Here is a 72,089-nt window from a genome sequence, read left to right on the forward strand (position 1 = left end):
CCCCGAAGAAGCCCATGCCATCCCAGGTGAGAAAAATGCATCCTGAATCAAGTCTGAGGGCTAAAACCTCTGTAACGGGTTTTACCACATTGAGCTCAGAACGTAAGGTCGGGACCTGAAATTTGGAGCCAAAACTCAAATTTTCAGTTTGGCTGAAATTACATGAAATATGTGTCCCCCGAAGATGCCCATGCCATCCCAGGTGAGAAAAATGCATCCTGAATCAAGTCTGAGGGCTAAAACCTCTGTTTTCGGGTTTTACCACATTGAGCTCAGAACGTAAGGTCCGGACCTGAAATTTGGAGCCAAAAATCAAATTTTCAGTTTGGCTGAAATTACATGAAATGTGTGTCCCCCGAAGAAGCCCATGCCATCCCAGGTGAGAAAAATGCATCCTGAATCAAGTCTGAGGGCTAAAACCTCTGTTTTCGGGTTTTATCACATTCAGCTCAGAACATAAGGTCCGGACCTGAAATTTGGAGCCAAAAATCAAATTTTCAGTTTGGCTGAAATTACATGAAATATGTGTCCCCCGAAGAAGCCCATGCCATCCCAGGTGAGAAAAATGCATCCTGAATCAAGTCTGAGTGCTAAACCCTCTGTAACGGGTTTTACCACATTGAGCTCAGAACGTAAGGTCCGGACCTGAAATTTGGAGCAAAAAATCAAATTTTCAGTTTGGCTGAAATTACATGAAATATGTGTCCCCCGAAGAAGCCCATGCCATCCCAGGTGAGAAAAATGCATCCTGAATCAAGTCTGAGGGCTAAAACCTCTGTAACGGGTTTTACCACATTGAGCTCAGAACGTAAGGTCGGGACCTGAAATTTGGAGCCAAAAATCAAATTTTCAGTTTGGCTGAAATTACATGAAATGTGTGTCCCCCGAAGAAGCCCATGCCATCCCAGGTGAGAAAAATGCATCCTGAATCAAGTCTGAGGGCTAAAACCTCTGTAACGGGTTTTATCACATTCAGCTCAGAACGTAAGGTCGGGACCTGAAATTTGGAGCCAAAACTCAAATTTTCAGTTTGGCTGAAATTACATGAAATATGTGTCCCCCGAAGAAGCCCATGCCATCCCAGGTGAGAAAAATGCATCCTGAATCAAGTCTGAGGGGGGATAAAACCTCTATAACGGGTTTTACCACATTGAGCTCAGAACGTAAGGTCGGGACCTGAAATTTGGAGCCAAAAATCAAATTTTCAGTTTGGCTGAAATTACATGAAATATGTGTCCCCCTAAGAAGCCCATGCCATCCCAGGTGAGAAAAATGCATCCTGAATCAAGTCTGAGTGCTAAACCATCTGTAACGGGTTTTACCACATTGAGCTCAGAACGTAAGGTCCGGACCTGAAATTTGGAGCAAAAAATCAAATTTTCACTTTGGCTGAAATTACATGAAATATGTGTCCCCCGAAGAAGCCCATGCCATCCCAGGTGAGAAAAATGCATCCTGAATCAAGTCTGAGGGCTAAAACCTCTGTTTTTGGGTTTTACCACATTGAGCTCAGAACGTGAGGTCGGGACCTGAAATTTGGAGCCAAAAATCAAATTTTCAGTTTGGCTGAAATTACATGAAATGTGTGTCCCCCGAAGATGCCCATGCCATCCCAGGTGAGAAAAATGCATCCTGAATCAAGTCTGAGGGCTAAAACCTCTGTAACGGGTTTTACCACATTGAGCTCAGAATGTAAGGTCGGGACCTGAAATTTGGAGCCAAAAATCAAATTTTCAGTTTGGCTGATATTACATGAAATGTGTGTCCCCCGAAGAAGCCCATGCCATCCCAGGTGAGAAAAATGCATCCTGAATCAAGTCTGAGGGCTAAAACCTCTGTAACGGGTTTTATCACATTGAGCTCAGAACGTAAGGTCGGGACCTGAAATTTTGACCCAAAAATCAAATTTTCAGTTTGGCTGAAATTACATGAAATACGTGTCCCCTGAAGAAGCCCATGCCATCCCAGGTGAGAAAAATGCATCCTGAATCAAGTCTGAGGGGGATAAAACCTCTATAACAGGTTTTAAAACATTCAGCTCAGAACGTAAGGTCCGGACCTGAAATTTGGAGCAAAAAATCAAATTTTCAGTTTGGCTGAAATTACATGAAATGTGTGTCCCCCGAAGAAGCCCATGCCATCCCAGGTGAGAAAAATGCATCCTGAATCAAGTCTGAGGGCTAAAACCTCTGTTTTCGGGTTTTATCACATTGAGCTCAGAACGTAAGGTCGGGACCTGAAATTTTGAGCCAAAAATCAAATTTTCAGTTTGGCTGAAATTACATGAAATACGTGTCCCCTGAAGAAGCCCATGCCATCCCAGGTGAGAAAAATGCATCCTGAATCAAGTCTGAGGGCTAAAACCTCTATAACTGGTTTTAAAACATTCAGCTCAGAACGTAAGGTCGGGACCTGAAATTTGGAGCCAAAAATCAAATTTTCAGTTTGGCTGAAATTACATGAAAAATGTGTCCCCTGTGGAAGCCCATGCCATCCCAGGTGAGAAAAATGCATCCTGAATCAAGTCTGAGGGCTAAAACCTCTGTAACGGGTTTTATCACATTGAGCTCAGAACGTAAGGTCGGGACCTGAAATTTGGAGCCAAAAAACAAATTTTCAGTTTGGCTGAAATTACATGAAATGTGTGTCCCCCGAAGAAGCCCATGCCATCCCAGGTGAGAAAAATGCATCCTGAATCAAGTCTAAGGGCTAAAACCTCTGTTTTCGGGTTTTACCACATTGAGCTCAGAACGTAAGGTCCGGACCTGAAATTTGGAGCCAAAAATCAAATTTTCAGTTTGGCTGAAATTACATGAAAAATGTGTCCCCCGAAGAAGCCCATGCCATCCCAGGTGAGAAAAATGCATCCTGAATCAAGTCTGAGGGCTAAAACCTCTGTTTTCGGGTTTTATCACATTCAGCTCAGAACGTAAGGTCGGGACCTGAAATTTGGAGCCAAAAATCAAATTTTCAGTTTGGCTGAAATTACATGAAATGTGTGTCCCCCGAAGATGCCCATGCCATCCCAGGTGAGAAAAATGCATCCTGAATCAAGTCTGAGGGCTAAAACCTCTGTTTTCGGGTTTTACCACATTGAGCTCAGAACGTAAGGTCGGGACCTGAAATTTGGAGCCAAAAATCAAATTTTCAGTTTGGCTGAAATTACATGAAATATGTGTCCTCCGAAGAAGCCCATGCCATCCCAGGTGAGAAAATGCATCCTGAATCAAGTCTGAGGGCTAAAACCTCTGTTTTTGGGTTTTACCACATTGAGCTCAGAATTTAAGGTCCGGACCTGAAATTTGGAGCCAAAAATCAAATTTTCAGTTTGGCTGAAATTACATGAAAAATGTGTCCCCCGAAGAAGCCCATGCCATCCCAGGTGAGAAAAATGCATCCTGAATCAAGTCTGAGGGCTAAAACCTCTGTTTTCGGGTTTTATCACATTCAGCTCAGAACGTAAGGTCGGGACCTGAAATTTGGAGCCAAAAATCAAATTTTCAGTTTGGCTGAAATTACATGAAAAATGTGTCCCCTGTGGAAGCCCATGCCATCCCAGGTGAGAAAAATGCATCCTGAATCAAGTCTGAGGGCTAAAACCTCTGTAACGGGTTTTATCACATTGAGCTCAGAACGTAAGGTCGGGACCTGAAATTTGGAGCCAAAAAACAAATTTTCAGTTTGGCTGAAATTACATGAAATGTGTGTCCCCCGAAGAAGCCCATGCCATCCCAGGTGAGAAAAATGCATCCTGAATCAAGTCTAAGGGCTAAAACCTCTGTTTTCGGGTTTTACCACATTGAGCTCAGAACGTAAGGTCCGGACCTGAAATTTGGAGCCAAAAATCAAATTTTCAGTTTGGCTGAAATTACATGAAAAATGTGTCCCCCGAAGAAGCCCATGCCATCCCAGGTGAGAAAAATGCATCCTGAATCAAGTCTGAGGGCTAAAACCTCTGTTTTCGGGTTTTATCACATTCAGCTCAGAACGTAAGGTCGGGACCTGAAATTTGGAGCCAAAAATCAAATTTTCAGTTTGGCTGAAATTACATGAAATGTGTGTCCCCCGAAGATGCCCATGCCATCCCAGGTGAGAAAAATGCATCCTGAATCAAGTCTGAGGGCTAAAACCTCTGTTTTCGGGTTTTACCACATTGAGCTCAGAACGTAAGGTCGGGACCTGAAATTTGGAGCCAAAAATCAAATTTTCAGTTTGGCTGAAATTACATGAAATATGTGTCCTCCGAAGAAGCCCATGCCATCCCAGGTGAGAAAATGCATCCTGAATCAAGTCTGAGGGCTAAAACCTCTGTTTTTGGGTTTTACCACATTGAGCTCAGAATTTAAGGTCGGGACCTGAAATTTGGAGCAAAAAAATCAAATTTCAGTCTGGCTGAAATTACATGAAATGTGTGTCCCCTGTGGAAGCCCATGCCATCCCAGGTGAGAAAAATGCATCCTGAATCAAGTCTGAGGGCTAAAACCTCTGTAACGGGTTTTACCACATTGAGCTCAGAACGTAAGGTCGGGACCTGAAATTTGGAGCCAAAAATCAAATTTTCAGTTTGGCTGAAATTACATGAAATGTGTGTCCCCCGAAGAAGCCCATGCCATCCCAGGTGAGAAAAATGCATCCTGAATCAAGTCTGAGGGCTAAAACCTCTGTTTTCGGGTTTTATCACATTCAGCTCAGAACGTAAGGTCGGGACCTGAAATTTGGAGCCAAAAATCAAATTTTCAGCTTGGCTGAAATTACATGAAATGTGTGTCCCCCGAAGATGCCCATGCCATCCCAGGTGAGAAAAATGCATCCTGAATCAAGTCTGAGGGCTAAAACCTCTGTTTTCGGGTTTTACCACATTGAGCTCAGAACGTAAGGTCGGGACCTGAAATTTGGAGCCAAAAATCAAATTTTCAGTTTGGCTGAAATTACATGAAATATGTGTCCCCCGAAGATGCCCATGCCATCCCAGGTGAGAAAAATGCATCCTGAATCAAGTCTGAGGGCTAAAACCTCTGTTTTCGGGTTTTACCACATTGAGCTCAGAACGTAAGGTCCGGACCTGAAATTTGGAGCCAAAAATCAAATTTTCAGTTTGGCTGAAATTACATGAAAAATGTGTCCCCCGAAGAAGCCCATGCCATCCCAGGTGAGAAAAATGCATCCTGAATCAAGTCTGAGGGCTAAAACCTCTGTTTTCGGGTTTTATCACATTCAGCTCAGAACGTAAGGTCGGGACCTGAAATTTGGAGCCAAAAATCAAATTTTCAGTTTGGCTGAAATTAAATGAAATATGTGTCCTCCGAAGAAGCCCATGCCATCCCAGGTGAGAAAATGCATCCTGAATCAAGTCTGAGGGCTAAAACCTCTGTTTTTGGGTTTTACCACATTGAGCTCAGAATTTAAGGTCGGGACCTGAAATTTGGAGCAAAAAAATCAAATTTTCAGTCTGGCTGAAATTACATGAAATGTGTGTCCCCTGTGGAAGCCCATGCCATCCCAGGTGAGAAAAATGCATCCTGAATCAAGTCTGAGGGCTAAAACCTCTGTAACGGGTTTTACCACATTGAGCTCAGAACGTAAGGTCGGGACCTGAAATTTGGAGCCAAAAATCAAATTTTCAGTTTGGCTGATATTACACGAAATGTGTGTTCCCCGAAGAAGCCCATGCCATCCCAGGTGAGAAAAATGCATCCTGAATCAAGTCTGAGGGCTAAAACCTCTGTTTTCGGGTTTTATCACATTGAGCTCAGAACGTAAGGTCGGGACCTGAAATTTTGAGCCAAAAATCAAATTTTCAGTTTGGCTGAAATTACATGAAATACGTGTCCCCTGAAGAAGCCCATGCCATCCCAAGTGAGAAAAATGCATCCTGAATCAAGTCTGAGGGCTAAAACCTCTATAACTGGTTTTAAAACATTCAGCTCAGAACGTAAGGTCGGGACCTGAAATTTGGAGCCAAAAATCAAATTTTCAGTTTGGCTGAAATTACATGAAATATGTGTCCCCTGTGGAAGCCCATGCCATCCCAGGTGAGAAAAATGCATCCTGAATCAAGTCTGAGGGCTAAAACCTCTGTAACGGGTTTTATCACATTGAGCTCAGAATTTAAGGTCGGGACCTGAAATTTGGAGCCAAAAATCAAATTTTCAGTTTGGCTGAAATTACATGAAATATGTGTCCTCCGAAGAAGCCCATGCCATCCCAGGTGAGAAAATGCATCCTGAATCAAGTCTGAGGGCTAAAACCTCTGTTTTTGGGTTTTACCACATTGAGCTCAGAATTTAAGGTCGGGACCTGAAATTTGGAGCAAAAAAATCAAATTTTCAGTCTGGCTGAAATTACATGAAATGTGTGTCCCCTGTGGAAGCCCATGCCATCCCAGGTGAGAAAAATGCATCCTGAATCAAGTCTGAGGGCTAAAACCTCTGTAACGGGTTTTACCACATTGAGCTCAGAACGTAAGGTCGGGACCTGAAATTTGGAGCCAAAAATCAAATTTTCAGTTTGGCTGATATTACACGAAATGTGTGTTCCCCGAAGAAGCCCATGCCATCCCAGGTGAGAAAAATGCATCCTGAATCAAGTCTGAGGGCTAAAACCTCTGTTTTCGGGTTTTATCACATTGAGCTCAGAACGTAAGGTCGGGACCTGAAATTTTGAGCCAAAAATCAAATTTTCAGTTTGGCTGAAATTACATGAAATACGTGTCCCCTGAAGAAGCCCATGCCATCCCAGGTGAGAAAAATGCATCCTGAATCAAGTCTGAGGGCTAAAACCTCTATAACTGGTTTTAAAACATTCAGCTCAGAACGTAAGGTCGGGACCTGAAATTTGGAGCCAAAAATCAAATTTTCAGTTTGGCTGAAATTACATGAAATATGTGTCCCCTGTGGAAGCCCATGCCATCCCAGGTGAGAAAAATGCATCCTGAATCAAGTCTGAGGGCTAAAACCTCTGTAACGGGTTTTATCACATTGAGCTCAGAATTTAAGGTCGGGACCTGAAATTTGGAGCCAAAAATCAAATTTTCAGTTTGGCTGAAATTACATGAAATATGAGTCCCCTAAAGAAGCCCATGCCATCCCAGGTGAGAAAATGCATCCTGAATCAAGTCTGAGGGCTAAAACCTCTGTTTTCGGGTTTTATCACATTGATCTCAGAACGTAAGGTCGGGACCTGAAATTTAGAGCCAAAAATCAAATTTTCAGTTTGGCTGAAATTACATGAAATGTGTGTCCCCCAAAGAAGCCCATGCCATCCCAGGTGAGAAAAATGCATCCTGAATCAAGTCTGAGGGCTAAAACCTCTGTTTTCTGGTTTTACCACATTGAGCTCAGAACGTAAGGTCGGGACCTGAAATTTTGAGCCAAAAATCAAATTTTCAGTTTGGCTGAAATTACATGAAATATGTGTCCCCTGTGGAAGCCCATGCCATCCCAGGTGAGAAAAATGCATCCTGAATCAAGTCTGAGGGCTAAAACCTCTGTTTTCGGGTTTTATCACATTCAGCTCAGAACGTAAGGTCGGGACCTGAAATTTGGAGCCAAAAATCAAATTTTCAGTTTGGCTGAAATTACATGAAATATGTGTCCCCCGAAGAAGCCCATGCCATCCCAGGTGAGAAAAATGCATCCTGAATCAAGTCTGAGGGCTAAAACCTCTGTAACGGGTTTTACCACATTGAGCTCAGAACGTAAGGTCGGGACCTGAAATTTGGAGCCAAAAATCAAATTTTCAGTTTGGCTGAAATTACATGAAATATGTGTCCCCCGAAGAAGCCCATGCCATCCCAGGTGAGAAAATGCATCCTGAATCAAGTCTGAGGGCTAAAACCTCTGTTTTCGGGTTTTATCACATTGAGCTCAGAATGTAAGGTCGGGACCTGAAATTTGGAGCCAAAAATCAAATTTTCAGTTTGGCTGAAATTACATGAAATGTGTGTCCCCCGAAGAAGCCCATGCCATCCCAGGTGAGAAAAATGCATCCTGAATCAAGTCTGAGGGCTAAAACCTCTGTTTTTGGGTTTTTATCACATTCAGCTCAGAATTTAAGGTCGGGACCTGAAATTTGGAGCCAAAAATCAAATTTTCAGTTTGGCTGAAATTACATGAAAAATGTGTGTCCCCCGAAGAAGCCCATGCCATCCCAGGTGAGAAAAATGCATCCTGAATCAAGTCTGAGGGCTAAAACCTCTATAACGGGTTTTACCACATTGAGCTCAGAACGTAAGGTCGGGACCTGAAATTTGGAGCCAAAAATCAAATTTTCAGTCTGGCTGAAATTACATGAAATGTGTGTCCCCTGTGGAAGCCCATGCCATCCCAGGTGAGAAAAATGCATCCTGAATCAAGTCTGAGGGCTAAAACCTCTGTTTTCGGGTTTTACCACATTGAGCTCAGAACGTAAGGTCGGGACCTGAAATTTGGAGCCAAAAATCAAATTTTCAGTTTGGCTGAAATTACATGAAAAATGTGTCCCCCGAAGAAGCCCATGCCATCCCAGGTGAGAAAAATGCATCCTGAATCAAGTCTGAGGGCTAAAACCTCTGTTTTCGGGTTTTATCACATTCAGCTCAGAACGTAAGGTCGGGACCTGAAATTTGGAGCCAAAAATCAAATTTTCAGTTTGGCTGAAATTACATGAAATGTGTGTCCCCCGAAGATGCCCATGCCATCCCAGGTGAGAAAAATGCATCCTGAATCAAGTCTGAGGGCTAAAACCTCTGTTTTCGGGTTTTACCACATTGAGCTCAGAACGTAAGGTCGGGACCTGAAATTTGGAGCCAAAAATCAAATTTTCAGTTTGGCTGAAATTACATGAAATATGTGTCCTCCGAAGAAGCCCATGCCATCCCAGGTGAGAAAATGCATCCTGAATCAAGTCTGAGGGCTAAAACCTCTGTTTTTGGGTTTTACCACATTGAGCTCAGAATTTAAGGTCGGGACCTGAAATTTGGAGCAAAAAAATCAAATTTTCAGTCTGGCTGAAATTACATGAAATGTGTGTCCCCTGTGGAAGCCCATGCCATCCCAGGTGAGAAAAATGCATCCTGAATCAAGTCTGAGGGCTAAAACCTCTGTAACGGGTTTTACCACATTGAGCTCAGAACGTAAGGTCGGGACCTGAAATTTGGAGCCAAAAATCAAATTTTCAGTTTGGCTGATATTACACGAAATGTGTGTTCCCCGAAGAAGCCCATGCCATCCCAGGTGAGAAAAATGCATCCTGAATCAAGTCTGAGGGCTAAAACCTCTGTTTTCGGGTTTTATCACATTGAGCTCAGAACGTAAGGTCGGGACCTGAAATTTTGAGCCAAAAATCAAATTTTCAGTTTGGCTGAAATTACATGAAATATGTGTCCCCTGAAGAAGCCCATGCCATCCCAGGTGAGAAAATGCATCCTGAATCAAGTCTGAGGGCTAAAACCTCTGTTTTCGGGTTTTATCACATTCAGCTCAGAACGTAAGGTCGGGACCTGAAATTTGGAGCCAAAAATCAAATTTTCAGTTTGGCTGAAATTACATGAAATATGTGTCCCCTGTGGAAGCCCATGCCATCCCAGGTGAGAAAAATGCATCCTGAATCAAGTCTGAGGGCTAAAACCTCTGTAACGGGTTTTATCACATTGAGCTCAGAATTTAAGGTCGGGACCTGAAATTTGGAGCCAAAAATCAAATTTTCAGTTTGGCTGAAATTACATGAAATATGAGTCCCCTAAAGAAGCCCATTCCATCCCAGGTGAGAAAAATGCATCCTGAATCAAGTCTGAGGGCTAAAACCTCTATAACAGGTCTTAAAACATTCAGCTCAGAACGTAAGGTCGGGACCTGAAATTTGGAGCCAAAAATCAAATTTTCAGTTTGGCTGAAATTACATGAAATATGTGATCCCCGAAGAAGCCCATGCCATCCCAGGTGAGAAAATGCATCCTGAATCAAGTCTGAGGGCTAAAACCTCTGTTTTCGGGTTTTATCACATTGATCTCAGAACGTAAGGTCGGGACCTGAAATTTAGAGCCAAAAATCAAATTTTCAGTTTGGCTGAAATTACATGAAATGTGTGTCCCCCAAAGAAGCCCATGCCATCCCAGGTGAGAAAAATGCATCCTGAATCAAGTCTGAGGGCTAAAACCTCTGTTTTCTGGTTTTACCACATTGAGCTCAGAACGTAAGGTCGGGACCTGAAATTTGGAGCAAAAAATCAAATTTTCAGTTTGGCTGAAATTACATGAAATATGTGTCCCCTGTGGAAGCCCATGCCATCCCAGGTGAGAAAAATGCATCCTGAATCAAGTCTGAGGGCTAAAACCTCTGTTTTCGGGTTTTATCACATTCAGCTCAGAACGTAAGGTCGGGACCTGAAATTTGGAGCCAAAAATCAAATTTTCAGTTTGGCTGAAATTACATGAAATATGTGTCCCCCGAAGAAGCCCATGCCATCCCAGGTGAGAAAAATGCATCCTGAATCAAGTCTGAGGGCTAAAACCTCTGTTTTCAGGTTTTATCACATTCAGCTCAGAACGTAAGGTCGGGACCTGAAATTTGGAGCCAAAAATCAAATTTTCAGTTTGGCTGAAATTACATGAAATATGTGTCCCCCGAAGAAGCCCATGCCATCCCAGGTGAGAAAAATGCATCCTGAATCAAGTCTGAGGGGGATAAAACCTCTATAACAGGTTTTACCACATTGAGCTCAGAACATAAGGTCCGGACCTGAAATTTGGAGCCAAAACTCAAATTTTCAGTTTGGCTGAAACTACATGAAAAATGTGTCCCCCGAAGAAGCCCATGCCATCCCAGGTGAGAAAAATGCATCCTGAATCAAGTCTGAGGGCTAAAACCTCTGTTTTTGGGTTTTACCACATTGAGCTCAGAACGTAAGGTCGGGACCTGAAATTTGGAGCCAAAAATCAAATTTTCAGTTTGGCTGAAATTACATGAAATGTGTGTCCCCCGAAGATGCCCATGCCATCCCAAGTGAGAAAAATGCATCCTGAATCAAGTCTGAGGGCTAAAACCTCTGTCACGGGTTTTACCACATTGAGCTCAGAACGTAAGGTCGGGACCTGAAATTTGGAGCCAAAAATCAAATTTTCAGTTTGGCTGAAATTACATGAAAAATGTGTCCCCCGAAGAAGCCCATGCCATCCCAGGTGAGAAAAATGCATCCTGAATCAAGTCTGAGGGCTAAAACCTCTGTAACGGGTTTTACCACATTGAGCTCAGAACGTAAGGTCGGGACCTGAAATTTGGAGCCAAAAATCAAATTTTCAGTTTGGCTGAAATTACATGAAATGTGTGTCCCCCGAAGAAGCCCATGCCATCCCAGGTGAGAAAAATGCATCCTGAATCAAGTCTGAGGGCTAAAACCTCTGTAACGGGTTTTACCACATTGAGCTCAGAACGTAAGGTCGGGACCTGAAATTTGGAGCCAAAAATCAAATTTTCAGTTTGGCTGAAATTACATGAAATATGTGTCCCCCGAAGAAGCCCATGCCATCCCAGGTGAGAAAAATGCATCCTGAATCAAGTCTGAGGGGGATAAAACCACTATAACAGGTTTTAAAACATTCAGCTCAGAACGTAAGGTCCGGACCTGAAATTTGGAGCAAAAAATCAAATTTTCAGTTTGGCTGAAATTACATGAAATATGTGTCCCCCGAAGAAGCCCATGCCATCCCAGGTGAGAAAAATGCATCCTGAATCAAGTCTGAGGGCTAAAACCTCTGTAACGGGTTTTACCACATTGAGCTCAGAACGTAAGGTCGGGACCTGAAATTTGGAGCCAAAAATCAAATTTTCAGTTTGGCTGAAATTACATGAAATATGTGTCCCCCGAAGAAGCCCATGCCATCCCAGGTGAGAAAATGCATCCTGAATCAAGTCTGAGGGCTAAAACCTCTGTTTTCGGGTTTTATCACATTGAGCTCAGAATGTAAGGGTGGGACCTGAAATTTGGAGCCAAAAATCAAATTTTCAGTTTGGCTGAAATTACATGAAATGTGTGTCCCCCGAAGAAGCCCATGCCATCCCAGGTGAGAAAAATGCATCCTGAATCAAGTCTGAGGGCTAAAACCTCTGTTTTTGGGTTTTTATCACATTCAGCTCAGATTTTAAGGTCGGGACCTGAAATTTGGAGCCAAAAATCAAATTTTCAGTTTGGCTGAAATTACATGAAAAATGTGTGTCCCCCGAAGAAGCCCATGCCATCCCAGGTGAGAAAAATGCATCCTGAATCAAGTCTGAGGGCTAAAACCTCTATAACGGGTTTTACCACATTGAGCTCAGAACGTAAGGTCGGGACCTGAAATTTGGAGCCAAAAATCAAATTTTCAGTTTGGCTGAAATTACATGAAAAATGTGTCCCCCGAAGAAGCCCATGCCATCCCAGGTGAGAAAAATGCATCCTGAATCAAGTCTGAGGGCTAAAACCTCTGTTTTCGGGTTTCATCACATTCAGCTCAGAACGTAAGGTCGGGACCTGAAATTTGGAGCCAAAAATCAAATTTTCAGTTTGGCTGAAATTACATGAAAAATGTGTCCCCCGAAGAAGCCCATGCCATCCCAGGTGAGAAAAATGCATCCTGAATCAAGTCTGAGGGCTAAAACCTCTGTTTTCGGGTTTTATCACATTCAGCTCAGAACGTAAGGTCGGGACCTGAAATTTGGAGCCAAAAATCAAATTTTCAGTTTGGCTGAAATTACATGAAATGTGTGTCCCCCGAAGATGCCCATGCCATCCCAGGTGAGAAAAATGCATCCTGAATCAAGTCTGAGGGCTAAAACCTCTGTTTTCGGGTTTTACCACATTGAGCTCAGAACGTAAGGTCGGGACCTGAAATTTGGAGCCAAAAATCAAATTTTCAGTTTGGCTGAAATTACATGAAATATGTGTCCTCCGAAGAAGCCCATGCCATCCCAGGTGAGAAAATGCATCCTGAATCAAGTCTGAGGGCTAAAACCTCTGTTTTTGGGTTTTACCACATTGAGCTCAGAATTTAAGGTCGGGACCTGAAATTTGGAGCAAAAAAATCAAATTTTCAGTCTGGCTGAAATTACATGAAATGTGTGTCCCCTGTGGAAGCCCATGCCATCCCAGGTGAGAAAAATGCATCCTGAATCAAGTCTGAGGGCTAAAACCTCTGTAACGGGTTTTACCACATTGAGCTCAGAACGTAAGGTCGGGACCTGAAATTTGGAGCCAAAAATCAAATTTTCAGTTTGGCTGATATTACACGAAATGTGTGTTCCCCGAAGAAGCCCATGCCATCCCAGGTGAGAAAAATGCATCCTGAATCAAGTCTGAGGGCTAAAACCTCTGTTTTCGGGTTTTATCACATTGAGCTCAGAACGTAAGGTCGGGACCTGAAATTTTGAGCCAAAAATCAAATTTTCAGTTTGGCTGAAATTACATGAAATATGTGTCCCCTGAAGAAGCCCATGCCATCCCAGGTGAGAAAATGCATCCTGAATCAAGTCTGAGGGCTAAAACCTCTGTTTTCGGGTTTTATCACATTCAGCTCAGAACGTAAGGTCGGGACCTGAAATTTGGAGCCAAAAATCAAATTTTCAGTTTGGCTGAAATTACATGAAATATGTGTCCCCTGTGGAAGCCCATGCCATCCCAGGTGAGAAAAATGCATCCTGAATCAAGTCTGAGGGCTAAAACCTCTGTAACGGGTTTTATCACATTGAGCTCAGAATTTAAGGTCGGGACCTGAAATTTGGAGCCAAAAATCAAATTTTCAGTTTGGCTGAAATTACATGAAATATGAGTCCCCTAAAGAAGCCCATTCCATCCCAGGTGAGAAAAATGCATCCTGAATCAAGTCTGAGGGCTAAAACCTCTATAACAGGTCTTAAAACATTCAGCTCAGAACGTAAGGTCGGGACCTGAAATTTGGAGCCAAAAATCAAATTTTCAGTTTGGCTGAAATTACATGAAATATGTGATCCCCGAAGAAGCCCATGCCATCCCAGGTGAGAAAATGCATCCTGAATCAAGTCTGAGGGCTAAAACCTCTGTTTTCGGGTTTTATCACATTGATCTCAGAACGTAAGGTCGGGACCTGAAATTTAGAGCCAAAAATCAAATTTTCAGTTTGGCTGAAATTACATGAAATGTGTGTCCCCCAAAGAAGCCCATGCCATCCCAGGTGAGAAAAATGCATCCTGAATCAAGTCTGAGGGCTAAAACCTCTGTTTTCTGGTTTTACCACATTGAGCTCAGAACGTAAGGTCGGGACCTGAAATTTGGAGCAAAAAATCAAATTTTCAGTTTGGCTGAAATTACATGAAATATGTGTCCCCTGTGGAAGCCCATGCCATCCCAGGTGAGAAAAATGCATCCTGAATCAAGTCTGAGGGCTAAAACCTCTGTTTTCGGGTTTTATCACATTCAGCTCAGAACGTAAGGTCGGGACCTGAAATTTGGAGCCAAAAATCAAATTTTCAGTTTGGCTGAAATTACATGAAATATGTGTCCCCCGAAGAAGCCCATGCCATCCCAGGTGAGAAAAATGCATCCTGAATCAAGTCTGAGGGCTAAAACCTCTGTTTTCAGGTTTTATCACATTCAGCTCAGAACGTAAGGTCGGGACCTGAAATTTGGAGCCAAAAATCAAATTTTCAGTTTGGCTGAAATTACATGAAATATGTGTCCCCCGAAGAAGCCCATGCCATCCCAGGTGAGAAAAATGCATCCTGAATCAAGTCTGAGGGGGATAAAACCTCTATAACAGGTTTTACCACATTGAGCTCAGAACATAAGGTCCGGACCTGAAATTTGGAGCCAAAACTCAAATTTTCAGTTTGGCTGAAACTACATGAAAAATGTGTCCCCCGAAGAAGCCCATGCCATCCCAGGTGAGAAAAATGCATCCTGAATCAAGTCTGAGGGCTAAAACCTCTGTTTTTGGGTTTTACCACATTGAGCTCAGAACGTAAGGTCGGGACCTGAAATTTGGAGCCAAAAATCAAATTTTCAGTTTGGCTGAAATTACATGAAATGTGTGTCCCCCGAAGATGCCCATGCCATCCCAAGTGAGAAAAATGCATCCTGAATCAAGTCTGAGGGCTAAAACCTCTGTCACGGGTTTTACCACATTGAGCTCAGAACGTAAGGTCGGGACCTGAAATTTGGAGCCAAAAATCAAATTTTCAGTTTGGCTGAAATTACATGAAAAATGTGTCCCCCGAAGAAGCCCATGCCATCCCAGGTGAGAAAAATGCATCCTGAATCAAGTCTGAGGGCTAAAACCTCTGTAACGGGTTTTACCACATTGAGCTCAGAACGTAAGGTCGGGACCTGAAATTTGGAGCCAAAAATCAAATTTTCAGTTTGGCTGAAATTACATGAAATGTGTGTCCCCCGAAGAAGCCCATGCCATCCCAGGTGAGAAAAATGCATCCTGAATCAAGTCTGAGGGCTAAAACCTCTGTAACGGGTTTTACCACATTGAGCTCAGAACGTAAGGTCGGGACCTGAAATTTGGAGCCAAAAATCAAATTTTCAGTTTGGCTGAAATTACATGAAATATGTGTCCCCCGAAGAAGCCCATGCCATCCCAGGTGAGAAAAATGCATCCTGAATCAAGTCTGAGGGGGATAAAACCACTATAACAGGTTTTAAAACATTCAGCTCAGAACGTAAGGTCCGGACCTGAAATTTGGAGCAAAAAATCAAATTTTCAGTTTGGCTGAAATTACATGAAATATGTGTCCCCCGAAGAAGCCCATGCCATCCCAGGTGAGAAAAATGCATCCTGAATCAAGTCTGAGGGCTAAAACCTCTGTAACGGGTTTTACCACATTGAGCTCAGAACGTAAGGTCGGGACCTGAAATTTGGAGCCAAAAATCAAATTTTCAGTTTGGCTGAAATTACATGAAATATGTGTCCCCCGAAGAAGCCCATGCCATCCCAGGTGAGAAAATGCATCCTGAATCAAGTCTGAGGGCTAAAACCTCTGTTTTCGGGTTTTATCACATTGAGCTCAGAATGTAAGGGTGGGACCTGAAATTTGGAGCCAAAAATCAAATTTTCAGTTTGGCTGAAATTACATGAAATGTGTGTCCCCCGAAGAAGCCCATGCCATCCCAGGTGAGAAAAATGCATCCTGAATCAAGTCTGAGGGCTAAAACCTCTGTTTTTGGGTTTTTATCACATTCAGCTCAGATTTTAAGGTCGGGACCTGAAATTTGGAGCCAAAAATCAAATTTTCAGTTTGGCTGAAATTACATGAAAAATGTGTGTCCCCCGAAGAAGCCCATGCCATCCCAGGTGAGAAAAATGCATCCTGAATCAAGTCTGAGGGCTAAAACCTCTATAACGGGTTTTACCACATTGAGCTCAGAACGTAAGGTCGGGACCTGAAATTTGGAGCCAAAAATCAAATTTTCAGTTTGGCTGAAATTACATGAAAAATGTGTCCCCCGAAGAAGCCCATGCCATCCCAGGTGAGAAAAATGCATCCTGAATCAAGTCTGAGGGCTAAAACCTCTGTTTTCGGGTTTCATCACATTCAGCTCAGAACGTAAGGTCGGGACCTGAAATTTGGAGCCAAAAATCAAATTTTCAGTTTGGCTGAAATTACATGAAATGTGTGTCCCCCGAAGATGCCCATGCCATCCCAGGTGAGAAAAATGCATCCTGAATCAAGTCTGAGGGCTAAAACCTCTGTAACGGGTTTTACCACATTGAGCTCAGAACGTAAGGTCCGGACCTGAAATTTGGAGCAAAAAATCAAATTTTCAGTTTGGCTGAAATTACATGAAATATGTGTCCCCCGAAGAAGCCCATGCCATCCCAGGTGAGAAAAATGCATCCTGAATCAAGTCTGAGGGCTAAAACCTCTGTTTTCGGGTTTTATCACATTGAGCTCAGAACGTAAGGTCGGGACCTGAAATTTGGAGCCAAAAATCAAATTTTCAGTTTGGCTGAAATTACATGAAATGTGTGTCCCCCGAAGAAGCCCATGCCATCCCAGGTGAGAAAAATGCATCCTGAATCAAGTAATGTTGTCAAAAATATCATTTCATTGGTAAATATCGATCCTGAAATTTAGCAAATTATTCCATATAAAGTTCTCCTAGTATTGTTTGATTGTTACTCAACATCTTTCCCAGGTTAGACTTGTGCCGGCGTCAAATCATACACACAGAGGGCACACTGAGTGCATGCACCCCCTCCCTTCCTGAGTCCTGCCTCGTAGTTAAGAGTGAGAGAGAAAGACGCTGGCATACACTGAATTCCAGCTGTAGCGGGTAACACCTACAAGCCACTTTGGCGGGTTGAATTATTTCATTGTGGTTTAATGAAACGGCATCTGAAATACTAAACCCATTGCACTATGAGACGACGAAACTACAACTCCCATGAGCACTGTCTGCACACTGTCTCTATTGTAAAAAGATTCCGGGGTTTAAGTCACAAACTAGCGCCAAAACTACTCTGACTTTTTAAAAGTGAGGACGGAGCTCATTTAAACTCACACTGCACCGATCTCACCAGCAACACTCACCTAGAGCAGGGGAGGGGAGGGGGAGAGGAGAGGAGTGCACGTAGAGAAGAGAAACTGGTCGCAGATACGAGGAGCTGAAGGAACAATATTTAAACCTCCTAATAAACATTTATAACAGTTATATGTAGGGATGGGTACCGAATTAGGTACTTTTATAGGTACCGACCGAAATCTGTCAAAAGTACCGGGTACCGATTCATGAAAAATCAAAAGGTACCATGTTTAGGTACCTAAATGCATCTTTGTGACTGTGAGGACGTGGAAGAGTAGGAGATTGACCATGCTGGACATGAACACAGCATTACAAGGTTATATATTAAAGAATATATATGTCAAATTGAAAAACACAAAAAATACTGTTAAACAAATTCATATTTTTTTTACCAAATGAGCACAAAAAAGTATCAAAATTGGTACCGTTGAGATTGATACGACTTTAAAAAATGTAAAATAATACTACGAAGTGACATAGTCCAGAAAGTATGGTACTTAGTTTATTACTGATAAATTACTGTTGTGAATAAATATCTAAGCAGACATTTTTTCTTGCTAGTTTTTCAGTTTAGTTTTTATCTTTTCAACTAACCTTCAAGCATAACAAATTTCATTCAATGCAATATTAAACTCCTCCTTTAATTACTTTGTCTTAATTGTCTGCATATTTCCATATTAAAGGAGCACAACCGTTTTGGAACTTAATAGCTGATAATGGGGTTAAACATTTTTGTAGTCTTGATTTAAGTGTAAACAGAGGTCATTCACATTTAAAAAAATTGTAAATCTAGTTCAAGTAAACTTTAGCATGTTTTTGTCTGCTTTCATCATGTTAAACAAAATTATCCAACAACAAAATTGTGGCTAGTGAAAATGCTGAGTGGCTAATAAATTTGGCTAACAACTAGCCACAGTGGCTGGTGAGCAAAAATGTTAACGTCAAGCCCTTGCTGGGTGGTATCGAAAATTGTATAGAAAATCAATATTTTTCAAAATATCGTATCGAAGTTAGAAATCCAGTATCGTGACAAGCCTAGTGTCAACACCGTCCACATAAAATGTCTCTTCGCTGCATGTGACAGGCTCTTCTACCGCCACTTCATGCACTGAGTGTCATGTAGTTCTTTTATTTAAGGTGGACTAGTTGCGTGGTTTAGACTTGCAGCATTTCTTGAAATGGTTCAGTTTCTTGCAGTTGTTACACTGCTGTCCTATCGCTGGACACTTTTCCCGCTTAGCTGCATGGCTACCCCCATAGTTATTGCAGTTAGAGACCGTTCTGGGCGGGGAGAGTGTTTGTGATTTGGGCTGATGCTTTCTGTGCGAAACTGACTTTATGCCGTCAACACTGATTGCTTGTGTGGCTAACGTCTTATTGCTTTCCTCTGTCATTTCATGAATGCGGCAGACGGTTATCGCTTTATTTAGAATCAGGTCACTGTCTCTCAAGAGCGTCTTTCTCAAAACATAACTGGTAATGCCACACACGAATCGGTCACAGATCAGCTCATCAGTCAAATCTCCAAAATAGCAGCTCTTACGTTTAATCCTTAAATCACTGATGAATGACTCTCACCTTGTCTCTGATTTCTTGAATGAAACCTGTGCCTCTCCATGGTTCTGTTGTTTTGGGGGTTGCAGATTTCCCGAAATTTCCTTTTCAAACACTCTGGGTCCTCTCTGGACTCCGCAGGGCTGATAACTGCTCCATTTTCACCCGGTTCGCGCACTTAGGCTGCATAAACGGACGAACGTTCCCGCTCTATGGCTTCCGGTCCCGCTAGATTGAGGGGGACATATGCCTTGGTCCTTGCAGGTTTATTTAAGTGTGCTGCGGCAACAAAGACGTCGTACTCCCTCTCGAACATCCGCCAGCTCTCGGCGACATTCCCATCAAACACAACAGGGCCTGGTCTGCGAAATCACTCTGCCATTTCAGCGACGTAGCTCCGGCTAGCTTTAGCATTAGCGCTTTCTCCAACACTTTTAGAGCTCGGTGAAATGCAGGGAGGATACTCACGGGCGATGAGTCCGTTCACATTCTGACCCCATGTAAATAGTTGTTTAAGGAACTTGATAACTTGGTGGGAAGGAGTCTAACTGACGAGACGATAAATTCTCTTGAACATTTACTATCCAGCCGTAACTGAGGGAACACATATCTCATGGTAGGCATCCAACATAAAACCAAATCAGTTCTGCCCACTGCTGGTGCAAACACAATACAACACCCAGCAACTACGGTGGCTCTAACAGGTTAAGACAGTTACTTAGCAAATGATCGACAATACCTGCACCGGCAACAGCGAGAGGAAAGGAACGACGGGACCCGGAAGTGACGAGGACGGCCAGAGCAAGAGGGAGAGGAGGCCGCCAACACTCCCTTTTATCGAGTGCCACCATGAGGTCACTGGCTGACAATGCAGCTCATAATGAAGCATGGATCAGACACATCATCCTGGCACAAATTGTTGGGGAATCACTGCACACTGTTAATGTGTTAAGAGCTACAAATAAACTTTGTTTGGTTGACTCTTTTTGAGATGTTCAAATATCGTTCCTCCTCCACTATTCATTTACACGTAGTCTCCTGCGCAGTCACACTGGCCATTCAAGCCGTGCCATACTCTGGCGCAGTAAATTTTGTTTTATATTCAAGATTTGCTGTTTTTTTCTGTTTCAAATCTTTATAGCGCCACGAAAACCGTACCAATTCCAGCCAGGTTGGTCTTATATTGTTCAGATAAGTAAATCAAACATTTCACAGGTCTCATCAACTCACCAACCTCGGCAGTAGTGGCGAAAACTCCAAAAAACATAGCTGAATGTCGGAGTAGCGTGCGGCAGCCGGGGCGCTTAGGGACCATCATAAAATTTCTATGTCTGAATTTTCAGTTAAGACAATGACAGAAAATATAAAACAAAACACATAAATACGGTCTTTTAAAAAACTTATTATACATCTTAATTGTTGTACATCTTATTATAAATCAAAAGTCTTGCAAATTTCTCAGGTTTATTTTGAAATGGTGCTCAGGAATTCCAACCTTCAAACTCCCCCCCACAAAACCCAACTTCATATCTGTTTTCAGGTCAGCACTGATCTTTCACAGCCATTATTTTCCAGAAAATCAAGTAATGTGTCCCAAAAATAATTAGTCAATATTGACCTAATTGGGGACTATTTCTCAGTTTAATTTTGAAATAGCTCTCAGGAAGTTCAAACTACCAACCTCAATCTATTTGTCATCTGTTTGTGAGGTGAATATTGATTTTTCACAACCATTATCTCACAGAAAATCATGTAAATTTATCTTAGAAACAATCAATTATCATTGAACATAACTGATTATTTTCTTTTTTTTAATTTTGAAATAGTTTGGAATTTCAACTTACCAACTTCTACTGTCATCCGTCAAGATTGTCACTATGACCCTTTTACAAACATGTTTTCCCCTAAAAAAATATGAATTACCTACTCAGTACCTAACAATCTGTCATACTTTTTTCAGGCTATTGTTTTATGTTTTGTTTTTTTACTGATTTGTGTGAACAACTTATTCCGTGATCATGTTTCTTTTTTGATTTCATGGTCATTAAAGGAAGAGACAATGCATGTGTAATCAAGTCATTTATTTTTTTATTTTTTTAGAACAAACAAGAAAAATAATTCAAACAAGAAAAAACACAGGATTCACCGGATGTTTTTGAACGTCACTCTTGTGATCCTTTGTCCATGATGGCCTTGGTTACACCTAAAAATGAATTAGATAGTTTGCCTAAAGGGTATATATTTAAAGATAAAGCTGCAATGTCAGCGTTCAAAGTTTTCTGATACTTAATACCTTTCTGAAATCAACAGAGGCCACATTGCCATTTTTATGATGTCACATTTTGTTCGAGGTGCCACTCTGAATCTGACATTCCCACACAACATGGGTGGTACCACCTTTTGCATTTTGTGCATTAAATCTGGAAAAAAAAATTAAAATCAGTTATCCAACAGTATTAGATTTTGAACACTTGTATACTGTACACTGTTATTACACAGATAATTAGATCACATCTGTTTTCATTTATTGATGAATGATCTGTCATCAAACTTATTTTAATATATAATTTTTTAAAGTACACTCACCCATTTTGTCATTCCTTCCTGTCCTTTTGGATTCTCCTCGCCAAAACATGAGCAGTGGTCTTTTTCACTAAAAACTGAAATATTGTAATTCTAAAAACTGTCTCATGGTTGATTTAAGACTTGGTAAGTAATGGATATGAAATCAACATACAGGTTTATACAAGTCAAAACATATTTACATGAGTTGACACAGCTGACTGTATTAGACATGAATCCTATGACAACTCCCCTAAAATTAAGCTGAAACATCTATGTTTCATAGATCAGATCATAGATTCAATCAAAACAAAAAAAACAAAACACCAATACCAATTGTGCTGCTGTTGTTGTTGCTGTTGTTGTTGTTGTTGTTGATGATGTTGTTGTTGTTGTTGTTGAAGTGGTGATTGTCTGGTCATCCCCTTTTTGTTGGTCATCTTTAGCTGCAAGTCTAAATCTATGATATTTAAGAGGTAGATCTGCTTAAGTCAGAATATAAGGAGGATTTGTAAACTGCCCAACAGAACAGAAAACTTTTGAAAATATAATGCCATACCTGTCCAGTGTCTCCTGTGCTCTGTTGTGAACCAATTTTTGACCTTTTAACGACCTTCTGAAAAATAAAATCACATAAATCAGAATTAAATCAAGCAAATCAAAGAATATGCACAACATGTATGCAGGAAAATTAAATATGATAAAGTAGTGTAAGTGTTTGACTTACAGTAAAGAAGCCTATATCTTATAAACATCAACATATCAATTTATGAGAATGAGAAGAACATATAATAGAATAGAATAGAATAGAATAGAATAGAATAGAAAATACTTTATTTATCCCCGAGGGGAAATTCAGGAGTCACCGCAGCACTCAAGAAAACAAAAGTAAGAAAGAGTATAGAAAGTGCAAAAAGGTCCATAAGAAATTAGATGACGACTTCCCATCCACCACTCGTCCACCACTCTCCAGCCCAGCCAGTCTCCACCTCCACAGGGTCCAGGACTGAGCCTCCCCAGCAGTCTGTTCATTCTCTGTCTCCTGGATCCTGTCTGCTCACAGCAGGCGAAGCTCCTCCGATGTGTCGCCGACGTCCGATGTCAGCTCCGTCAGCCACGTCCATGAACAGCACGATGCCGCTGGGTTATCACGGCTAGCTCGTCCATCCCCCCAGAGCTAGATCCCACATTCCCAACAACGATGGATGGAAAGACAGGTCCACGTCGTCATCTCCCAGCTCACATCCGAGAACCGGCACGTCGTCCTCACCTCCTCCTCCTCAGCTCGAGGGAAATCATCAAGCCCTACACTAGTTAGCATTGACATGCTACAGGCTGCCAACAGCTGAGTTCGCATGTAAACAATGCAGCCATGGTTACATGTAGGATCTCCAGACAAACACAGGAGAAAAGTAGTAAAAATATCGCTGAAGCCACAAAAAGTTTGGTGTCCGTGACCAACAATGAACCATTCAAAGAAATGATCCACTCCAAATACAAAGATTACGAAAAAGAGACGAAAAAAATTACAAGAAACAGACAAAGACGAGAGAGCTGCTGCAACAGGCAGCTACTTGGGTAGCGCCAACACGTTCAATCTTTGAAATAAATATTACATTTCAAACAAAGTAGTTGCAGCATTTGACCTGCAGAGGTCTTGTAATTATCAATTTTTTTAAATCTAACAATGCATCTTTATTACATACTTTTTTATAGGTCTTCATCTGTTGTCTTTGGATGTGTCTTTTCACTCCCATAGGAGCTGGGATCTGGGAGGGTGGAAATATTTTGTCCTTTTCGGAGCTGCAGGCACACTATGTTTTCCCCATTGCTCTTCAGTATGTTCTTTTGTGTCTTTCAATGGTCTGCCCAACAGCACCCGATCGAGGCCATGCTGCAAGATGTGTTCCTTGTAGCATTCACACAGAGAGATATGCAGCTTCCGAATGAAAGAGCCAGGTCTGAGGAAGCATTCCCTGAGTAGAAACTGGTTCTTTGTGATTGAAAACCAATTTTCAACATGTCAGTTAGTAAGCCTTGTTTTGGTGTCTGCTGTATCAACTTTGCTCGGATCTGCATCACTTGCATATCTGCATAGATCCTGCAGCATAAGGCCTGAACAAAGTGGGAAGATCCCCATGTAATCCTGCAGCAAAACACTGATGATATCAGGACAGTAGTATGGGTTCTCCTCACACTTTCCATTGGCATCTGGCACATTGGACTGGTTACTTTCCAGGACCCCTTCAAAAAACTTAAGAAATGGTGAAATGGAAAGAACAGTCTTGGCTCTCTTTGGTAGCTCAGGTTGTGTCTTCAGTGGCTGAGTGCTGGAATCATCCAGATTGGTCTTGCTCTTGATGCAGCCTTTGATGACCTCCAAGCTCTCTTCTACTTCTTTAGGGGAGAACCTACCTCCAAAAATCCTACCCATGTGGCCAAAAAATTGTACTGCAGGATTCAGACTGCTGCTATTTATCAAATGTGCCACACAATGATTCACAGATTCCTTCAGGCCTTTATCTCTGGTCTTCCTGGAAGAGGAAACAGAGACCACTTTCAGGATATGTGCTGAGCACAGGTGTAGCACTGTGATGGTTTGCAGCTCTTTTTTTGTAAAAGAGCCTTGGATGATTTTACACAGCATCTCCAGGTATCCCAAAATATCTTGCTTGTTGAAGGCCAGCAAAACACCCTGCATTAGGGCCCAACTGTAGTCAGTTTCCACTTGCCTAACTTTAATGGCAGTGATCTTTTTTACTTTTGTCAAAAATTTCATTAGCCAAAAGGACAGATTGGCCATGATGTGGTCATTGGTGTCCATTTCACTGACAGGAAGAGGTGGTCTGTTTTTGCCATCACCTGGCAAACAGAGGACATAATACAGAACCCTCTTGGGTTGGTTGGGGAGCCAGCACACAACACCACCTGTGGCATCAAGGAAGAGGGTCACTGGAGACTTTTGCCGTAGATGAGCAGCAAAAATGGCAAGTCCTTGCTCAGTATAGTGGACACTGAAGGGATCCACTTGCAAATGTTGGATTTACCCTGGACAGAAAATGTAACCAGCATCAGACTCTTTCATTATTTGCTGTGTTACCATTAGCTCCATTATCATGTCATCATGAAGCCTTGTGCTTCTGCTAATCTCTGCGGACACAACTTTGAGGATGTCTTTTGAGAGTGCTCGGTTGAGGTTACCAGCAAGTAGCTCCAGTGATGGCGTTTTCCCCAGCATCTGAAAATAAGCGTTACTCACACCACCAGTGACTGCCTTTGCAATTTTTCCTCTCCTCTGATTGCTGGCTGGCCTTGCCCTCATCTCATCACATAAATGTGCCACTTTGCCACTTCGAGACACGTGAAATGTTATCTTTTTTGCATTTTTGGTGGGTTTGTTTGGCATTTCATAGAAGTATTTGGCATTGCATGATGAAAACATGCACACTGCTTTTATTTTGATGTAAGGTGATGAAGTCTTTCGGCTCTTAGGTGCTCTAAAATGCTGGTACTTGAATGCAAGAGAACAGCAAGGGTTGTGCTTTTGAAAGCTACTGTACAAGACATGTGTCCATGACTTCCTGAGTTTTAATTGCCCTTGGCCTGGTTTGATCTTGCCCCATTTGCTTCTCTTTATGTGGATTTTAAATCTTTTTTTAGGTCCGGGTTGAGTTGGTCTGAACTGATCTTTTTCACTTGTACTTGGGATGTTTACAGGTGATGTTTTGTTGGTGTAGCTCTTAACTTTACTGAGCTGATGTTTTCCATCCAGGCAAGAATTAGTATCAAGGACAGCACTTCCTTCACTCTCCACTTCGTCCAAATTTTCCTCACCTGTATCTGTCACTGTAAAAGTCTCAATTGCAGAATCTGTATTTGTTGCAGTATTTGCAGTTAACTCCTGCAGGTCTTCAAGGTCATCAGGATTCTGATTTCCTCCACCCTGCTCTGCCTCATAGTCATGAATGGAACTCTCATCACTCTTCACTTCATCCAAATTTTCTGTGCTTGTGTCTGTGGTGGATGTATGCACTGATTTACTGGAGCAAACATGGCCTCCAACATGCACAACAGCTTGTGACATTAGTTGTTGGGTTGCTGTCCTAACCCCTCGCCTGTCTTGCAGCCATGAAACATATAGCCATTTCTTTAACCTCTCCTGGTTGACGGAAAACAAACAAACTTAAAGTTCTGGCCATACTTGAGGGTTCCAAGATGTTTCCCCTTTTGTTATTTGTGAATCTAATAATTCCTTAATTACACGCTGTTCACCACCAGCCCTTATCCACAGATCCTCCTTTGATAGTCTACCACCTTTCCTTGTGCACCCCATAATGGCATTGCAGGTCCTTCAACTGTAAACATAAGTCAAATATTTTATTAGTACGGTAATACGTTTGTGCTGCAAGGACACTTGACATTGATCAGAAGGCACAATATGTAACTCACACAGCGTAATGCAGTCTGAAACAGTCTGGAATGGTTGTCCGTAACTTTACGGAATCAAGAAAGGTGAGCACCTGGTATGGTCGCTGTGGTAAGAAAATTATGGAAAATAGTCATGAAATCATCCCAAGATGTTGTGAAAGAATAAGCAATAATGTCAGTATACTAATCAAAATAAATAAATTCCTAAATAATGTTTCTTGAGGATGAGCCTCGGTAGGATTGCTGGTTGAGGCGGTAGATGATGGTTTGAGATTCTGATTAGTGAATGAAGACACTAAGAGAGAAAGATCTGTGTATAATAAAATGTATTACAAAATTCTTACTCGCTGCTGAACAGATAAATCAAACATCCACTGACGCAAACTGCTACTAAACTGTTACAATATTAATCCTGGAACAAGCTGGACAACAGCTGAAATTTGTATGTGTCCAGAAAAAAAAACATAAATTGAAACATTAACTAAATTTTTGAAAAACTATGGAATCCCTAAGTAGAATGGTTTGTTTATTTTTTTTTACTACACTCTCTGAACTTTAGGGGAAAAGATCACCCCCAAATTATATGTTTCAAGTCCACCATAGAATTAAATCATGACCTTCAGAAAATGGGGGTAAAAAAATAAATGAACCATCTCCGCTTCAGGCTTACATAATAAACAAAAGTTAAAACACTTACATTTCCTCAAGAATGCACACAATGTAAATAATACAAAAAGCAGTGGCAGCTTTACCTATCTGCTCCTAGTGAGTACAGCCTCCTTGTGTGTGCATGTGCAGGCTTGTCTACTGACTGCCAACTCTTGTCGCACCAGCAGGTGGTGCTGTTGGAGAGTAACCTGTAGGGCTTTGGCAATATGTTCAATGAATACGGTCCAGATTTTTACTAAACTACCTGCAATGGCTCAATAAACCCCCTCTGGAAAGGTTATCAGGACAATTACGGTGGATACAAATCGTGTCACTGCAGTAATTTTTTTGTGTACGCATACACAATAAGCATTTACACACTAAATAGAGTAACCACTACAGCTACGTGAGCCGACAGTCATTAATTTGTTGATTAGACTGTGACGTTAACTAAAAAGTTTGTAAACCTGCAATATATGAAAAATGAGTAAAGAGATCTGCACACCAAAAACTAGCTCCCAAAACAATAGTTTATTAGAAGTGACGTTTTGAGCAGAAACGCTCTTCCTCAGACTTTACACAGTGATCAGTGAGAAGCCATTTAAATAGAAGCAGGTACACGTGACTCAACTCAGCTGAAACTCATTGATAATTAACAATACATATATACATGTATCCCCATATGATGATATCTGCAGGTCAGCTCTTGCGATAATTGACGCTGACACTCACCTGTTACCTGAGCGACCACAGCCTGGGAGATCCGCCTGTTGGCGAGGACAGACTTAATCTCCTCTTCGATCACAGCACCGTCCCTCCTGCAAGCAGAGAGGAGAGTCTGGAGTTAACACCAAAGGAAAGAAAACATTATCCTCACACCCATCAGCTGTGGCAGATAGTTTTCCACCAACAAGTCTGGTTAAGGCTTCTGCCTGATGAAGAAATATTTTCTTTGCAGCTGTCACCAAATATTGCCTGGAAAAGCTCATGGTCCAAGACCCAACAATGAAACCCTCTTAATTATGTGACTGAAGCAGAAAAATCAAACTATAGATATCTGTTCTGATACCACGGCAAAAAATGAGCTCCTGGGCACCCTAAATCATTAAATTGACTTTTAATTATCAATCTGAACACAGCGCTGGCACAGAAACCTCGCTGAAGTATCTGAGTTATAATTAACAATCTAGATGAGATGAGTGTATCTGCAGAAAGCGTGCTGTCAACGGCCCAAATATAAAAATACAGCTGATATCGTTGTCTTTGCTCAGCTCCCTGTCTGTCTGCTAGGGACAACAACAAAATTTTTTTTTCTCTCTTTGAGAGCCTCACAAGCGTGAGTATATGTTGATCTGTGAATGAGGAGAGTTAGCAGTAAAGACGCTGTGACTCAGGGCGGAGAAGAGACATGCAGCAGGCTGGGAAATAAACGACTTTAACAGAAAGCAGACATACTTAGCACCTCCCTGTGCCTCTGTGTGGACTATCGACAAGTGAATACGTTTTTAGTGTGTGTGTGTGTGTGTGTGTGTGTGTGTGTGTGTGTGGCTATGTACAGTCTTGTTGATACTTTAAGATATTAATCCTTGTATTATGTTCAGTGTGTGGTGGAGGCTGCAGATAGACCTCATATAACACTGAAGCTCATTGACACGTACTTACTCTACTGTCTGCATCGTGTCGTAGTCAGGGTCGAGCGTTCTAATGAGTGAAAACTATTAATCCCCCAGCCTATAACACTCTAAACAAGCAGATAAGCAGATAATTCTGAAACTTATACTGATGATCTGTCATGTCGTACAGTCCTTACTGTCAAATAAGGGTTTATCAGGGCGCAGATGGCCTAGTGGTCTAGGTCCTGCCCCTTGAGGTTCAACCTTGAGCAGGTGGCCTGGGTTTGAATCCAGCCTGTTCCCCGCATGTCATTCCCCACCATCATCACTCTGTCTGCAGGTTTTGCAGCATTAAAAAGAAACCATAAAACTGATAAGTCTTTTTATTATGTGAAATAAAAATCAGTGCACTAATTTTACCTCGACTCGGCCAAATACTTTCATTATCCTGACAGTTAAGGGACAAGCTGTTCCTGACCTAAACCAGCAGCTGAAATAAAGTGAGGAACAGTGAGCATCTCTCTTTTCTGTCTCTAGCAGCACTGTGGATTTTTCAAGCCAAGTTGTTGTTTTCTTTTTAAAGTCATCATCACTTTATCTTTCTGACTGAGGCAGGCCGCTGCTGATTGTCTCTTTATCTGATGTGGTAGTCACACCACAGATCGTGCAAATGGAGCGTGTTGTGCATTAGAATGGCTCAAATCCTGACACGTTCAATACTTTCCAGCTTCATTTGTATCATTCGCAAGAGTTAAAAAAAATCTGGGCCTGATTGCATGACAAGCCATTGTTTGGAAAAACGGACTGTTTGTACTAACGGGGAAAAAAAGTTGATTGGTGGTATGCATGAGCCAGGTTCACGGCCAAAAGGAGCGTTAAGTTTAATGGAGGTAAACCCCACCATTACAGGCGCTAACAGCAGGATAACAGCGACTGTTCGGCTGTTTAAGATAAGATAAAAATACTTTATTCATCCCAGAAGGGATAAAGGCGGACATCGCGCGATACGTTACAGTTTGAGATGAAATATGCAAAGACAGTGGACAATCCTTGGGAAGGTGGCAATGTGTAACCATACAGCAACTTAAGATTTAGAAGACACATTCTTTCAGTGAACAGAGGGAGACAAGCCGGCGAGGCTCACTGCTGTCAGTTTTATAAGTTTGATTTGCTTATGATTTAATGCGTCTGGGTCCTTCCAAGATGTGTGTGGTGAAATGTTGGCGTTCATAAACTGCTTTAAAAGTTATTAATCAAGGTACTGGAGCATTGCTGCAGCGCTAATTTCACAAAACAGCTTTCATATTCCTGATTTTATTATTGAGGTTTTCTACTGTGCGCTCAGAAACACCACACGCATTTATTCTGTTCAAGGTCGCCAAACTTTCTCTTTCTCTTTGTTTACATTATTGACTCACGGTTAACAGCTGTTTGTGCATTCTTGTAACAATATGTCATTTTTTCCAGCTATAAAACATTTTCTTGATCTTTTCTCAGTCATACTGTTACCTCTCTCCAAGTTTATTGCAGTTTATGATTGGTAGACATGCGCAGTTTGAGTTTGTTTGATGCGTTTTTCAGGAGGCCCCCCCTGAATTATGATGTAATCTGTACCTGCGTCTCTTTCATGGTGTAATTATTTAACTGGACAGTTATTTGCAGTCGTGCATGCAGCTAACACTGAAGCCAAACAAACGTTAATAGAACGTTAGGACTAATGGTCCTGTTTGTTTAATGGCTGAACGTACACACGGGCCCTGGTCTTTAGTAAATCATTTACACCACAATGGCCAGTCAGCACGAGGATCCTCCAGTGCAGTGTGATCAGACTTTTTGAAGGCCAGTGCATCACATACACTGAATCTCTGCGTCCAAATATTTTCTGGATGTGGCAGGACTAGGGACAGGCATTTTAAGCAAAAATGGAATTCACTATTCACTGGTAACTATTTGAAGATTATCAGACGATCAAACCTCCCAATGGTTTGTTTTATGTTAAAAGTCATTGAGCATTTTTAGGTGGTTTCTGAGCACAACTTCCTGTTCAACTGGATCTGCTTTTTATAAAATTAACATGCCACAGCTCTGGCAAAAATAGGATTATAAGCTGTGACCTGCTGCTGACAGGACAAAGCCATCGTTGAATGAACTATTTGATTTTTTTACTGAGGCTTTTTTGCCACCCAAGAAAGCAGTTTATCATGTTTAAACCACCCAAGGGGGCAGTTTAGTGTGTTGTGCTAACCAGGGGGCACTTTTACATGCATTTTGGCTCCCAAGAGGACATTTTAGCATGTGTTTTGACTCCCAAACTGGCACTTTAATGCATTTCTCAACAATTGGACCATGAGTGGGACCCCCCACCTTGTACACACCACTGCCCCAGGGATGACCCAACAGTACAACCAGCAGAGGCTCATCTGGGAAATGTAGGATTAAGTGATCATGTCTGTGTGCTGCACCACCTGTTTTTAGGAACAGGAATAATAAAAAAAAGTTCACTGTGAGGAGATTAAGTGAAGAGGTCAGATCAAATTGTGATTTGACCTCTTCACTCACTTCATTTTAGCTATTGGTTGAACTAGCATGGTAGCACTGTCCCCTGTCCCAGTTAGAGTGTAGTGATGCTCAGCCTTGTTTGATGCGCGAGTTGTCTTACTGAAGTCAATGATATTTTTCACATCTGGTGCATAAAAATAAAGAGAAGTGTCAAACGACTCCGTAAAGCTCCTTTTCATGTGCGTCAACAGCTCAGAACCAGTTTAATGAAATCAGATGTTTCTGACTGGAGCTTCAGGCTCAGAACCAGTTTAATGAAATCAGATGTTTCTGACTGGAGCTTCAGGCTTTGTCCAAACAGCGTTATGTGATGATAAACTCGATCTGTGGATTACTGTCTTACCTCACTAAGTCCTCCACTTGGTCATCAACGTCCATGTCCTCCTCAGTGGTCTCAAACCCGTAGCCTGGCGCTGTCACACCACCACTAACCACACCCACAGGAAACCAGAGGGTGGTGACAGCTTCCCGTTTGTCACTGCAACCAACTCGTTCTGAGCTACCGCTGCCATGGCCACAGGTGAGGCGACTGGAATGGGCAGAAGAGGAGAGCTGTTGTCATAGTTGCTGTTAGGGGACAGCGACAGTCAGTTGTCGGGGAAAGTTGTCTGTGTTGCTGTGGACGTCATGGAGGAAGAGGCTGTGAGGGCGCTAGAAGAAGATAAGGAAGACGAGGGAGGCATGTAGGAGGGTTTGTGGGTCAGCTTGTGTCCATGTTTCCGGTTCAGGTGGTCCAGTGTGTCCAGGGTGTGGAGGACCTCCACCTGTGTGATCCCGGTCCTCCTCAGCCTCTGGGGGAGGTCAATCTGCTCGATGGTGAAACGAGGCTCCTCACCCTGCTGGAACATCCTGCAGGAGAGCAGAAGGAAAATGAGGAAAGTTACAAAAACCTTCTATGTCTCCAGATTTCAGAGGGAAATGTAGTTCTTAATGACCACGGCTGTTTGACAGCAGCAGATAAAAGTTACCGCTGAAAGGATTCAACATGAAGTCTCAGCACATTTCATATCAGCTTTACAGCATTACATGCAGTCTGAAACAGTCTGGAACGGTTTTCCGTAACTTTACGGAATCAAGAAAGGTGAGCACCTGGTATGGTCGCTGTGGTAAGAAAATTATGGAAAATAGTCATGAAATCATCCCAAGATGTTGTGAAAGAATAAGCAATAATGTCAGTATACTAATCAAAATAAATAAATTCCTAAATAATGTTTCTTGAGGATGAGCCTTGGTAGGATTGCTGGTTGAGGCGGTAGATGATGGTTTGAGATTCTGATTAGTGAATGAAGACACTAAGAGAGAAAGATCTGTGTATAATAAAATGTATTACAAAATTTCTGGAAGAAATGGGATTAGATGAGGTGGATAAATACTAGGGCTGCACGATTATCGCAATCGCAATCGCAATGTCAGCACACGCAATTATGTAATCGCAAAAGAGGATATCGCAATCGCAATCGCAATGTCAGCACATGCAATTCAGATTTTTCTCCATGATAACCAAGCAAGCCTGTAGACTCATCATGACACAACTTTTTTTATTAAATCGCAAGCACAATCGCAATCGCAATATTGTCCAACTAATCGCAAATCACACCTTTTCCCCAAATCGTGCAGCTCTAATAAATACTCACGGTGTCTATGATCGCATTTGGCTCGATTTTCTCCCACAGAGAAACCCTTTTGGCAACTCTTGACGCAGCTTTTAATGTTTCTCAGTAATATTAACTTTAAAGATATCGAAGGATGGCGACGCGCTGGAAGACTTTAAGCAAGCCACACTTGATTCAGGGCTTGTCATAAGCGATAGTTTGTCCAAATAATCAATAATCAATATGACTAGTTCACTGCCCCTGACCATTTCAGAGCCTTACTGATCAGGAATAGTAAGTATTAAAAATATATATATTTTTATCCCCTCTGCTTTAGAGAGTAATACCCTGCCATTCAGTGAGAGGTCTCTCATTAACTACATGTTAATTTTTGATCTATTTGTTCCACTATATGATCAAAATTGAAGTTGCTGCAAGTTTTTTCCATTTTATCAATAACACCTGAATATGTAACGTTTTCCTTCAAAGGAATACTATACACTAGAGAATGATCACATTCCTTTAGTGGAAATAACACAGATTTGTTTAACTTCATTTTTAGACCTGAGGCAACAAGAGAATTCCTCAATACAGTCAACAGCTTTTATCACCTCATGCCTGCTGGATAGAAAAACTGTGGTATCATCAGCCAGTTGAGCCAACTTAAATTCTCTGTTCAGAGCAGTTATACCCTGGAATGGACTTTTTTAAATATGCACAGCCATAATTTGGGTTACTAGGAGGAACAAGAAAGGACTTAGAGGACATCCTTGTCTTATTCCTCTACAGATGTCAAATCTGGGAGTAGTGCAGTGAGCTAGCTTGACAGAGCTATTGCATCCATTATAAAGAGTTTTAACCACTTTCTGAAAGTAATTTCCAAAACCAAAACATTCTATCGTTTTAAACATAAATTGATGACTTATTGTGTCAAATGCTTTGTAAATATCAACAAATAAAACAAAACTCTCCTCTAAAATATATTCATTGTTGTCAATCATATCTAATATTAAACGTATATTTTTGCATATATTTCTTCCAGGCATGAAGCCAGATTGTTCTTCGTCAATTATATCATTCAGTCCAGATTTAAATCTTTTAGCGAATATCATGGCAAATATTTAAGCATCGTTGTTTAAGGAGCTGATAGGTCTCCAATTATCAATAATCAGTTTATCTTTTTTTGGTTTAGGAATCAATTTAATGAGACCTTGAGGAGACCTTGTTGAGAGCTATCTTTAGTACTTCAGGTGTTTGTTTTTTGGTTTGGGTTTCTATGCCTCCAGATGTCAAAGAGGGCCAATCTGTCACAATTATTTCCTGATTCATTCATTACTCTGTTTTCAGGAGGCCATCTGTCCAAACTTTAATCCATCACGGTATTAAAGTCTCCTCCCCATAATACTCTGGCAATGGGAAATGTTTGTGACAGCTGAATAATTTTGTTTTCTTTTGTTGAAAATATACTTGCGTTGTTTTGTTTACTTTTAGAGGCATATATATTCACAATCATAAACTGAAAATGATCAACTTCAATTAGAAGGATTATCCATCTGCCATTTGTGTCTGAAAAGTGTTTGATAATGTTTCCTTTAAAGTTTCCTTGTAATACAGCGACCCCTGTTGATCTGATGCTACCAAAGGAAAACAATACATTTCTCCCCCACCGACTCCTCCACATTGACACATCTGTTTCTATGGCATGAGTTTCTTAACTAAAGTAAAAATCTGCTCTTTTATTCTGGCAAAAAATAACCCTTTTCTCTTTAAATGATTTCTAATACCTCTGGCATTAACAGAAAAAATAAACACAGATTGACACGTAACAAGTAAAACTAAAAACTAAGGACACTCAAAACCCTCTGTTAGGATTTGAACTGTTGCGTTGCATCTGCGACGGACCAGTGCATTTTTTCTTTCTTTTCTTTTCCCCAGTTTTATTGAAGGGCTCATTAAGAAATAGTCGAAAGCCCCATATAATTATATTCCTTTCAAACACTGAACAAACAGTTTTTCAAAGTCAACACTACTGGGACAGATGTTTCTCACCTACGCATTGTCACTCACTGTCACTCTTTTTCCATCGATGTGGGCGAATGGACGACTGAAGCCCGCCGACTTCCCCTCCTTCCCTCCTTTTTCCACCACAGGCCAGAGTGTGTTGCGGGCATCCTTGGCTTCTTGTGTCAGATCTGTTGTTATCTTTATCTTCTTCTCTTTCAGCACTGTAGATGTTTTAGCGTCTTTCCAGATCTTGTCTCTATGTGTCCGCATCAGGAACTGGACCATGACCCGGCGGCTGGAGCTCGTCTCCCCTGAGCTCCCTTCACGTGATCAGGGACCCAGCCTGTGAACGACGTCCACGGAGAGGTTCAGTGGGTCAGCGATATTTTCTTTCTCTACTAGCGTTTCGACTCTGGCTTGAGGAGTCTCCACTGCTTTGATGACATCGTCCACCTGCTTCCCCAGGTATTCAAGTGAGTCGGTAACGCTTTTCAAGGTGCTTGTATGATCTTTCACCGCTGTTTCAACAGAGTGGAGCCGTCGAAGAGACTCCACTTGCATTTTCTCAATTCTCTCGATTACTGTCAGCAGCAATGCGTTAGTCACAGGCTCGTCCCGCTCATTACGATCTGTCTTTAACATCTAACTTGGTCGTACGAGTTCTGGAGAGGACTGTGTAGTTTGTTCATCTTCGATTAAATCATCCATAGCCTTTATCTGAGAGTCCAGTGTCTCCCGTACGTGTAGCCTATGTGATCAGTTCATCAGTTCAACAAGCAAAGATATCAGACCACGCGTATGGAATGAATATCCTATCTTAAATCAAGAGCATTTAAAATTGATTTGAGGGCAGTATTATATTGATTTCACGCTCAGATTTTGTGATATTGTCTCTCAAAACTCTGCTCTTGCGCTCAAATTTGCTCTGCGCGTGCTCAAACTGTCACCTCGTGCTCAGTTATAATGCTGCGCGTGCTCAAACTGTCTCCTCGTGCTCGGTTATAATGCTGCGCGTGCTCAAACTGTGTCCTTGTGCTTGGATATAATGCTGCTCGCGCGGATTTCCTGCGCTCACACTCCGGTTCTTCCCCTCGCGCTGAGGGAATTTTTGCTCACAGATCTCTGCGTGCGCTCGAAAGTTTAGAAAGAAGAAAGTTTAGAGTAGTTAAAGAAAAGAAAAAGCCGAACCCAACTTCAACCTGAGCTGATGATCGTGTTATCACACTGCAGCCCATCTTTAACTACACTACGGGATCTCGAAAGTGACTGGAAAAAGTCACTACTCCATCTATTTGCTTTCAAGTTGGATAGAAAAAGTCAAAAAAGTATGACTATCTGCCTCTTGTTTATATTTTGATGCATTTCATACAGTAAACAATCAATACCTTCAGTAAACTCCCAGTTAGCTTCTTAGCTTCTTTTTTCTATCATGAGCAGCTCACAGCTACGTTTCCACAACACAAAACACCAACAAACACTCTGCAGGATGTCGCAAAACTTTGAATGAACTATTTCGCTCACCCATTGATGACTTAAGTCCTCAAAGTCTGATAAATCCAGCTGCAACCGCTGTTCACCTTAAACTTTGACATCCAGCCGTCCTGCTATCCTCGCCATAAAAGTTAAGTGATGTCCTCCGTTTGTTGAAAGTTACCTGCGGTCCTCCGGTTATTGATAGTTAACTGCTGTCCTTTGTTGTTTATTTCTCCATCAGATGAGCTGAAGTTACGTCTTAGTGCTGTGAGCCTGCACATGCTAACCAGCTAAGTCTTCGTATTTAGCTCATGAATATTCAATTAGCCATGTGCTGCTTGAGAACAAGCAGGATAATCGCTACCTGGTATCCGCACAAAGAAAGTTCTTCATATAAAATAAAAACAATGACTATGAACTAATATATAGGAAAATATAGAGTATTTAATTATCATTTTTCATTAACTTACACCGTGTGGCTGATTACTGGGTACCATCTTGTGGTGATCTACCGTAACTGCAATGGAAAGTACAGTGAAGGACAGTAGCGCAGTCCATAAGGTGTCAGACAGGGACACTCCGCCCGAAGCAAAGGCTTGTGCTGAAAACACTCATTTTTTTCAAAAGATGTAGTTTTCCACTGCTATTATGGCAGCCTAAAACTGCACACATTCTTCCAGATCTTCATGGCATAGTTATATTACGGTGGTAAAGCAGAAATATTATGGTTTTGGTTAATTCGTCTGACCGCTCTGATTTAAACATATGCTAGTTAAGGAGCGTTTTCCAACGCAGTAATGGCGGCTCGTCACCTCGCGAGGTTCTCAGGATTGGTCTATACACATTACTTGACATTACAGTAGAAAAACATCTGTTGAGAGAGAGACCGAGAAAGGAGGACAACATAAGGGGAACTGCAATGGTTTCATGGGGTCTGTTTGTGTTAGAAAACAAAGTCCTTTTACGTGAGTTTGACCTTTACTTAAAATAACTGTTGTTGGAAAGTGACAGGAAGTGAGGCAAAGATTCAACATCCAACCATATATAGTAGAGGTATGGGTTTTTTGGGGGCCGATGCCGATGCCGATGCCGATGCCGATGCCGATGCTTTCCAAATTTGGGCAGCCGATGCCGATATGCATAGCCGATTTTTCCAATTTGATATTCAGGCCGATTGTTAAATAAATATATATTTATCACATTTTTGTGAAACGCAGCAATTTCTGAGCAACTAAAAGAATTCTGTTACAACAAGTCATGTCCAGTCCTCTGAACATTTATTCAGCTTTCAAAATCAATCAATCAATCAATCAATCAATCTTTATTTATATAGCGCCAAATCATAACAAATGTTATTTCAAGACACTTTACAAAAACATTTACAGGTCTAGACCCGTAAATGTTAATAAAATTTTATTAGCAGAAACCCAACATCAAGACAAAATAAGGAGTCTTATCTTATCTTAATCCACCATGAGTACAGGACTTTGCCGCATTTAGCAAGTTACAATGGCAAGGACAAACTTCCAGACTCATGTTAGACAGACACCTGAGGAGACTGTGTTGGGGTTAGAGAGAGACAGATAGAGGAGAGAGAGTGGGAGAGAGAATGGGGGGGGGGGATAGGGATACACACACACGCACACAGACACACACATAGAGACAGACACACACACACACACAGAAAGGGAGAGAGAGAGAAACAGACGCAGTCCGAAGTTTGGCGCTGTGGCGACAGTTAAGGTGAAACCAGCAGGCCATTCCCAGCAACAATCCAAAGCCGTAGCAGCTGGTGTCGGACAGGAGCACAGCAGCAGGCAGTCTACTTCACCGATCCCCAGGAACCTACAAAACAAACTCAGATCCTCCCAGAGAGGTGTATGGTCAGTAACTATAACAGGACATTAAGACTAGAAGTTAGACTGACAGAAAAAGAGGGAAACAGGAGCCCTGTGTGTCAGTTCCCCCCAGCAGTCTAAACCTATAGCAGCATGACTAAGGGCTGGTTCAGATCTGATCCAGCTCTAACTGTAAGCTTTATCAAAAAGGAAAGTTTTAAGTCTACTCTTAAAGGTTGAGACTGTGTCTGCTCCCCGGACCTCAACCGGTAAATTATTCCAAAGAAGAGGAGCCTGATAACTAAAGGCTCGACCTCCCATACTACTTTTAGAGACCCTAGGTACAACGAGCAGACCTGCATGTTGAGAACGCAAAGACCTAGACGGATTATACGGAACGATTAAGTCTTTAAGATACGATGGCCCGATGCCATTAAGCGCTTTGTAAGTCAAAAGAAGAATTTTAAACTCTATCCTAGATTTTATAGGTAACCAGTGCAGAGACGCTAACACTGGAGAGATGTGCTCTCTCCTCCCAGTCCAAGTCAGTACCCGAGCAGCAGCATTCTGAACCAGCTGAAGAGTCCTAATAGACTTATTAGGACAGCCGGATAAAAGAGAGTTACAGTAGTCCAGCCTAGAAGAAACGAAAGCATGGACCAGTTTCTCAGCATCGCTCCGAGACAAGATGTGTCTAATTCTCTTGATATTGCGAAGATGAAAAAATGCCGTCCTTGAGACCTGTTGGATGTGAGAGTTAAAGGACAGGTCCTGATCCAAAAGAACTCCCAGGTTCCTGATAGTGGTGCTGGAAGCCAAGCTGATGTCGTCAGAGGCGGCGATGTTGTTCAAGAAAGCTTCTCTGAGATGTTTAGGTCCAAGAACAATGACTTCAGTCTTCTCTGAGTTCAGCAGTAAGAAGTTTCTGCTCATCCAGGACCTTACGACTTTGAGGCATGCTTCAAGTTTAGATAAGTGGTTGGTTTCTTCAGGCTTCATTGACAAGTAAAGCTGAGTGTCATCTGCATAGCAGTGAAAGTTTATGGAGTGTTTCCTCAATATAGTGCCGAGAGGAAGCATATATAAGATGAAAAGAATCGGTCCGAGCACTGAACCTTGAAGAACTCCATATTGCACCCTGGTGTGCGAAGAAGAGACGTTGTTCACATGAACAAACTGATGTCGATCCGAAAGATACGATCGAAGCCAGGCTAAAGCGGTTCCTGAGATACCAAGAAGACTCTCTAATCTCCGCAGAAGAATGCAATGATCAATAGTGTCGAAAGCGGCACTAAGATCAAGCAAGACAAGCACAGAAAGAAGACCACTGTCCGAAGCCAAAAGTAGATCGTTGGTTACTTTCAGCAGCGCAGTCTCAGTGCTGTGGTGGGCTCTGAACCCAGACTGAAAGACCTCAAAAAGACTGTTGCTATGAAGAAAATCACAGAGCTGACTCGCAACAACTTTCTCCAAGATCTTAGAAACGAAAGAGAGGTTAGATATCGGTCTGTAGTTGACAAAAGAGCCTGAATCAAGTGTAGGCTTTTTAAGAAGAGGCTTAATAACAGCAACTTTAAAAAGTTGGGGCACGTAGCCCGACAGTAAAGACGCATTAATCATCCTTAGTAAAGAAGATCCGACCAAGGGAAAGACTTCCTTTAGCAGCCAAGCTGGGATGGGATCCAGAAGACAAGTTGATGGTTTGGCTAAAGAGACAGTTGAATCCAGCTCTGACAGGTCCACAGGCGAGAAGCAGTCCAGGAGTATATTAGCTCTAAGCGACGTTTCCGCAAATTCGCCATCGATCGAAGGTTCTATCACGGTTGCATGTAACACGCTACTAATCTTATCTCTAATCTTTAATATCTTATTGTTAAAAAAGCTCATAAAGCCCTCACTGCTAAGCGATAGAGGAATGCATGGCTCAGTAGAGCTATGACTGTTTGTCAGCCTGGCTACAGTGCTGAAAAGGAATCTAGGATTGTTTTTATTCTCTTCTATAAGAGTCGAGTAGTAAGTTGCACGCGCCAGTCGCAAAGCCTTTCTATATTCATTTAGACTATTTTTCCAGCGCGAGCAGGATTCGGTTGTTTTAGTCGAACGCCATATCCTTTCTAATTTCCTCGATTGTTGTTTGAGCTCACGAGTTTGAGCGTTGTACCACGGAGCGGAACGATGTCGTCTGAGAGTCCTCTGTCTGAGCGGAGCAATTGAATCGAGGACGGCTTGAAGAGAACCCGTGGTATCCGCAACAAGTTGATCAAGCTGAGAGGGAGCACAAGAGCTCTCTGCAAAAGTAGAGCAAGAATTCAAGGCAGCAGGAATAGCTTCCTTAAAGATGTCTACAGCTCTGTCAGACATGTTCCTGGACAAGATGGTTTTGTTCGCAGGTGAGAAATCCGACAGCAAGAATTCAAAAGTAATGAAGAAATGATCCGACAGAAGAGGATTCTGCGGTAAGACAGCCAAGTTGACAGGGTCCACGCCATAAGCAAGAACAAGATCCAAGGTGTGGTTAAAGCGATGAGTAGGATGGTTCACAGACTGTGTGAAACCAAAAGAATCCAGTAAAGACATGAAGGCAATACATAGACTATTGTCAACGACGTCCACATGAATATTAAAGTCACCGACAATGATAATTTTATCCGAAAGAAGAACGATATTAGAAAGAAACTCTGAAAAGTCGGAAAGAAATTGAGAGTACGCGCCAGGAGGCCGGTAGACGATAACAAACAAAAACGGTTGCGCGGTTTTTACAGCTGGATGCAAGAAACTGAGAAAAAGACTTTCAAAAGAGCTAAAGCCTAGTTTAGGTCTAGTGCTAATATTAAAGCTAGAGTTAAAGATAGCTGCCACTCCCCCCCCACGGCCTGTGTCTCGGGGGTTATGAGTATTAAGGTGACTGGGAGGAGTGGACTCGTTTAAACTAACATATTCACCCTCACACAGCCAGGTTTCAGTCAGAGCAAGTAAATCAATGTGATAATCTGATAAAAGTTCATTAACTAGCACAGCTTTAGATGATAAAGATCTAATATTTAACAAACCACATTTGACTTTAACGTCATGTGGTTCATCCGCACCGGAAGTTTTAATTTTTATAAGATTATCATAATTCACTCCTTTATTATTTTTATTATTATTATTATAGTTGTTGTTGTTGTTGTTGTTGTTGTTATAATAATTATTGTTGTTATTGTTATTTTTATTGTTATAGAAAAAGGGTCTCGGTCGGGGAACCGACACAGTCTTTAAGTTTCAACAGGAGTGGCTGGGAAACTGCACTAAGGGAAACGCAGAGGAGCGTGTAGGACTGCTGCTCTGCTGCCTGGTCTCCACTCTGAGTTGTCAGATGGGTAAACTAATAAAATCAGCCAGATTTCTAGTTAAACGAGCTGCGCCATCCAGAGTGGGATGAACGCCATCTCGGCTAATTAGACCAGACTCGCCAGTTGTCTATTAAGCCCACGCCATTATCTGGACACCAGTTCGACAGCCAGCGGTTGAATGAGGACATGCGGCTAAACATCTCATCATTTGCCCTATTTGGCAGGGGGCCAGAGAAAATTACGGAGTCCGACATAGTTTTGGCCAAAGCACACACCGACTCCACATTAATCTTTGTGACTTCCGACTGGCGACGTCGGGAGTCATTAACGCCGACATGTATAACTATCTTACGAAATCTACGTTTATCCTTTGCCAGCAGTTTTAAGTTGCCTTCAATGTCGCCCGCTCTGGCTCCCGGGAGGCACTGAACTATGGTGTCTGGCGTCGCTAATTTCACATTCCGTACTACCGAGTCACCAATCACCAGAGTGTTGAGTTTCTTAGCAGGTGTGTTGCTAAGAGGGGCATATTTATTGGAAATGTGAACGTTACGGTTGTCCGGCGTGCGATTTTTATGCTTGCGGCTATGTTTCCCTCTCACGGTCACCTAGCCACTACATCCCAGCTGCTCGGGATCTGCCGGGGGGGAGGCTAAGCTAAGACGACCCGCACCGGCTACAGGGGGCTGGCTAGCATTAGCTAAATGTGGCCTAGCTTCGGTGCGGGGCCGCGTCTCCAATTCAGAAACCCTCGCCTCCAGAGCTACAAATAAGCTACATTTAATACAAATATCATTATCCGTAAAGGAGGAAGAGGAATAACTAGACATCTGACACATCGGGCAGAAACGAGCCGCAGAAGGAGAGTCCGAGTGAGAGCTGGAGCTAGAGTGGAGAGACATCGCTAGTGCTGGGGAGCTAAAAGGCTAACAGGAAAACCAGTCGTCAGAAACACCGAAAAAGTATACACCCTTGTGGGAAAAAGGCAGAGTGCTTGGTGTAAACTACTATAGATCGATAAGATGGCAAGATTGAAAAGAGTGAAAGTCCGTAACAGGGAAAACAACAAAGATAGATTGAGAGCGAACAACACGACCGTGCTGTACACAGAGTAAAGGAAAAACCGGAAATGATACCACACACTCACGTGACCGCAGAGATCAAAACAATGACATATTGTGTCTGAGTAAACACACAATGTAACAAGCAGTAGTAAACATTCACACTTTTCTTAAAATGTCAAAAAAGAAATTTAAACTTATTAGTATAATTTGAACAAAAGGATGTAATGTATCCAAGTGGTTCCACAAGTTTGAGGTGCTCATCTTTTTTGTGCCTGATCAAAAATTGCATCATTTTATACAAGGGATCAAAAATCGGCTTTTTAAAAGAAAATACGGCCGATGGCCGATAGAGACAAATGTCCAAATATCGGCCCGATATATCGGCCAGACGATATATCGGTCTACCTCTAATATAAAGCTCTGGAAATAAGTAAGAGACCACTAAATAGTTCACATGTTGTCTGATTTCATAATTCATTCATTCACCATTTTGAACAGGAGACAGAGATTTCAAACTGAATTCATGTTTTTATTCCCAAATTGTAAGGATTCTCAGTTTTGGCTTCTCTGAGTCTCTGAGGCAATCACCTCAGGGCCGGGTCAGGTGTGTGTGTGTGTGTGTGTGTGTGTGTGTGTGTGTGTGTGTGTGTGTGTGTGTGTGTGTGTGTGTGTGCTTGATTGCTCCTGATTTGGAGCAGCTGGGGGAAGCTTTCATAGGTGCAGTGGCTCCAGCTTCTGGCACTGGCTCATTGTCTCACCTTTAGAGGTAGTGAGCAGTTGCTCGTCTTTCTCAGTGTGTTTCAGTGTTTCCTGTGAACTGTTTCATCAAACACCCTACGCTCCCCTGTGCCTGTTTTGGGTTTTAAGCTGTTGTCTTCATTGTGGCAGTGGTCTCTGGGTCTTGGTTTCTAACCCAGCTCTTTGTGTCAGGCCTTTCGAGCCACCTTTAGTGTTTTCTGTTTTAAGGAGGGTCTCCTGTTTAAGTCTCTGTTCAGCTGCTTGGCAGTGGTGGTTTTGTTTCTCATTTTCCTGAGTCTTGTCTCTGTTTAAGGAGCCTGTATTACTCCACTCATTATTATTTCACCTTTTTCCCCCCTCCCTGTGATCTTCTAGATCTTAGTGGTTATCCCTTTGGGGTAACTTTCAGAACCCCCCTCGCCCCTTGGCGTCCGCAATTGTGTCCAACTTTCCCCGTTGTGACAGAAATTCAAGTTGTCACACTGGAATCTTCTGGAAAGTCAGAAATGAAACAAGAATAACAAACAACCACTAAAAGACATTTTTCTCTGTTCAGGAATGAAAGTAAATAACTTTAATATGGTAATCAAAAAATATAATGTGCTTACTTTTTTTTATTTTTCAACTTTTTTTCTTTGCTTTTTTCCTTTCTTTTTTGTAAAACAGTACATTTGAACACTCTTAAAAAACATAAACATATTTTAGAATCAAAGATATGGTTTAGATGAATTGGCTTCTACATACAGACCTGATCAAAATCTTAATACCAGTTGAAAAATTGCTGGAATTTACCTTTTGCACATTTGATCCTAATGAGGTTTTAAGTAGAGTTACAATATGCAAAAGAAAGAAGGGAGAGTGTGACAAAAAACACTTTGAAAAAGTAATTAATTGAAAACAACAAGTACACTGAAACAGGCTAGTTATCAACTTGTATTATCAACTGGCAGAGTTTGGGTCCGTTACTCAAAAAAGTAAAGAGTTACCTGTTACTCGTTACGATTGAAAAAAGTAGTGCCTTACACGACTTGATTACTCCATGGAAATAGTAACAAAGTTACACAACTTTACCCTCCTGATACATCTTTATATGCTTCAAGAGATTCGCGGTTGTGTTCCACGCAGTATTCAGCCTCTTATTTCCTGGGCATAACTTGCATTTTACGATCACGCTCTTCTCCTCCTGCTCTACAAAATCCAAATAATGTGCACATGAACTGTCACAGTAAAATTGGTTGCCTTATAAAATCTGTGCCCCACTGACAACACTGCACTCCCTCCTACTGTAAATGCCCCTTTTAAAGGATAAGTTTGGTTTATACAGCTTTTACATTGTTTATAGCATGAAGTAGAACAAAATACTCACCCAGAAGGCTTTTCTGATCCAAGCAGTGCTTTGGGAGATATTTAGATCCAAAATCGTGCAGCGGACGTCCGTATAATGGGATCCATCGGGGGCATAGATAGCGCCGCTCCTAAAACTGCATTAATCGTCCAAAAACATGTGTTTTTCCCCAATATTCCATCATGGTCTGCTCCAAGTTAGTGCTCTGTTGCAGTAGTGTCACTCCAGACAGCGCTGTGTGGCTGTAATGACCTCTGAACCGACAAAGACTTTGTTTACATTTGCTCCTCAAAGAAAGTCAGCTCTCCAGAAAGTACTGCGCATGCGCAGTACTCCTTTCCTTGAGGAGCAAATGTAAACAGTCTATGTGAGTTCAGAGGTCATTACAGCCACACAGCGCTGTCTGGAGTGACACAGACTGCAACAGAGCACTAACTTGGAGCGGACCATGATGGAATATTGGTGAAAAACACGAGTTTTTGGACGCTTAATGCAGTTTTAAGAGCGGCGCTGTCTATGCCCTGATGGATCCCATTATACGGACGTCTGCTGCACGATTTTGGATCTAAATATCTCCCGAAGCACTGCTTGGATCAGGAAAACCTTCTGGGTGAGTATTTTGTTCTACTTCATGCTATAAACAATGTAAAAGCTGTTTAAACCGAAATCATCCTTTAAAAGGTGCATTTACAGTAGGAGGGAGTGCAGTGTTGTCACTGGGGCACAGATTTATATAAGGCAACCAATTTTACTGTGACAGTTCCATCAGCCCTGACCCGGAAGAGATAGCGAGTAGTTGGTCGTATGGCCACCGTTCAATCTACTAGTGGTAATAAAAAGAACTCCGCTTTAATAGTAATATTTTGGTTGCTCTATTTGCAGTCATTGTAAAAGTAACGATCGTGGTGTTTCATTTGTAACTCTAGTTTAACTACTAATCTAGGAGGAGTAGTGCCGTTACACTACTCGTTACTATCAAAAGTAATTTAACTACTTGTAACGTTCGTTACTTGTAGTTATATACCCAACTCTGTCAACTGGGCATGCTTAATGTGAGTGTTTCCAGGAAGCTTTTGGGAACATTGCTCCAAGTGGTGAAGATGGCTTCATGAAGGGCATCAACTGTCTGGAACTGACGGCCATTTTTATAAACGTCCCTCGCCATCCATCCCCAAATGTTCTCTGTTGGATTTAAATCAGGGGAACATGTGGGATGGTCCAAAGAGTGATGTTATTCTGCCTGAAGAAGTCCTTCATCAAGCCAGCATTGTGACCTGCAGCGTTGTCCTGTTGTGTTCACTGAATGAAAAAGCCCCAGATCATGATGGACCCCCTCCACTGTGCCGGGCAGAAAACATCTCAGGTGGGATCTCCTCGTCATGTCAGTAACGTTGAACCCATCTGGACTGTCAAGGTTACATTTTTCCTCATCAGAGAATAAAACTTTTATCCACCTTTCAATGTCCCATGTTTGATGCTCCCTGACAAAGTCTAAACGGCAGTTTTGTGAAGTTGAAGGAGATGAAGTCTTTGAATTTGTTTTTTGTTTCTGAAACTCTTTTCCCTCAGATGCCGTCTGATGGTTATTGCCCCGCAGTCGGCTCCAGTAAAGGCCTTAATTTGGGTCGAGGATAGCCCTGTGTATTGACGGACAGCCAATCGGATCCTCCAGCTCAGTGCAGGTGTAATTTGTTTGGGTCTACCACTTGACTTGTTTTGTTCCATAATGCTCAGGATCTTTCAACAAATGTATCATGTATCATAAAACGCTGTCATCAACTGTGTCAAAGGGCTTCGATGAGTCAGCACACAGGGAAACACAATTAGGTACAGGGCTCATCCAGGGACGCTGGAAGAAGAGGACTCTGTCCCCCTTTTCCATTTTACAGCTGCTTCATCAACCAACAAACCAAGACTGTGAACTACTATCACAGAACTGGAAGGATGTCTTCAAATGTAAAAGTACTGACCAAGCTTATGAAAACTTCTTAAACATATTTACAGCCCTTTATGATAAACACTGTCCTATGCAAAAACACAAAACTAAATTAACCCATAAGGAGAGACCCTGGCTTACTAAGGGATTGTTAAATGCCTGCGGGAAGAAAAACAACCTTTATAAGAATTTTATAAAATTGAGAACAGTTGATTCAGAAAATGTTTATAAAGCATAAAACAAGTTAACTAATATCATGAGAGCATGTAAAAGAGACTATCATAACAAAATCCTAGAGAACAATAGAGGTAATATCAAGGAAACGTGGAGAATATTAACAGTATCACAAGAAATGGCTCTGCTAAACACAGTTACCCTGACTTATTCATTGATGAGGATAAGGAAATTGAGGATATGCATAACATGGTAGATAAATTCAATGAATTCTTTGTAAATATTGGACCCAAACTTGCAGGACAAATTGAGAATCCACAGACGAGTGATGAATGGGTGAGAAAAGGTCAGGAACACAAAGTGTAAGGAACATATTTTGGTTAATTTAGAGGGAGAGTAAGTGGGGGTAGGACATGAAAATCTTTTGCTTGCTCCTACTCCTTTTCGGACACGTTGGATGTTTTATTTAGTATTTATAAGCAACTGTGGTTTGATGTACTCCTAAATTGACTGTTTTCATTTTCAACTGTTTTCTTTGTCCGAAATAAACTGAAACTGAAACTGAAAGACATTTCCCAAGCTCTTCATCATGTTCATCAGAAGGTACAGTGGATTTAGAGAACACGTCAGCTGGAGTCTGGTCTATTTAAGGTTGAAATCATCTGCATACATAGTAACATACCTGCAGACACACCTGGCTTTGAAGGGGACTGAGAGAAGACCATCTGATTAATTAATGTGAGGAAGAAAAAACCTTAACAAAATTCAAGAGGCTAAATCCGACCTCTTTGAAGCCTGCACCACACTAAGCAACCTCATTTTCCACCTCCTAACAATGAAAAGCTAACTGTGGTTGCACCCTAAGGGCTCTAATTTCGTAGACCAGGCGCAAGCGCAGGCGCCTTCGCCACACAGACAGGGCGTGACCGACGCACTTTGAAAGTTACCTGCACCCCTCTCTCCTCGCAAATGGCAGAGAGGAAGGAGAAAAGCCATGAGTGGGTTTAACACAGCTGTTTATTGTTTAATTGTAAGATGTGCATCAAACTTCCAGCTGCCATCAGGTTAACTTTCCATTATGACAAACGGCTTTAATCTGACATCAGATGTGACGGGACAGTTAATATAGATATAAATGTATATGCTGGTTCAGACAGTTACATTAAATAGTGATTGCTGTGATTGTTTATTGCATTAAAATGTGCCTGACACTCTGGAAACCTGCCTCTGAGGCTTTGTTGACATGTGTGCACATGTGCGCCTGTCACCAAATTACAGCTGCGGAGGGTGCACTCCGCCTTGCGCCGAGAATAGACCAGGTTGGAGCTGGCGAGCTTTCAGCGCACTTTCTGTACTGTTTTTGGCACAAAATTGTCACTGCGCCAACATGAATCTGCTGACACCTCCCCCTGGCGTGCCGTCACACCCATCTCTGCGCAGACGGTCTACTAAATTGTCAAATTGGCAGTGCACGGCGGTGAGCCGCATGAAATTAGCACTGCGCAGGCTGCGCCAGGCTTGCGCCCCCTGCGCTGGGCCACAAAATTAGGGCCCAATGTGTTTAAAATCAAATTGAACCAGAAAATCACTCAGAGAGCGCAGTCCTCCACCAAGCAATATTGTTATTGTCACCAACACTTTAGTCAGACTTTAATGTTATACTCCCTTTCAGCAGACTGTCTGCTACAAATTGGTGTTAGTTGCAGGTTTGTATGATAATTTGTTCCTGACAGGGCAGAAAATGATGATGACCCAGGACATGTTTTATAATCCAGATCTTAGTATCCAGAATATTGCCAGGATCTGGATCGTACTTTTACATCTGTCAGAAATTATGGTGACCTTGTCTTGTATTGTTGTGCAAAGCAATCTGACCATTTATTGTAGAGTTATATACACATATGGTGAAAACGGCCCTATCTCACAATGATAAAGAATCCTACTAGTTCCAGATCACCGCCAAAATGTGATCACTTCTCCTTATCTCATTTTTAACATTTACTGAAAATTTCATCAAGATCCGTTTGTTAGTTTTTGAGTTATGTTGTTCACAGACAAACTCTGTCGTTAACATAACCTCCCTGGTGGAGGTAATGAATGTTTTTTTTTCCCCCAGGTACCAAAAAACTATTCTTCATGCTGACATTTTAATCATCATTAAAATGATATTTAGGGAACTTTTCTTACTTGAACCTTGAGAAATCCAGTCCAGTAAAACAAAAGCTGGGTGAAAACAAGTCTGCAGGTTGTGTGAGTCTTTGGTCTGATTGTTGGAGCACAACTATGATCATCCACTAGGTGGCGGTAATGCGACGATTGTGGATAACAAGTACCATTAAACTCCACAGAAGAAGAAGCTCACCTTTTGAAAAGTGTCGGAGTCACTCCCTGTCAGAAACTCAGAAAATCAATTTAGAGGAAGTCATCAGCGTTTAGTTTCGTCTCCTTTGACTCTTGGATGTGAGGAGATGTCCAGATTTCAGGATCTTAAAGATTTCTTCGAGCGGCGGCTGCTCGCTGCGGTCATCAGAGACCTGGGAGAAAGAAGAACAGTATCTGGATACGAAGAGGAGCTCCAGCGACAAAGAGAAATACTGGAAATAATTTTGATCCCTGAGATAAAGCTGCACAGAGCAGGTTGGTTTCTGAACATGTGTGTGATAATGTTTCAGGGAATAGAGCCAGTAGCTAAGGTTGATAGACGGAAGCTCTGAGCGGGTTTTAATTCATGTGAAAAACACTTCTGGAAATGTGTAATCTACTGTGGATTATCTGTGTGGAAAAAGAAGGTTGATGTAAGTTCTCTGTGTGAGAGACACTGACTGTATTACGGATATCAGCAGACTGAACAAAACAAATAGCTGCTTTTTTCCACTTTGCGTCGACGACCAACTCAAGACACCACAATCAAGGTAAAATAATCCGTGTATGGTTCGTTCTTTCGTTATTCTGTTTCAAATCAAAATCAAATAAACGAAAAAAATGACTTGTTTTTATTGTTTTTCTGTTTTAAAACCAAAACCGAATGACGAAATAACGAAAAATGATAAAAAGGTTGTGTCAAATTTGTTTGTGTGATATTTTGATTTTAAATGTGAACATCTCCATATAAAAATCAGACAAATAACTCACATTGAAGGTTTATATATATATATATATATATATATATATATATATATATATATATATATATGAGTATGTATATATATAAGTAACAAATATCTCATGATCCACTCCATCTTATCAGCGGCATCTGCGCACTTGTGTCCCCCGTGTGTTTCAATGAGACAGTCAGAGCACAGTCTGCTGTTGTTTGATCTGCTCTTCGATAAACCAAAAAACATCAGAGAATATGATTAAAGTTTTTTTTCCTTTCTTCTTTTTCACCTGTTCTGTGAGCCATGACTCACTTCATGCGTAACGGCTTTGTGCCTTTATTTCTCGTCCGCAGCTATCTCTTATTGGTAAAGGAGCTGCCTTTAGGATCACAAGTAATAAAATATAGGCTATAATTACTTCAATATTGGCTCACTTACTGTGACATTGTGAAAACACCAGATTGTGTTATGAGAACTTCTCCAACATTGCGCAGCATGTTGTTGGTTTATTGGTGTTATTTAGCCCCTCTTCACGTCAGCCTTAAGACTCTTTCACAGCAACAGAAGCACTTTGGTTAATCAGATGTGTGCTAATCAGTTTCATGACTTTAGCTGCGTTACCACCAAGCAGTCCGGGTCAGTTCAGTACGGTTTGGGATGGTTTGGTACAGTTAAGCCTGATCTTGTTTGCATTTCCACAGCAAACTGTGCCCTCTTGTGGTAGGCAGTGTGTAAGCTGAATGCTGAAAGCCGCAGCTGTTAAACAATAGCGTGATGCCGTAGCAGCTTAACCCGCTATTTAATCCAACAAAGAAGAAGAACGAACTGTAGTCAGTGGAAAAGCCGCAAAATCCATGTCGTACCGAGACGAACTGAACCGGTCTGCTTGGTGGAAACCGGTTTGGTTCTGATCAGGGCTCTAAATTCGTAAACCAGGGGCAAACACAGGCGCACTTGCCCTGCGTCGGCCCTCGCCGCGTGGACGGTGTGACCGGTGCACTTTGCAAGTTTCCTGCAGTGCCAAGAGAGGCGCAGAGGAGCGCATCCACGCCTTCCTAAATGCCAGAGGGGAGGGGAAAGCCGTGAGTGGGTTTAACACAACTGAGCGCTGTTTTCACCAATCAAATGAGCGCCTCTCCTCGCCTTTAAAAGTGCTGCAGCCGAGGCGAGCTGACTTATCCCCGCCACCGTGGAAAGTGTGCTGGAAAGACCTGCTAGCGGAGACGGTCAGAGCCTCTGTCCCTGCAGCAGGAGAATGGACAGTGGGGCGCATCAGAGGACACGAAGCGCGCCACCAGCTCCTCTCTGATGTTTCTTGGTTTCTCTGAGAGAAGATCAGACAGCAGCAGACTGTGCACTGACTGTCTCATTGAAACACACCGGAGTGTGCATATGCGCGCGGACAAGATGGAGTGGATCGTCAGCGATCTGATACTAAAAAATAAAAAAGCTCAGGAACATGTCTGTATAAACCTTCAATGTGGGTTATTTGTTTAATTTTATTTAGAGATGTGCACATTTAATATCAAAATATCACACAAACAATTTTGACACAATCTTTAATTATTTGTCATTTTTCCATTTTTAAAACCAGGACAGAAAAACATGTTTTTTTCTGTTTTTCTGTTAACCCGTTATTGGGTTTTGGTTTTAAAACAGAAAAACAAAAAAAACTAGTCAGTTTTGTTTTGAAACAGAATAACGAAAGAATGAACCATACACTGATTAAAAATAGTGATGAGGATATTATTTTCTTTATCTGATTATTCATTTTTACAAATAAAACACAAATAACCATAAAAATGAGCCAAAACAAATTCTCACCTCACAGTTGTTGTTGTAGGGGTCTCTGATGCAGAAATTAATCAGGTTTCAAACAATTAAGTTTTCCAAATAGAATTTTAGGAGCATGTTGCAATATAATATCATTGGGTCTGGCTGGGATCTGACTTTCTGTGTTTGTCCTCACACTGTTAAAAACAAATATACACAACAACAGCTAAGGGTTAATTTACAGGGTTGAGAGCTTATGCTGCCCCAAAACAGTCTCCATCATAAACAGTAATTGCACAACAGTCACATTTTATTATCAAGTCTTTACTATTCAAGTAATGTCTTTACAAAACTGTGAATTTAATGATGTCAGAAAGCTGTGAAAGAAAAATGTAAGTTCTACATATGAACTGTTTTCTCAAAGCTTCATGGTTTCAATTCAGATATATCCTGATCTTACTTTCACATTCAACTAAATTCACACAATAGTGTCTTGATGGCCAATCACACTCTACTTATCATCCTAAAGAGAATACTTCACAGCCCAACACTCCTGACCATTCTCACCTGTCCCTGAACGATGCAACGAGCATCCTCTGAAAAACATGCAGAACCTGTTTCTGTCTACAGGTTTCTGTCTTTGTTCTTGGTTTCACACTACTTGCCAATCTGTTTTAGACACTGTTGCTCCACTAAAAATCAGGCAGCCCAGAACTAAATCTGAGCCCTGGCTGAATGACATGACTCGTGCTGTCAGACGCGCGTGTCGAAGAGTGGAGCAAAAGTGGAAAAAGGAAAAACTGCAGGTGTCACTTCAAATGTTAAAGGACTGTTTGCGTCATTATCAGAAAACTGTGAAGGACGCTAAAACAAGACATTTTTCTGATATTATTGTGGCAAACTGTCACAAACCATGTGTTCTGTTTAACACTATTGACTCTGTTCTTAATGCCCCTCAAACTGTCTGCATGGAAGCTTCTTCTGCTGTGTGTGAGAGCTTTCTTTCTTTCTTTATTGACAAAGTCAATTGTGCTAGGGCTCAAATCTCTTTTTCTGTGTATGACCCCTCAGTCTCTGTCCCGTGCTCTGCTGTCTTTGAGCAGTTTGAGCCTGTTACTCTGCCCTTTCTTCAAGGGATTGTGGGTCATTTAAAGCCCTCAGGCTCTCCAAGAGATGCTATACCCCCACGTTTATTTAAGGAGGTTTTCTCCGCTGTAGGGCCATCTGCTATGGCACTTATTAATAGCAGTCTGTCCTCAGGTGTGGTCCCTAACTTGCTAAAACATGCAGTAGTTCAACCTGTGCTTAAAAAACCTGGTCTTGATTCCACAGTTCTTTCTAACTTCAGGCCAATCTCAAAACTGCCTTTTCTTGCAAAAATTCTGGAAAAGATAGTTCACATTCAATTAATGGCCTTTCTGGAAGAACACAATATTTTAGAGGTTTTCCAATCCGGTTTTAAATCCCTTCACAGCACAGAGTCAGCTCTTTTAAGAGTTTTTAATTATATACTTTTAGCTACAGACTCTGGTGACTGCGTTGTCCTTGTTCTTTTAGATTTAACTGCTGCATTTGATACTGTGGATCACGATATCTTGATTTCTCGTCTGGAGCATTGGGTCGGCATTAGGGGCACAGCACTTGACTGGTTTACGTCTTACTTGACTGATCGCACTTTCTCTGTCAGCCTTGGTGATGCTGTATCCCCTTCCTCTGCTCCTCTCTCGTGTGGAGTTCCACAGGGCTCAGTCCTAGGCCCTCTCCTCCTCTCTCTTTATCTGCTTCCCCTAGGATCAATACTTAGGAAGCATGGTATTGCTTTCCACTGTTATGCGGATGACAGTCAGATTTATGTCCCCCTCAAAAAGAATAATAAGCACTCTCTTCAACTGTTGTTTGAATGCCTTGACGACATAAAAGCCTGGATGGGTCTTAATTTTTTAAATTTTAATGATAAAAAGACTTAGGTGATGGTTTTCGGTGGTACGACTGGGACCCCCCCTGTAGATCTGGGTTCCCTGGCCCAGTACAACAAACAGACCATCACAAACTTGGGGGTTAAAATGGATCCCGATTTTAAACTTGACGGGCAGATTAAGGCTGTTGTGAGATCCAGCTTTTTCCATTTGAGGCAGCTGGCCAAAATTAAGCCAATTCTTTCGAGGCAGCATTTTGAATCAGTAATCCACGCCTTTGTGACCACTCGGCTGGATTACTGCAACGTTTTGTATGTGGGGGTTAGTGGGTCCTCCATCGCCCGTCTACAGACTGTACAAAATGCAGCTGCACTTCTTTTAACTGGCACTCGTAAATATGAGCACATTACCCCTGTTTTAGCCTCACTTCACTGGCTGCCCATAAAATTTAGGACTGATGTTAAAATTCTTTTATTTGTTTTTAAATCTCTCCATGGTCTCGCTCCGCCCTACCTCTCTGAGCTTCTGCAACCTCACTCACCTTCCCGTTGTCTCAGGTCAGCCGATCAGCTTCTCCTGAAGTTCCCTAAGACCAAGCGGAAGCTCAGAGGGGACCGTGCCTTTGCTGTCGCAGCCCCAAAACTCTGGAACGGGCTGCCTCATAGCATTAAACAGGCCCCGTCTCTGCCTATTTTTAAATCCCTTCTTAAGACCCACTTTTTCTCCCTGGCCTTTGAAGCACAGTAGTCGGCGATTGTTTTATTTATTTTTATCAATTTTATCTATTTTATTTTGCTTCTTCTGTGTTTTTATTCATTTTAATTTGTTTTATGTCTTTTATATTGCTCCTTGTCCTTGACATATTCATTTTACTTATGTTTTATGTCTATTCCTTTATCTTGTATCTTATTCACTCTCTTGTACAGCACTTTGTTTTAACTATGGTTGTTTTTTAAAGTGCTTAACAAATAAAGTTGGATTGGATTGGAATGGAATGCAACAAGCAGCTCTTTGAGGATAAAACAACGTCCAGAAAAAAAAGGTCCAGGGTCAGTGTAAAAAAGGCCATTGATCTGAACCGAGATCCTGTCGGTGTGCACCTAAACGTATCACTGCTCCGTCATACGGATTCTCCACCCAGACTGACTAAGCCTTCAACAAAGCTGATCCTTTTAAGACTTTTCCTCATCTGCTGGAAAGTTTGTGGACTGAGCAGGGTGTGCGTGTGTGACACTCACAAAATAAGGATTTTGTTGATGGTTTTTTTTTGTTTCCTTTTAGAGTCATTCTTCTTTCTTATCACAAATGCGATTTTTCGTCCTATGATGTCTGGTTTATTTATACGAAGAACCACAGAGATGCACACAAGGACATGTTGTTTCACTAAATGGACACTTGGGGGCAGCACAGACCAGCAGCGTCACTAAGACTCTTTGGGTTACGTAGCAGGAGCTGGGCTCATAATCTGGTTGAACGGAGGATGAGCAGCAGCTATATGGTTTCTCTGACGCCTGTACAAAATTTTACACACATTTTATACAGGTTTGTAATCGGTCTTTTGTGTGAATGGATGCTTTTTGTAAGTGACATGAACCCCTAATGTATTGTGATTGAAATGTTTAAAGTATGCTAAGGGTAAATATTAAGTTAACGGTTAGTGTGAATGTGAGAAAATGGTGGTTAGCGCCCTAGCTCATTCATTCTTTTTTCCTCTTGTCCGGTTTGTTTTCTTTTGGCTCCCGTTATTTCTTTTTGTAAAAAGTTTAATATGTGTATGTTTCATGTCGACTAGACTGCTACAAGCTAAAAATGATGAGCAGTTCAAGATCAGCATTAGCTACAGTCCTGTTTAAGGGGCACTGTCGCCATCTGTGGCCGTTGTAGCCGTTGTAGCTGGCTGAGCCTTGTGGAGCGACTTCGGTTTATTGGTAACACGGTTGGCTCGGTGCAGACTTCTCGGTCAGCTGGTGAAGCAGCGGTCTGATAAGCATGACGTCCGTGACATGTCCCGTTAGGCGCGACTCTGCTAAACAAAGTTGTGATGTTGAAAAAGACACCTAATCGTGTGTTGATAGAGTGCGAAAAGTGAATTAGAAAATAAACAATGCTTAGCCTGGGGTGGGGAGAGCGGCTTTTAATTAGTGCTGCACGATTTGGGGAAAAGGTGCGATTTGCAATTAGGTGGACAATATTGCGCTTGCGATTGTGCTTGCGATTTAGTAAAAAAAGTTGTGTCATGATGAGTCTACAGACTTGCTTGGTTATCATGGAGAAAAATCTGAATTGCATGTGCTGACATTGCGATTGCAATCCGATTGCGATAATGATAATCGTGCAGCCCTACTTTTAATACACTGGGGGGAACCCTGTACTGTTGTGTAGGAACCATGACACCGCGTGTACCATGGAACAAAATGTTTTAATCACTCACTGACTTTGCTAACATTACTATGCTCAAGCCGTGACTAGCAGAGACAACCATGCTAATTAGCATGCTTGCAGCAGAAGGGCATTACAATTCATTATATTGTATTGTTGTTGTTGTTGTTTTGAGTGTACGGTGGACTGTAGCCAGAGGCTATCAACTTAACTCCAGGCATTGTGTGAGAGGGAAGTGGTAGCTGGCGCTCACACTCGGTAAAGCCAGGTCAAACCAACCAATAGAAACTATTCTCTCATCCACCAGCGTAGGCCCCGCCCATAAAGTGCAGTAAAATTCGCAAGCAAAACTTTGGAATTTGCAAACAAAGAAGACTGATTTTCAAGAGAAGGTTTTCAACTTGAAAGCAAAGAGGACTGATTTATAAGCAAAATGGAAAGAAATATGTTCCCTGTTTTTTTTTTTTCAATTGCAGCCTGTTGTATTTTGATCTCAACTTTTTTTTAAACTTCTCACCTGTTCTCTTTTGCTTACAAATCTCTTTTTTTGGTTTCAAATCTATTCTTTTTGATTGAATAATAAAGAAACAATATTCTCTCCACACTGTTGTAGCCTTTGCCGTATTGGCCCATGAGCAAACTGTGAGTTACATGTTTAGTGTGTTTGGTTTTTAAGGTTGTATATAGTGTAAAAATAATGTTTAACTGCAGGGAATATTTATTCTATTGTAAGAAAAGGCAATAGTTGTAAAAATATTAACAGAAAACACATTAGAGTTAGTTTTTACAGTTATTAGCAAAGACATTATATTTCTATCAGTCTGTATCTGTCCTTCTTTGGGAGAGCAGCAGGGCTGATAGTAAAGACCCTGAGTCTTTTTTTTTCTTTCAGATTCTCCATCAGGAAGATGATCTAATATCTCATTAATATTTTTTCACTGTGTCCTGCAGATGTTCAGCTACTAATGGTGAAGAAAGAGGAGCTTCCCCCTGAGCAGCAGGAGAGGAGCCCCTATCCAGACCAGGAGGAGAATGAGTCCCCACTCATTAAAGAGGAACAGGAGGAAGTGTGGATCGGTCAGAGGAGAGAGCAGCTTCAAGGACTGGAGGAGGCTGATACCAAGGTCCTGTTTCCTTCAGTCCATATGAAGAGTGAAAATGATGAAGAGGAACCTGAGTCCTCACTGCTTCATCACAGACTGACTGACCATATGGAAACAGCAGCTGGTGGAGAGGACTGTGGGAGACCAGAACCAGCAAGGAGCTCAGATCCAGAAAGAAATTTACAACCAGAGAATGAGGTTCAGACTGACACCTCCTCAGATACTGGATCAGGGACTAAAGATGGGGAAGATGACTGGAAGAAGACCAGAGACTATGTGAAAAGACTAAACCCTGCCACAAACAATAGAACAGAGACTGTAGGCCAGGAGCCTAGAGAAACCAATCATGTGGTTTCTCTTAAGGAGAAGAGACCTTTCAGCTGCTCTGAATGTGGAAAAAGATTCACAAACAGAGGATCTTTAGGCAAACACATGTTAGTCCACACCAAAGAAAAACCCTTCAGCTGCACTGAATGTGGGAAAGGATTTAGTCGTAAACACCATCTCACTTCACACATGCTTGTTCACTGTACAGAAAAACCTTTCAGCTGCTCTGAATGTGGGACAAGGTTTAAACAAAAAGGACCTCTAACTAGACACATACTTGTGCATTTAAAAGAGAAACCTTTCAGCTGTGCTGAATGTGGGATTAGATTTCACCGAAGAGAAAATCTCAAAACACACTTGTATATGCACTCCAAAGAGAAACCTTTTAGCTGCTCTGAATGTGGGAAAGGATTCACCACTAAACGGAATTTGACAAAACATATGGTTAAACATCTGGTACAAAAACTTTAGCTGCACTGAATGTGGGGATGTATTTAATTATAACGCAAATCTGACGGTAAAAGTTCTTTCACTCAAAAGAAAAACATTCATCAACTCTAAATGTGGATTTAACGAAAGAAAGTTTGTCAACACACATTTGTCCACACTAAAGAAAAACCTTACTTGCCTGCTGCTTAAAGTGAGTAAAGGATTTCTTTGTCATGTAGATTTGATCAGACACTTTTGTTAAGCAAAACCAAACACTTACAGAAGCTCAGGATGTGGGAAAGGATTTAACTGTTACTGTAACTGTTGTTCACTTTCAAGAATAAAGTTTTAGCTGCTTGAAATGTGGAAAAGTGTTTTATTTTCAATCAAGTCTGACGACGCATAGTTGTCTGCCAGATTCTCTTTATTTTCACAGTTATAAATGATATGTGTAATTGAAAGTCACTAAATGTATGTAGAAAGTGTAAAGAGTTTGAAATAAATTTGTGCTGTAAATATGAACGTATTTGTAGAGTCTTCCAATAAGACTACATTTTCTGGTGTGCGGGGAAGAACTTCTCAGATGCACGTTTAAGTAATAACGGGAATCAAAACTGAAAAAAAACCAATACCATTGTCCCTTGAGCTTTTAGCTCGTTTATTGTGTTACGGCATCACTCACATCCTGAACACTGTGAAGAACACCTCTCTTTGCTGGTGGCACTCTGAAAGGAAAAGAGAAATGAATAAAAATGTAAGTTCTACATATGAACTGTTTTTCTCAAAGCTCCATGGTTTCAGTTCAGATATATCCTAATCTTACTTTCACATTCAACTCAATTCACACAATAGTGTCTGGATGGCCAATCACACTCTCTACTTATCATCCTAAAGAGAATACTTCACAGCCCAACACTCCTGACCATTCTCACCTGTCCCTGAACGATGCAACGAGCATCCTCTGAAAAACATGCAGAACCTGTCTCTGTCAAACACTGTCTTACAAAACTGTCTGGCAAATCTATTATTATACTTATGTTTGCCATAGGGATCCATACTTGGAAAAAACAAATCAAAAAATAACAAAAAAAAAAAGGCAGGTTTCCGTCACTTTAACAGTGTGTATAGTGACTGACTCACCTCTTATGGCCCTCTGTTCCTCTTTTGCCGTGTGACTGGGAATCTGAGGACTCACTAGAGCTGCGTTTCCACCAAGCAGTCCAGTTAGGTTCGTCTCTGTACAGCACGCATATTGTGGCGTTTCCACTGACTTATCCCGGGACAGATCCCCAAATAACAGAGACGAGCCGTCCCACTTTTTTGGCACCCTTTCGTATGGGTGCCAGACTGAACCGATCCACTCTCAGAAGGTGGAGCAACAACACTGCAGACCATTGATTGGTCAAAAGAATCGACACTCACCATGCGACAGCGGCTGCATTTCTCCTGGCGGCACACAGTCTTCTCTGAAACAAAGCTTGATTGTTCAAATCAAAAAAAAAAAAATCAAAGAGCTACATGCCAATCACAGAGAAGACAAAAGGCTGCATGTCTTCCATCTATGCTCTTTGTTTACTGTGTCGTGTTTTTCTTCTTCGTTGGATTTATTAGCGGGGTAAACTGTGTCAAGCTGCTACGGCGTCATGCTATTGCTTAACAGCTGCGGCTTTTGGCATCCGGCTTACACACCGCCTACCACGAGAGGGCACAGTTTTGCTGTGGAAACACAAACAGGATCAGGTTTTAATGTACCAAACTGTGCCAAACTGTACTGGACCAAACCAGACTGCTTGGTGGAAACGCGGCTTAGGGCTCCTAATCCTCTTCCTCCCTCGGCTGAGTGAGAAGAACTCACTGGGGCTCCTCCTATGCCTCAGTAAGACGGATTTACTGGGGCTCTTCCCCCGGCTGTCTGAAAGAGACTCCTCCATGGGGCTTCTGCTTTGGCTTGGAGGAGGGATGTCGCTTCTACGTCCAGTTTCTGCAAATGAAAAGAATAGATGACCATACCATATTATGTACAGCTGAAGTTGTTTATCTGTCTACTGTACTTCACATTAAAACAATTTATATGTAGCAGCATGCATCTCAAGTACACTCAGTAGTTTTGGAGGTATTATAAATTTTGGAACAACATTGGACTAATGAAGAAAAAAATAGAGACTAAATACCAACGTGTTTTTTTCAAAATGTAAGTAAAAGAAAGTAAGCAAATTTGCACTACCGTTCATGAACAACATTCTAACACTTAAACTCTAGTTAACAACAAACTTATATCCCGTTTACCAGCAAAAACAGACCACCACCTACCAGACGGCACCTTCTTTTGAAGCTTTGTGGGTACACAAGGAAGAGGAGGGAGATCATCTATGAACAGACAGCAGCCATTACTAATTCACACAATATAACTTTAAGAATAACAAATGCCTATTTTCTACAAGTGACAAATGCCATTGAAACATAAAATGCTTTGTGGGTCATTGGGCCAATACAAGCTGTCAAAACAGCTTGAATACTGTTCATCTTAGTATAGTTTTTTTTTTTCTTAGTATGTATTCTCACATGTTTGGAGACCAGAATCAGCCACTCCATCCACATCAGTGGTAGAAAGATCATTTGCAGTAAGTTAAAAAAAAAAAAAAAAATCTTTGGAGCTATAAAAAAGTCCCAGCTAGAGGAGAGGTCTATAAGTGTGTGGAGTCAGTGACTACATGCATATTCATAAATCAATGAGAGAGGACTCAGGGGCACATGTGACAAGTCATTTTAAGTTTTCTATATCCAAATGCAAATTTATATATATTAAAATTATATGATGGGACAGAGTGTTTTGCCTACCCATTTGGTTGTCAGGGCAGAGCTTTTTCTTTGGCTTCCTCTTTTCAGGAATCTTTGGCAGCTCCTCTTCTGAACAGCTCAGTTCAGCAGTGGTTGTGAAATCATATGTTTCACATTCTTTTTTGTTATCTGAAACCCATTATTATAAACAGATATAGAATTAATGATAAAAGTACAGATTTTAAAAGATTGAAATAGTGTAGGATCACTTGCCCAGAAAGTCCAAAATAAGCAAATCGCAAACTCTGAAATCTGCCTGTCCCAAAAACCAGATGGATTCTAATTACAGATGTGCAATTTACATCATGTAACCAACATTTCTAATTACATACCTGATTGAATTTTTACTTTCATCACATGAAATTTCATCCATCCATCTTCAGGATTTTTGCAGGTTTTCAAGGCCCTTTTCAATCCTTGATTCGGCTAAGATACCCGACCATTGTTAATCCAACAGGGTGGTATGACTTCCTCCATCTCGGCATCACCCTCTCTCCATACAGCTCTTACCCACATTGTCCTCACACTAGAATAATGGTCTTCCACTATACAACAGACACACAAAAAAGTTAACACAGCGTGATAGCTGCCATCAGTCTGCCAAAATTACAACTATGATGACCAGTTTACACTTTGAAAAATAACATCAACTAATGCTGAAGATGACTAAATATTACTTTCACTTCTTTAAATCAGCTACCTATTTATTCTGTGGTTTAGTTTGGGAATCCCCATCCTCACTTTGTTTAGGTTTTAGCTAGCAAGGAGTTCTCTTTTGAGTGTGTTGTGTGTTTAGCTACATTAGCAAGATGTATTTATGTCTGCCGCTGTAAAAAAAAAAAACTCCAAACGGCACATCTCTTCCTCTATGCCATCACGCAGCCAGCAGTGTATTGTTTATGTATTGTTTAATTTACATTCATATGGATTTCTGCTTACCTTCTCTGTGTTTGCGCCGTTTTTTGAGATGTTCGTTGATGCTCCTTCTTCTTCTTCTGTGAGATTTCCGGCAGTGTAGACGCTATTTGCGTATTACTGCCCCCCACAGTTCAGAACAGGATTGCACTCCTTAGAGTTCTCTCATATCCTCTGATAGAGGCCAGTGGAATGAAGGAAAGCCAACACTCTCCTCTCCACAGCTCGACTCTCCTTCCCCTGACTGAACAGAGTTTTATAATCCAATGTGGAGATTCCGAAGCCTTCCAGTTCTTCAGCCAGCTGATCTCTCTCTGCCTTATATTTCTCACATTCAAAGAGGACATGCACCACAGTCTCTTCTGTTCCACACTCGCGTAGCCCGTCCGGATGTTTCCCGACTATTTCCAGGCAGCTGGCCAGACCACAGTGTCCAAATCTCAGTCGGGTCAGTTTGACCGTGTCTCTCCTGTCATTTCCTATATACACACCTTTTTTTTTGACAGATGGTTGTGCTAAGTAATACAGCCTCCATCTCACTTCATTACTCCATTCTTCCTGCCACTGTTTTTCGAGCCCTTCCTTTATGGCACTATAAAACTCTGGTTTGCCTAAAGGCATTTTAACATTTACATTATCTCTCTGGAGCAAGTTCCTTGCGAGCTTGTCAGCCACTTCATTCCCCTCTACACCTGAATGTGCTGGGACCCAAAGGAACGCTACATCACACCCCCCCTTTTTCCACCCTGAGCAGGCTTATCAAAACTTCATTTATGAGGTCAGCCCTGGCTTGTGATGTTCTGCTCCTCAAGGCCATCAAGGCAGAAGCTGAATCAGAGCAAATTACGACTCTGTCTGGCTTGACTTGCTCAACCCACCATAGTGACCAAATTATTGCCATTATTTCAGAGGCAAACACAGATGTCCCATTTGTCACATGTAAACCTTGATGGACTTGAGGGCCCGCCACAAATATTCCACACCCAGTTCTTTGACTGTCTGTGTCATTAGAACCATCTGTAAAGATTTGCAAATGTATTGCTTAGGTAGCTTTCGACCTGTGAGCTAGTGATGCCTTCCTTCTGCTTCCAGTCTAACAGTGTCAAGTCTACTATAGGCTCTGGGAGCAGCCACATTGGCACAACTGACCAGAATGCATGTATCAGGCCTTTGTCTTTGTCTAGTCCCACTCTCTCAGCCAACCAGAAAACTCCCAATTTTCATTAATTAGGCACTTGGCTGAGAGACTCAGGCTACTACCATTTAGTTTTGCCCAATAATGCAATCCTAATTTGCTGCGCCTAATTCTAAGTGGCCACTCTCCCATTTCAGCTAGCAGAGCAGGAATGGGCGTTGTACAAAAAGCCCCGCAGCATGTTCTTAAAGCCCTCGCTTGGATGACATCTAGTTTGTCCAAAGTGGACTTTGCGGCAGACCCATAAACAAAGCTCCCATAGTCTATTGCTGACCTGATCATTGCCTGGTATATCATGAGCATAGTCCCCCTCTCTGCTCCCCATTCACTACCAGCCAGACACCGAAGGATGTTTATCACTTTTTCACATTTACTCTGGATCTTTCCTATGTGGATTTTCCATGTGAGTCTGTCATCTAGCCACATTCCCAGGAACTTGTGGGATCTTCTTTTTAAAACCAAACACCATGAAATTGCTTTGAGTTACAGATATTTTAAATCTCCACTTATTTGCCCATTCCTCTATTGCTTTTAACCCTTCCTGCATTTTCTTGAATAAGAACTTCACATTCCTGCCTCTCTTCCATATGGCCCCCATCATCTGCAAAAAGTGACCTCCCGAACCCCCGCCCCACATTTTTAAATATATCATTAATCATGATGTTGAAGAGGACTGGACTGATAACTGATCCCTGTGGGGTGCCACTCTCTATGTCAACAGTCTCAGAGTAAGTTCCCCCCACTCTAACCTGTATTGTTCTTCCTATGAGGAAATCCTTAATCCAGTTAAGCATCCTCCCCCTCACTCCTGCATCATATAGTTTAATTAATACACCTTCCTTCCACATTGAATCTTAGGCTTTTTCAATGTCTAAAAACACTCCAACTAAAGCTTCCTTATTTGCCATGTCTTTTCTTATCTTAAGGTCCAGGACTCCTACTGAGTCCGTTGTGCCTCTTCCAATTCTGAATCCAATTTGATAATCAACAAAAAATCCTCGAGTTTCTAAAAAATACACAAGCCTGTTGATTACAATGCGTTCCATTATTTTGCACAGTACCGATGTCAGCGCTATTGGACGATATGAATCAGGCTTTGACGCATTCTTTCCTGGCTTCAGAATTGGAATAATTACAGCATGCTTCCATTCCATAGGTAAGCTACCTGCCTCCTATATAATATTAAATAACTTTAATAGTTCTGCAAGCACAGTATCACTTAGATGCTTGAACATCTCATAACACAGCCTATCTCTTCCCGGGGCAGTGTTGGCCCCGGCCTGGATAGCCTCCCTCAATTCTTTAAGTGAGACGAACAAGTTGAGGGAGTCCATGTTTTTATGACAATAGCTTAGCGTCCATTTTTCTTGTCTTAATATTTCAGCTCTCTCCTCAACCCTTCTTCTCCCAATAAAGCTGAGTTGTGGACTGCCTGAAATGCTTTACCAAGCATACTAGCTCTCTCTATGTTGCTCCCAGCCTCCCTTGTTCCATCATTCAGAACTGGCATTATATACTTTTTAAATTTTCCTGACATTCTGTGAACTCTGGACCAAACTTCCCTAGAACACTATCGCTAAAATTAGTAACACCATCACTAACGCTGGGTGATTTTTACCCGGTATAATATACCCAATAAAAAGTACCTGCCATCAAAATATATCAAAATATCACAACGCATGATAAATTAGTGTACTGTTTTTTTATTTTCAACTATACCATGTCAAACAAAATCAAAAACAGGAGCATTGAGAGCACCAGAAAAAAGGCCGAAAAATTCCCCAAAAATTAGGCATTTGAGAACAAAAAAAAAAAATAAATAAAAATGAGTAAAACAAAAATGAAACTGGAAACTTGGTCTTCAATCCACCCATTCCAGGGGCATTTGAGACTTCCCTGGTGAAGGCAAAATCTTCTTGGCACAAGAACAACTGCAGGGGAGAGAAACAAAATATGGGATATTTTGAGTGGATAAAAATGACCAGCTGACTAAAGTATTTTTTATAACCATATGAATTCCCTTGAAAAGCACCACTAAGTGATAGTTATTCATAAAACTGTACAAAATAAGGATAACATGCAAATTCCAGGACCACTCTTGCTTACCTCATTCCTTAAAGACAGTCAGTACATGCAGGGTAGTAATGGCGTGGACAAACCGGTCGACGGCAGACATGACACCTGTGTCGTGTCTTCCTGTCTGAGTCCGGGGGACAGTCAGCACACCTCACCAAGGGACCACTGCTACTTTTTATTGGGTATATTATACCGGGTAAAAATCACCCAGCGTTAGTGATGGTGTTACTAATTTTAGCGATAGTGTTCTAGGGTCAAAATGCGGCAAGATCGCCTGATTTTAAACACTGACACCATCACCGGATGGAATCCACCCAAAACCCACTTCACCCTCTGTCACTATTGGCGGGTGAAAATCACCCCAACATGTGCCTGTAGGAAAAATCAAGATTTGGATTAGAGAAACAACCATGCCTTCAAAGATGTCAAAGAAGATGCTGAAGCTAACCAGGGACCCATGACACTCAGAATAATGCAACATAAAGAAAACATTGTCAACATGTTTGCCTGGGTGAAAATCACCCGGCGATAGTGTTCTAGGGTTAATGGGAGTGTCAGGGCCTATTGTGCCGCAATACTTCCTCCAACATCCCCTCTTGGCATCCTTAATAGTTCTCCTAGCAGCTGCTCTTAACCTTTTGTATTCAATTGCATTTATTAGAGAAGGGTTTTCCGTAGCTTTTGATAAGCCCTGTTTCTATTTTTAATGGCTGCACCACAATCCCTATTCCACCAAGGAACAGTGGTAGCACTTTAGATTACAGCCCGCGTCTTAGAGTGTAGTTTCCCGTCTCTTACAGTGTAGTTTCCTCAACTGTAGGGGTAACTCTCACACATGTACCATGACATTTTGCGGTACCTATCGGGTAGTTACGCTCGCGTCTTACAGTGTAAGTCCTGGAGTCTTACAGTGTAGTTTCCCCTGTCTTACCATGAACTTATCAAAACAGTGTAATTTTCCTGGGCATATGCTCTAACTATGCAAACCTTGATGTATCACTTCCTCTTAACAATCAGCATGGATTAAGATTATGTAGACCAATGATAAAGTTAAAAGCTGTAATGTATTGATGAGTATGGGTTTCACATAATAATGATATTCAGACGTATAAAATATCTTTATTTTTTTATACACACAGAGACCCCACATTGTAATTCTCCTTTTAAGTTACTGATCCATTAAGATCACACTTGTCTTTGCTTACTGGCTAACTATCCAATATTTTCTGTTATAAATTTCCTATGTTCTTCGTTGATGTGCTGTAAGCGTTTTGTATATAATTTTATTCAGGCAACTTAGAGGGCAGACTGGGGTCCTTAGGATTTTGCGTATTTACGTTCATGCCTTTATGCGGGCAGCTTGGGGTCCTAAAAGTTGTATAGCCCGGACGGAGATTCCGCGATTGTTTAAAAGCATCTTCAAAACATCTTATAAGTTATCAGTGATGCATTCTTGAGGAAGTAAGTACTTTAATAGCTTACACGTTATCTTTAAGGAGTGTAGAGTGGGGAATAAACATTTAGTTCATGTTTGTTTATGTGGCAGGAATTTTGGCTCTTATTTCCCTTACGTTGCACTGCTAATGGGCGCATCATTAACGTCTGGTAGACACTGTCTTTGATTCACCTTCTGTTATTTATTGTTTCAGATACCATTCACTGCCAACCCTGTTGAGATGCACTACTGATAAGTGGCTGTTGGACGTTGATGTCACACACATTATTCTTCGTTCATTCAATCTCCATGCATCCGGCCGTTGCTGTAATGCTGTTTCTAAAAGGATACATAAAAGACTGAACTGTGAACTGTGTATCTGCCTTTACTCTCTGACCGGAGTATCTGTGTGGATAAAGTGTCCAAGCATTATTCATCATAGAAACACAGATGTCAGTAGCTTTAACAGTTCCACTGCAACAACCCAGCACTTTACCTGTAACTACTGATCAACACCTGGAACTGGACTAGATTATAAAGTGCACACTAGTAGAGGGTAGTTAAACATTAAGTACAACCAACAAGTACAACAACGGAATTAGTCATGGTACATGTGTGAGAGTTACCCCAACAGTTGAGGAAACTACGCTGTAAGACGCGGGCTAATCTAATGTGCTACCAAATATTTATTTGAATCTCTTTTTAAAAATAGAAAGAATGTAAAATGACAATGCCACTTAATTAAATTCAAACACAACCATTAAGACAAATATTGCAGACTAAGGGTTAAGTTTCTTTCGATATGATCGCTTGTGACTGGGAAGGGGGGTGCAGAGGACTTACCATTGGCACGTGCCCAAAAGCCCTGAATTCACTCAAACACAGCAACTAAGGAAAAAGAAAAATATGCTCAGTGAGAAAATGAGAAAAAGTGCTAACAACCACTCACACGCAATTAATGGGGGAAGTGAGGTGCAGGTGGTGAAGCTTACACCTGCGGACAGCCTCAAGTCTCTCAGATCACGAACCACTCGATCTGCAATACTCATACAAAAGGACAACAGAGTTAAAAGATGGTTTATACAAAAGGAAAAGAAAATAATCAGACCAACTTATAACTTTAAGAACCAAGTGGAGCAATAGAGAAAAACAAAACATATACTGAACCTAACTACACCTGGGGCCTGTACTACAAAGCTGAATTAGCTCTTAGAGAGATAACTTCCTGGATAGGTTTTGGGTTTTCCGCACTACGAATGTGTACTCTTATTATCCAGACACGTTGCCGCGGTAACTGATGCTGAACGCCAAACCTAGTCCAGAGCAGGTTAAGTTCCAGGATAAGAGCTCACGGGGTGTGACAGACCTCCCACTGACCAATCGGTTCTCTCGGGTGGGAATAAAAGACCGCTCAGTCACCAATTTGCTCAGTCAGAGTGAAATCCTCCGGCGTGGGACCGCCCCCTGTCTTTTTGGCCCAAAATTTTTTCTTATGGGCTGTGAACAAACAATGTCTTACTGATCATCATAACTGAGACATTGTCAGGGAAAAGTAGAAATGTGTGCAAATGGAATCTTTCATACTGAGCACTTTGAAGGATGTTTTTATATTTATTTTTTTAATTTGCTCCCACGTCCTTTTTCCCCCACTGCTATTGCATCTGCAATACAAACTGCCTATAATGAGCGTTTTCCTTGGGATTTGTAGGAAAGTGGACCCTTTATAATTATGAGATATGATGCTGATCACACTCACACTGACTGACAACATGAATGAATAAGGACCTAACTGGCTGTGTCGTCACATGATGAGATAGGTCTATTAATATCAGCATTTTGGAAATTTACACATTCACAGAGTCGGTGATTTTTTGCAGCAATCCCTCCGGCTTCTTGCAGCCACAGTCGTGTTGCTCCTGGCCTGGATAATACTGCGTAACTCTTCGTATTTTTGCAGGATTATTTGCTGCTCCTCCGCCTTAAAGTAGGCTGCTCTCTTCTCCATTGTCCATTGAAAATGCTTGGGGGCTGCTAACCACGCCCATTTAATGTGTGCGCGCACAGATCCCAGCCGGATTCACTTATCAAGTTGATAACGAGCTTCGTAGTAGAGCAGATCTGGATGACGGAGATCCGGGCCCTGTTCTACGAAGCAGGATTACTGCCTAGCGAGGTAGCTTTGAGGATAGGTTCAGGATTCCCTGTTCTACGACACGGGATCACTTCTCAGCGAGGCGAGTCTCCATGGCAACATACGCTGAACGGCTAACCTGCTCCGGGGTAGGTTAGGTTCCAGATTGAACTCGCGGACTATAAAAACCCCGCCCTCTGACCAATGAGCCCTCACGAAAAAATGGCTTGTCCGTTCTTAGAGGATCCTGTGGACATGGGAGCTCGCATTGTCCGAGGAGCACTCCGGCGCGCGAGAGTTTTCAGGGACAGCACTGACCCACTCTCTCTAAATCATCAGATTTAGTGTCACTACACAGTACATGACACTTTCTACAGGTAGTTAAAGGGAATGAAGAACTCTCACTGTAATAAGATCTTCAATGCCAGCACTTCTGTTCCATGACAATATTTTATTGCCCATCTTAAAATTGTGACAGGAATTCATATAGGGCTCATGTGGGCTACATATCACACAAAAAATGTATACACGATAGGAATGAACAAATGAATAAACTCATCTAAGAAATAAATTAGGTATGTTGCATGTTACAGTAACAGTGCATGGTGAACAGTGCTATTTCAGGATGATAATGGCACAAAAGATTTTTTTCGCACTACACTTTTACACATTTTGACTGTCAGCAATTGTAATTATATGTTAATTATATGTTTCACCTCGTCATACTTCCTCATGATCACCTCCTGCTATGGCAAGCCCTTTTAACATTTAATAGCTAGTCTGGATATGTAATACAGATATCCCCAATTCAATTCTTCCTAGTCAAATTGAACATTTCAGATATCCACAATGACATTATTCCTATCCTTAATTGTAATTTCAGATATCAACAACTTAATTTCTCCTAGGACAAATCACGCCCCTTTCCCCATTCATGTGTGGGGTTTCTCATTACAGATCTTAAATTCAATTATGGATAGCCACAATGTGAAATGTGGATATCTGCAACTAGATTATGACTATCCATAAATCTAGTTGGAGATATCTACAATTTCATTCTGGCTAGTCACAATTCCAAATCAAGATATCTTCAACCCCCTTCCATTAAAGATGTCTATAATAGCATTTATAGATATCTTTAATTACATTTTGACTAGTCAAAATGTAATTAAAGATATCTTGAACTGGAATTACGCCTAGTCAGAATGAAATTGTAGATATCTGCAACTAGAGTTATGGATAGCCATAATTTAGTTGCAGATATCTATAATCAAGTTACAGATATCTTTAAATTAATTGTGGTTAGAGATATCTCAAATTCGAGATATCTTAAACTTTTATTTTGACTAGTCAAAATGTAATTACAGATATCTTGAAACAGAGTTTTGACTTGGCAAATTGATGTTGCAGATATCTGTAATGATGACAAAAGTCGTAGATTTCTTGCACAACTCTCTAGTGAACGTAGCTCTTGTTCCCCACAAAGTCCCTGATTATAAATTTGTTCTATTTCATGGCATTTACCTTGTCGATGACCACAATCGCCATTTCTTCTGCTAAGAAAACTGTTAAAATGTTTTTTTCTCTCCTCTCCTCCAGTTTATTTGGGTCAGTATCCAATGAGAAGCCTTGCATGTCCAGCGTCATGAACACATTTCTGACAGTCAAAATCACATTTAAGATATCTTTAACTGTAATTCTGGATAGTCAAAACTGAATTAGAGATATCTGCAAGTGACATTTAGGATGCGTGACGAGGCGAAGGGCAGCTTTCCAGGAGTCATTGCAGATATCTGTAACTCAGTTTTGAATAGTGGAAACTGAGTTACAGATATCTCTAAATGTCACTATGACTAGTCAAAACTGAATTATAGATATCTCCAAATGTATTTTTGACTAGTCAAAATTGAATTTTGACTAGTCACAATTATTTTGATGATATCTATAATGTTAATTCCAGAGAGTCTAATGTAGCTATTAAATGTTAAAAGGGCTTGCCATACTCCTGCTCCTCCTGTGTGAAGTATGCGGTCCTTCTCTCTCCGGCCTGCTCTGACACTCCAGACTGCTCCATGTTCGTGATTGGTCAGACGCAGCGGGCTCCGCCTTATATGCGTGCACACGCTCATTGCCTAGCTGAATCCACTTATGAGGTTGATAACCAGCGTCGTAAAACCGTGTAGCGAGACCGCTGGCTACCGCACTCAGTTCAGCCAGGTAGCTCCAAGGCTATCTCGCTAGGCTGAACTTGCTTCGTAGAAGAGGGCCCTGGTGAAGTTCAGCGAGTTGTCGCACGGTTATCCTGGATGACTTAACCCAGCTTCGTAGTACAGGCCCCTGAAGTTTAGAAAGTAAACGCTCTAACAACCCAAGCAAAGCAGCACTGGCAGTCGATCTATAAAGACAATAAAAAGGTTAGAACACTGCTCACGGCATCATCTTAAAATCAACACAAAACATGGGTACCTTCAAAGACAGCAACAAGTACAAGTCAGCTCCAGCTACTCAGGACCAGGATCTGCGATAACAAAGACAAATGTAAGGCGATATTGCCACAACAAGAAGTCGCAGCATGCATCAAAGCATGCACTTACCCCACGTCTGTCGCAGAAAACACCAAACGCCCAGCAAAACCACTCACAAAGCCAGAACGAGTCCCAACCAAGATCTGCAGCCTGCTGTGTATTAGCACAGGTCTGCTTATATTGGGAAACACCTGTGCCTAATTAAGAAGAAGGAAGGCACCATCACAGGCTGCATGATAACAGAGCCTATGGAAGCCCAGAGGGGACCAAAAGGCTGCTGGTTACACATATATAGCTCTGGAAATAAGTAAGAGACCACTAAATAGTTCACATGTTCTTTGATTTCATAATTCATTCTTTCAGTTGTGATCTTTGACGGCTTGTGAGCGTTCATCATTCTCCTGATCACATCCCAGAGGTTTCCAATGGGGTTCAGGTCTGGGGATTGGTCTGGGTCTTGATCTGATGGTCCTTCATTCACACCTTGGTACAACAACCACACACATATGAAGACATGAATGCACATACAGTCATATTCTTTCTGTGTGTCTGTAGCTCATATACAGTGCTATCAGACTGATTAGACCACCTGTCATAAAAAGCAGAAAACCACCCAGCATCATGAAGAGCTTTAATCCAAACTCTTTCTGTTCTTAGAGCTTCACCATTTTGAACAGGAGACAGAGATTTCAAACTGAATTCATTTTTTTATTCCCAAATTCAAGCTGTCACACTGGAATCTTCTGGAAAGTCAGAAATGAAACAAGAATAACAAACAACCACAAAAAGACATTTTTCTCTGTTCAGGAATGAAAGTAAATACCTGTAATTTGGTAATAGAAAACTTGTTACCTGCTTGACTTTTTTCCATTGTTTTTGTAAAACAGTGTACTTGAACACTCTTGAAAAAATTAACACATTTTAGAATCAAAGATATGATTTAGATGAAATGGCTTTTACACACACACTGTAAAAAATTACCAGGATTTCACAATGTTTCACTGTATTTTCTCACAGTAAATTGCTGTATTACAACTTTACAGGACTTAACTGTAATAATTACAATATAAGACTGTAATTTTAAAATTTACAATAACAACAGTATTACTACAGTCAACTGCTGTGATATTTGCCGTTTCAATTATTACCAGGATTTTACAGCATTTTATTGCATTATTTCACCATGAAATGCTGTATTAAGACTATCCACTGCAAAAACACAGCAAATTCCATGAACTGAATTGTGGGGCGTGCAGCAGATTTTCAACATTTTCAAGGTTGATGCCACCAAAGTAAGTTTAACATATTCTGTCAAGTTATTGTACCCTTGTTTTCCACCTTTACTTTATCCACATATTGTCATTTTGAACTGGTGTGAAGTTCACCATATTAATTCCTCTTTTCTCTGACGCTTTTTTATTTGCTTTTCTGACGCTTTTTTATTGCGGCCGAGGTGCAGCGACTGCTTGGTCTGAATGATCCATGCCAGCGCGGAAAAAGTGTGCTGGAAAGACCCGGTAGTGGAGACGGTCGGAGCCTCTGTTACCTCAGCAACCGGGAGAACAGACTGACCAT

General features: G+C 41.6%; 2 protein-coding genes across 5 annotated transcripts; one reads left to right on the top strand and one right to left on the bottom strand.

Moving 5' to 3' along the window:
- Positions 1-21,228: 21,228 nt before the first annotated feature.
- LOC141796051 (homeobox-containing protein 1-like) lies at positions 21,229-34,785 on the bottom strand. Of its 4 annotated transcripts, none has more exons than XR_012598869.1 (4): positions 22,190-22,282; positions 21,655-22,090; positions 21,362-21,488; positions 21,229-21,271 (listed from the first exon to the last, which is right to left on the bottom strand). XR_012598869.1 is itself a non-coding variant. In XM_074676941.1 (4 exons), the coding sequence occupies exons 1-2, from the start codon at positions 34,525-34,527 to the stop codon at positions 31,466-31,468; spliced, it is 270 nt and encodes an 89-aa protein (XP_074533042.1). In that variant the 5' UTR covers positions 34,528-34,785; the 3' UTR covers positions 21,310-22,090; positions 22,190-22,246; positions 31,222-31,465. The 4 variants fall into 4 exon arrangements, 1 of the variants encoding a protein (XP_074533042.1); XM_074676941.1 differs by lacking the exon at positions 21,229-21,271 and adding exons at positions 31,222-31,727; positions 34,520-34,785 and having other exon boundaries at positions 21,310-22,090; positions 22,190-22,246; XR_012598867.1 differs by having other exon boundaries at positions 21,362-22,090.
- A 13,952-nt stretch (positions 34,786-48,737) lies between these two features.
- On the top strand, positions 48,738-58,087 carry LOC141787463 (uncharacterized). Its single transcript, XM_074665880.1, has 2 exons — positions 48,738-49,011; positions 56,492-58,087. The coding sequence occupies exons 1-2, from the start codon at positions 48,843-48,845 to the stop codon at positions 57,439-57,441; spliced, it is 1,119 nt and encodes a 372-aa protein (XP_074521981.1). The 5' UTR covers positions 48,738-48,842; the 3' UTR covers positions 57,442-58,087.
- The last annotated feature ends 14,002 nt before the right edge of the window (positions 58,088-72,089 follow it).

The sequence above is a fragment of the Halichoeres trimaculatus genome, unplaced genomic scaffold, assembly GCF_033239565.1.
Source record: "Halichoeres trimaculatus isolate MK-OKI-2021-1 unplaced genomic scaffold, fHalTri1.1 fHalTri1_scaffold_1, whole genome shotgun sequence".
Taxonomy (NCBI): Eukaryota; Metazoa; Chordata; class Actinopteri; order Labriformes; family Labridae; genus Halichoeres; species Halichoeres trimaculatus.

Excerpts from the sequence above, each read along its gene's own strand:
- LOC141787463 (XM_074665880.1), top strand. The coding sequence starts at position 48,843 with ATGTCCAGATTTCAGGATCTTAAAGATTTCTTCGAGCGGCGGCTGCTC. Across the intron at positions 49,012-56,491 it reads GATAAAGCTGCACAGAGCAG|ATGTTCAGCTACTAATGGTG; the intron begins GTTGGTTTCTGA and ends TGTGTCCTGCAG.